Here is a 72,089-nt window from a genome sequence, read left to right on the forward strand (position 1 = left end):
TCACTCAGCCTAATCGACAATTTGGAGGACTCGACTACACTACGATCCTACTTGCAACCACATTCCGTTCTTTGTTGAGCTCTTGTGCATATAAAAATTTGAGAGCAAATATATCAAGCAAGATCAATGGAGATAGGAAGAATGGAGATCAAAACCCTATTGGACATGTGATGGTATAATCTTTGTGATTTCATGTGATTTGCATTGTCTTAGGTAATCTTCATATGTCATGGTGGATCTTTGTTGTTGTTAGGCTAGGGTTTGGTGGTTGAATTCATTTAGCCTTTCAATATTGTTGTTCTTGTTATCCATTTTCACCATAAACATTTTGGCATGCCCTGTGGGACATGGATTTCTCTTAGATCTATGTTTTTTGCAGATTTTTCTAACCCTATATTGCTATTTTGTAAAACAATTTGGAGAATAACCTTGTGCAGCTAGGGTTTTGGACACAAAATCAAGATCTTGGAGAGATTCAATAATATCTCACAAACGGATAGGAAATTTTGCACCAAATTTTTTTTGCAGGTTGAAGAAAGTATCAGGAGCTCTCAAACCAAAATTCAGAATTTTTGGAGCACATTTTCATTTTCTATGAATTTTTTATGATTTTTCATAAAAAATTAATTTTGAGAGCAAATGAGAGAATTTTTCGGATTTTCTTATATTTTTGGAAATCTCTCATAATTACACATAGGATCTGTTCTTTGTGATTTTAAATTTGATGCAAAATATTTCCTTAAAAATTGGATCTTTAAAAATTAGGGTTTTTCCTTATTTTGATTAGATCTCACAAACAGTTTTGAATTTTGACATAAAATTTTTTGTACAGGTCAGGAAACATATCAGAAAGATTCAATAAAAATTTTAGATTTTTTGGATCTATTTTGCATTTTGTATGAATTTTTTTATGATTTTTCATAAAAAATTAATTTTGAGAGAAAATTAGCGAATTTTTTGGATTTTCTTACATTTTTGGAAATCTCTCAAAATTATATACAAGATCTGTTCTTTTTTATTTTAAATTTGATGCAAAATCATTCCTCAAAAATCATATCTTTGAAAATTAGGGTTTTGCATTATTTTACTCATATCTCACAAACTGCTTGGATTTGTTGCAGAAAATTTTTTCTGCAAGTTTTGAAGACCATCAAGACTCTCCAGTAAAAATTTCAGATTTTTTGGATCGATTTTGCATTTTATATGAATTTTTTATGATTTTTCATAAAAAAATTAATTTTTGGAGCAAATTAGCAAATTTTTTGGATTTTCTTACATTTCTGGAAATCTCTTGAAATTTTACAGGTGATCCTTTTTTATGATGAATCAAATCTTTGAATTGGTCAACAAAATGCATTATTGAAGGCCCCTATTTCACAAAGTCTTTTGGATCTAAAATTTACCTAACTTGTGTGCTTGTAGGAAGGGGTGATTATTTCAAACAATCCAAACTACTAATAAATCTTTGTTGCAGATCCTTGGCAAGGGTTTTTGGATTTTTATTGTGTGCCTTGTTTTCATAGACTAGCAAACACTTCAATTGGTGCACTAAAATTGAATCATTGTCTTTTGTGTCTTGAGCAATAGGCTCTTTTTGTTCAATCTTTAGAGGGCCTGTCTTCCCGTGTGGTCATTAGGAATACTAGTGAGAAGAGAACGACCCAAGTGGTAGCGAGGAAAACCCACCTCTTCCGAACCACTATAATCAAATGTATTCATGGTGAAAACTATGGATAACGTGTGCTGATTAGTTCATACCGACACTATGTCTCCCCATAAACCCGTTTGATCAATTTTATTTGATCATTTGTAGGGCGTAACCCCTACCGGCTGGGAGCCTTCTATATTTACAGAGCTGAAAGTGCCGCATGTATGGCCACACGAGCGGATGCCCTTACTAGCACCTTTTTATTTTAGAAGCCCAAATCCTTCTAGTTGTTGGGGCAGGAGGTCGGACCTCTGGTAGCGGCCCACACACATACGGTTCTTAGTAGAGATACAAAGTTTGCCATGGGGAGTTTTCATGGGGACTGATGTTTGGCTGACCCGAGAAGTGAGTGCCGAGGGTGGAGCCAGTGAGGTCAAGCATCTAAGTATCCGCTCTGAATAGCGTAGCCTCGAGGGTAAAACCCCATGTGGGATCAACAACTATTGTCTTGGCCAACCATAAGAATTGTGCTTGACTTATGTTTAACATTCAAACAATCAAGACCAAACAGCAAAACATTGTGTCTTTTGTGTCTTCAAGTGTATGCAAAACAATTTTACATCAAACAACACACTTTTCTTGGAGTCATTGTCAGTCTAAACACTTGCAAACATTGAGTCCTCATCAACATTGTGTCCTCTTGTCACGAAAAATAGTCAAACATTCAGATTTGGTCACAACCAAAAACTTCACAAATTGGAAAAATTTCACAGTCAAGCAAACAAAAGAAATCAGTTTCGGAATACTTGAGCTTCCTAGGTTGTTTCTTCAGGTTTCATCTAGCATTCAACCTGTCTTTGGGTCTCACATAGTCCATCATTGCTTTACATCTCTCATTACATTCACAATTGTCTAAACTTGAGTCAAAAGGTCACTTGCTTGTCCTCATCATACTTTGTCAACACACTACATACAACTACACATTGCTAAGTGGTCCCTCATCAAGGTTTTTTACCTTTGGGTCTCATTTGGTCTTACTTAGGGTCAAGGTCAGCTTACCTCATCAAGAGAAACTATCCTCTCTTTGGAAGTCACACCTACTCTACTACTTACTTACTTGGTCTTACACTTTGGACATTGCAAGAACACCTCAAGATTCATTTACACTCCATACAACTCTTGGTCTTCCATACTCTTTTCATATTTTTCATCTAGTCTCTCACATCTTGCTCAAATACCTAGTTCATGGTTGAAACACGCCTTCAAAAATCTAGGAGAATAGCTAAAGAAGCTCAAGAATCCGCAAACATGAGTTCTTATGAGTATGACAATGATTTATTCTTCAATCCTGAGCATACTACATTACCAAACATGGATGTTTATAGAAACAATCCAAATGTGGAAAGCGCAAACACTATAAACAACAATACTACACACAATGACAATGTGGACAACTCTTCAATACTATCAGCAGACATAGAAGAATCCATAATGAATCCTCATTTCAATAGATTGGTTGAAGAGATAATGAGGAGAGATCGAGAGTACTTTTTACACATGATGGCACAAAGTGGAGTTAAAATACCTCATGACTTTGACATGTCTCAACTTATGGAAAGTCGACCCTCACAACAAACTCAATCCAACATGGATCAAAGGAGACCAAATAGTGGAGGAAATAGAGGACCGAATATGATGCCTGAGTCACCATTAGTTTTGCTTCAAAAACTAGAGATCCCACATACACAAGCTCAAACATATGATACTTACCTTCGAAGACCATCATGGAAGCCTTATGCAGACAGATATGCTCAATCACATGCTCAAGGTATGGATCAATCAAAACAAGTAGATACTCAAAGGCATCCCCAAAATTTTGATACAAGGAGACCTCATGTCAAAATTGGGGGCAACACAATGGAAAATGAAATGCCTATTGAATATGGTATATATGCACAAAATAGATATGGGGTCCCTCAACATGAAGTTATGCCAAGTGCTCCATATATGCCACATCAATATAGACCTCCATATGGACATGTCTACGATCAGTATCATCCATACATGCAGCAAGCTCCTCCTCAAATGGGTGTTTCAAACATGGGGTATGCTACAAGAAATCAATCTCCTCCCAAGAATAATTTGGAGCAACAAATTAGAGATCTACAAAAGAAAATGGAGGACATGAGTACATCAAAACCTACATACACTATGAGAGATATATGTCCTTATCCCTTCGATAAGAGCATTCCAATGCCCCCATTTCCTGCACACTTTATGACACCAAAATTTGACAAATATAGAGGGAGAGGAGACCCCAAGGCACATATAAGACAATTTTTCACAGCTTGCATTGAGGTAGCAGCAGAAGAGACATATTTGATGAGATTATTCCTACAAAGCTTAGGCGATCAAGCTATGGAATGGTTCTCTCAACTACCACCTGGTATTAAGTCATGGGGCGACTTAGCAGAGGCATTCATTCAGCATTTCTCTTACAATATAGAAACAGATGTCTCAGTTACTACCTTGTGCAATACGAAACAAAAGGAAGGAGAATCTTTCGCAACATTTTTACAAAGATGGAGAAATTTAGCTAGCAGATGCTCTTGCGAAATCCCACAGAAACAAATGGTAGAAATGTTCACTCAAAACGTTAATAAGGCTATTGGGTATGATCTCAGGAAAGCTTGTTTGTCTACATTCAAGGATGTTATTGAAAAGGGCCTAGCAACAGAAAGAGTCTTAATTGAACAAGGAGTCATTAAGATATTCAAAGAAAACAAAGAGGACTTTAAAGGAAAGGACAAACCAAAATTTTGGAACAAGAACAAGAACACAGTTAATGATGGTGTTGTTGATGCCAACACAGTGAGACCCAAGTTCATCTTTTCTGGATCAAGTTCTACCAACAATCAAGTGAACAATCAAACAACTTCTAGACCACGAAGGAAGTACACTCCATTGGGAGAACCACTTGAATCAGTATTCAAAAAGCTTGTGGCAAACAAAGTGATCACAGTTCCAGATTTTCCTCCATATGAACCAAAGGTCAAACCAAATTGGTGGAATGATGATGAGTATTGCGAATTTCATAAGAGTAAGGGTCACAAGACAGGTAATTGCCATCGATTGAAAAACATTGTGCAAGATCTCATTGATAGAGGTGATATTGAGATTGAGGGACATTCATCTAATCAAGAACATGAGGTGTTTAAGGAACCATTCCCAAAACATGACAAAGGAAAAGGCAAAGTCACAGATGATCAAGCCAATTACACTAGAGCACCTTACAATTATGATTCTACTATCAATCACATCTCAATGGACAATCATATCTCTACTATTACTATCAAGAACAAAAATTCTGAGAATCCTTCTCAGAGACCCAAGATTGTCCTAAAAGGTGTGGGATCTTCTTCTGAGCATACCTCTGAATGTCATGTTACAACTTGTCGAGGTAAAATCACGTTGCCAGGTGCCTCCACTAAGAATACCAATCCTTCATCAACCAAGCCTGAGTATGACCTTGTAGAACAGTTAGGGAAGACACCCGCGCTCATCTCTATTCTTGAGCTCTTACGCATATCCCCCGCTCATAAAGCTATCCTTGACAAAATCTTGAGAGACACTACCGTTCCTACTGATCTGAACATGGACCATTTTCAAGCCATGGTGGGATACCTTTCCATTCCACATTCCCTTACGTTCACAGAAGCCGATGACACCTCCATAAGTCAGCCACATAATGCACCATTACACATTGAAGCCTTCATACACAAACATAGAATCAAACGAGTCCTGATAGATGGAGGAGCTGGTCTAAACATTTGTACATTGAGCACAATTAAACAATTGGGATATTCTAATAAAGCTGTGGATTCTACAAACAAAATTACCATCAAGGCATATGATGATGAAGAGCGCTCATCCAAAGGCATAGTCACCTTGCCTCTTAGAGTTGGGCCAGTTACAAAGGATGTGGTTTGTCAAGTACTTGATCTAGATCTCACATACAACATATTGCTAGGGCGTCCATGGATTCATGAGATGAGAGCAATACCATCTACATATCATCGATGTATCAAGTTTCCACACAATGGAGTTGAAGTGACTGTCAAAGCAGATCCAAATCCATTCATCTATTGCAACAATTTGCGACCTAGATCAGAAATAACAATTCCAGCTAATCGAGAAGCTATTCCATCTTCAACATATGTGGATCCAGAATCCTTAAAAGCTTCTACATCAAAGCAAACAGAGCTAAAAGAAAAGTTAAAGATTAAAGACATGGGATGTGGTGAGTATATCTTTCATGTTGATCAACTCCAACTATCTTCTAAGGTATTCAGTTGACAGGAAAAATCTATAAACAATTTGCAAGGAATTGGGTGTGAACCACCTAGTGTTGTGGCTACTAAGTCCGAATGCAAATCTCCTCCAGTGGTGCAAGCAGCTCTTGATATCAATAGTCCTAAGAGTGGTTCCAGTGAAGAATCTATTGAGCATATCGCCAACCCTCTTGAGAACTCACATAGCCTTACCATTTCATCTACTCATTCCATTTTCACTCCTCTTCCAGACTCGGATCAACAAGAATTACAAAAGCCCTTACTCATTGGGGATCAAGAATCAAGCTATGAACAGAAAAATCTAAAAGTCAATAATAAAGAAAAATCCTTTAGTCCAAATAAAAATCAAAAGCTGTTGGACTCTGCAAAAATCAAAGTCAAGGATAAAAATCCTATGAAGCAAAAAGAGCAAGAGTTGATCTCCCCTAATATCAAAATAACTGGGGGCAAAAGCTCTAAAATTTTAAGTCAAAAAGCATACTTGTTGATCCTAAGTCTCCATCATGCTATCCTACTTTCACTTCTTTTTGCAATCATAAACCTTCATAACTCATCCACTTGTTCCACACATCCATTCCCTTCCGGCGATACATCATGGACCTTTAATAGAGCTTCCTCGAAGGACTTTGTTATCAGGGATGCCCAAACTTCTTTAGGTGACACGCATACGGGCCTGTGTAGTCCACATGCTAGTAATTCTATCTCAGTTCCTTCATCAAGGAAGACAGTCACTCAAGCTACACATCATTCAATCAAGGAACAATGCAGCTACAATCACAAGGTCAAGCCTCACACATTTGAGGTAGGTGACTTGGTTCTCAAAGAAAATCCCAAACATCAACAAGACAGAGAGAAGAAGGACAAGTTTGAACCAAACTGGCTTGGTCCTTACATCATCATAGCAGTATATGGCTCTCAGGCATATCAGCTCTCAACTACAGAAGGTGAACCTTTGGAGGATCCTATCAACAGCATGCACCTTCGCAGGTTTTACACATAGCTCTTCAGGATATCCTAATTCGAAAATACAAAAAAAATTATAAAACAAAAAAATCGTTACTTGGTGAAAACCTAGCAAACAGGCGCCTTGTGACACAAAAAACATTGAAAAATCGAAAAAAAGTAAAGAGAAATAATTTCGTCCAACGGTGAAAACCACTTCAGTGGCGCCCTGGGCAAGTACCATGGTGAAAACTGGGTCACCAGCGCCATGCGTAGAGACATTGCTCCTCCCTCCTTCAGGATTCATTTTCATCCTTTCACTTTACACACACTCACATCCTATTCATTCATAATAAACTTACCCAGTCCCATCATGGCTTGTTATTGATCTACCTAAGATTGGTTAGCCATTCATAATAAACCTCCCTGTCCATCCATAATAAATCCGATCCTATCTGTGGCTAAGGCAAAATCCTACGTCTAGTGATGGGTGTGGAACTGAGAACATCACATGTTTTGAGGAGTATAGTTTCTTCCAGCTTTCTTTAGTCTATCCGCGCACAATCCGCAATAAAGCAACATTTGCATCACAGATCCGCAATAAAGTTTCATCTTCTCTGCAATAAAGTATCAGTTTCATGGATTCAGTCAGTTTCAAATGAGACACAGCAGCAACAATGAGCTTCAACAAAATCAAATCTTTCAACAGACTCAGACAACATATGGTTCAGTGCTATCTATCCTTTTTGTGAAAGTGAACATTGTGACCACAATCGAATAAGACTTATACAAGTGACAAGAGACACTAAACTTGAGGACTACAGTGGATGTTGGTGTCGAGTCTTGGTTTTCTTTTGATTTTATCTTTTTGGTGACATGTCTTTTAGCTTTTCCAGGATGTCTTTGACTAGAGATTCTATCTCCAGGATGTCTTTGACTAGAAAGGCGAGGATGGGGTATCGTCACCTATTTGTATTTTCTGTCTATGGATTGTCTCTTAGTAATGCTATGACTTGTCCAAGGATATGAGGACACTATGAGTCTAGTATGAACTAGGGCATTCCTTGTTTGTGACTGTCTTATCTCCATGCAAATAGGTACAATGACTTTCTAGGTCGAACATATGCCTCGATTGTCATAACCTATTTTGCCATAATAAAGCTCAATGATGATAACGCACAAGAAGCTCTTTCACTTTCATATCTTCTGTCTTCCATCCCCCTTTCTTGATTGACTTCCATCATCCTTCTCGAGTCCGCGTAGCTTGCTATCACATGACTGAGTATAATGACACACCAAAAACATTTGCATTTCATGTAGCTGCACCTACATTACCACATATAAGTATTTCATACATACATATAGATATCACAACTGCATCACATCCTGCACACAACACCTGTTAGCACAATTTACATTTGCATTATCATATTCATCTGCATTACATACATTCACATTTGCATCATGCATACACATATAAAACATAAAAGAACAAAAAATAAAAAATATTGCATTGCATCATATACATATTTGCATCCATATCATAAGCATCACATAAGAACATCTCATCACATAGGTACACATGCATATAGCTTCCGCAAAGATGAATCATCTCATATATATATAAAGTGTCATGTTACAATGATGTCAAAATCATATGGCTACAATCACCCGCAGGTGTCTACATCATTATATAAAATGGTACAAAACTGATATAGAGGAACTCACTGATCACTCCTGCCAGCACTATTGGTAGTGCTAATCCTATCCATGTCATGGTATCCCATGCCACATGTCCCACCCTCATCCCTAGTCCTGGATCCTAGAACACTCGTCTCAGTGCATCCCTATCTCCGTCTCGATCATAGGGTACTAACTCCCCATCGATCGGTATCCGTAGAATCCTATATACATCCTCCAAGGTGACTGTCATCTCACCCATCGGCAAATGCAAACTACAAGTCTCGGAGTGCCATCTCTCCGCCAGCGCAGTCAGCAAACCCATGTTTGCCCGAAACTCAGGCACATATAGCACATGTCTAAGGCCCATCTCCTCAATAGCAATCCTGTCCTGAATCGACAACTCTGGTCGCAATCTCTGTGTAGACGGGAATCTCTCCCGTGACTCCAACATAGGCAAATACTCCTGCAGTCAAACAATCAATCATGTCAGTTATCATGGCATTCACTGTTTATCACAAAATGCTACTTGCTATCTAAATGCATATGGTTATCTATCCTAGTGACACTCACTGTTCATCACAAAGTGTTGCTATCTATCCTAGTAGTGCTCCCTGCTCATCACAAAGTACTACGTGTGTGACATTCCCTGTTCATCACAAAGTGTTACTCACATTCGCACTCCCTGTTCATCACAAAGTGCTGCCTATCCTGGTACTCCCTGTTCATCACAAAGTGCCTTGATCTATCCTAATCTTCCTAGAGGACCTGCTTGAGTGTATCTTCTCAGCAGTTTATCCAATCGACAGCGTATGTTCATCACAGAACTGTCGATTTGACCTTGAAGACCAAAACCATGCATTTTGACACACAAACGTGCTTTAAACTCATAAATGCGCTTCTAGACTGCACAAACGCGCTTCTGCGACACAGACGCGCTTTTTGAACACAAACGTGCTTACATTATGCACAAACGCCTCTACAATACCTAAACGCGCCCACAATCAACGCAAACGCAGTCCCAGGCATAGACGCGCCTGGAACCGACACAGACGCGCCTGTTGGACATAGACGCGCCTGGCACTGACACAGAAGCGGTTGCGCGTTTTTGCATTTTTTAAATACCCTATTCCTAGCGCATTTATTGCTACCTATTGAGCATTAATGACAAAAAATTGAAATGCGTGAAAGTACGAGGAGGTTTGGTGGTACTTACCGGCTCTCCTGCCTCTGCTGGCCTCTGGAATCAGCAAACGCAGTCGAATCTGTGAACAAAGGCCATCGCTACTGACTGCTCTTGCTCTTTTCTCGCTCTGCACTGTGATCTTGTGAAGGTGTAGATGACAATGAGGATGTCTTTTCCCCCGTGGTCTATCTTATAGACTACCCCTAGCCTTCGTTTCCCGAGTCAGTCTTCTTTATCCTGTGACTTTGTCACTTTATCCGGTCTGTCCATTCTAGCCTTTCTTTCTTATCGAGAGATTGTCTACAATCTTTTCAGATATTTTCATCCAATCTCTCGAGGGGGCATATCATTCCCATTCTGGGGCAACTCTGTATCAGTTCATCTTATCTTCTTTGAAACAACGCGACAAGCCGCATTGTCTCAAAGAGGGGCAAAATGTAGATACCCAAAATTGTCATATCTAATTAAATAAATATTTTATTTATTTAATTATCTAAGCCTAATTCTTCTATTAATTAAATAAATCTTTATTTATTTAATTAATTCATTTATCCTCTTCTAGCCTTATTTGTCATTTAAATAAATACATTTATTTATTTAAATTATCCTTTTCCTAAATTAAATAAATATTTTATTTATTTAATTATCCTACTTCTTCTATTAATTAAATAAATCTTTATTTATTTAATTAATTCATTATCTTTTTCTACACATGACACATGTCATTCATCTCTTAATTCATACACTACCTACCTCTTTCATTATTTTGGTATTTCTTTTACCTACCCTCTAATCCTAGCCGACCTCTCTTTTTACACCTCTCAATCTTAACCCTCCATTTCTTATTGTGTCTTCTATTTAAGGAGATGCTTTCTTCATTGTCAAACCCTAATCATTCATTCCTAATCATTCATTCCTAATGACTCACCCTAATCACTCAGCCTAATCGACAATTTGGAGGACTCGACTACACTACGATCCTACTTGCAACCACATTCTGTTCTTTGTTGAGCTCTTGTGCATATAAAAATTTGAGAGCAAATATATCAAGCAAGATCAATGGAGATAGGAAGAATGGAGATCAAAACCCTATTGGACATGTGATGGTATAATCTTTGTGATTTCATGTGATTTGCATTGTCTTAGGTAATCTTCATATGTTATGGTGGATCTTTGTTGTTGTTAGGCTAGGGTTTGGTGGTTGAATTCATTTAGCCTTTCAATATTGTTGTTCTTGTTATCCATTTTCACCATACACACCGGGTTATGGCATAAAAGGTTTTGTCATGCAAATTTTGATAATCTGATCAAAATAAGTAAGAAGCACCGAGTAAAAGGTCTACCGAGTCTTGAAAAACCTGAGAATGCTATGTGCCGAGGATGCCAGATGGGTAAGATGACAAGATCAAGCTTTACAGGTAAGTCTTATACTTCTAAGAGAATTTTAGATCTTGTGCACACTGATCTTTGTGGTCCTATGAAAGTTCAAAGTTATTATGGTGATAAATATTTCATATTATTTGTGGATGACTATTCAAGGATGATGTCAGTAATGCTTTTAAAAGATAAATCAGAAGCTTTTCAAATGTTTAAATGGTACAAGGAAAGAGTTGAAAATGAAACAGGAAGACAACTGAAATGTCTTCGATCAGATAGAGGAGGAGAGTTCACATCTGATGAATTCAACTTATTCTGCAATGATCATGGTATTAAAAGACAATTCTCTGCACTAAGAACTCCATAGCAGAATGGAATAGCTGAGAGAAGAAACAGATCTATTGTGGATTGTGCTAGAACACTGATGATTGAAAAGAAGGTGCCACAAACATTTTGGAGAGAAGCAATAAGCACAACAGTTTACACCCTGAACTGAGTACAATTGAAGAAAGGTACTTTGAAGACACCATATGAAATTTGGTATGATAAGAAACCTAATGTAAGTTATTTTAAAATCTTTGGAAGTAGATGCTATGTTCATAAAGATGATAAAATGGCAAGTTTGATCAGAAAAGTGAAGAAGGAACATTTCTAGGTTATTCTTCTAGAAGCAAAGCATTTAAATGTTTGATCAAATCATCTAACAAAATAGTAGAAAGTGCAAATGTGAAAATTGATGAATTTGCAGAAAGAAATGATGAAGGAAATTCCAAGGAACCAGAAGACTATGATGAATTTGTCTATGTTCAACCGACAAGTCTTACCGAGAAAATTGTTGAAGAAAATGAAGAGAATATCTAGTTACTGAGTGATGAAGAAGATCATACAGAGCCTACAGAGCCTGTATTAGCCAAGTATGTCAGAAGACATCATGCACCAAGTCAGATTATAGGAGATAATGATGATCCAGTGATGACAAGGAACAAACTAAGATAGAACACATGTCTGATATCTGAATTTGAACCGAGAATAGTGAAAGAGGCATTTAACAGTGAAGATTGGATAAATGCTATGACAGAAGAGATTGATCAAATCAAGAAGAATGACACATGGACACTAATCCCAAGACCAAAGGACAAAAATGTAATCGGTACAAAGTGGATTTTCAAAAACAAGCTAAATGAAAAAGGAGAGTTCATTCGAAACAAAGCAAGACTAGTTTGCAAAGGTTATGCTCAAGAAGAAGGAATTGATTATGGTGAAACTTTTGCACCTGTTGCTAGACTTGAAGGAGTAAGAACATTGTTGGCATATGCTGCTTTCAAAAATTTCAAGATATATCAAATGGATGTCAAATCTGCATTTCTTAATGGAATATTAGAAGAAGAAGTTTTTATTGAACAACCTGAAGGATTTGTTGAAGACAAGAATAAAGATCAAGTATGTAAATTGAACAAAGATTTATATGGTTTGAAACAAGCACCTAGAGCATGGTATGAAAGATTGCACTCTTATTTGATTAAGATTGGTTTTATAAGGACAAGTGAGAACAACAATATGTATATGAAGAATGATGAAAATTGAATACTGATCTCAGCCATATTTGTTGATGACATTATATTTTGTGGAAATGACTCTTTATGCAAGAACTTTGGAAATGAAATGAGCAAAGAATTTCAGATGTCATTAATCGGTGAGATATAGTATTTTATAGGTTTACAGATACTGCAAATGAAAAATGAGATTTTCATTACTCAATCCAAGTACATAAAGGAAATCTTGAAGAAATTTGGAATGGAGAATTCAAAACCAATAAGTACTCATATGACTACCAACTGTAAATTATCAAAGAATGATGAATCTGCATCTGTTGATGAGACACTTTACCGATCCAGGATTGGAAAGCTACAATATTTTGTTCACAGCAGACCAGACATAGTACATGCAGTAGGTATAGTTGCAAGATTCTCTGCAGACCCTAAGGAAACACACATGACAGGAATCAAAAGAATTTTTAGATACTTGAAAGGCACTGAAGATTATGGCTTAGTATATCAGAAAGGAAATGATTTTGATTTAAAGTTTATACTGATGCTGATTGGATAGGTAACATTGATGACAGAAAAAGCACAAGTGGAGGAGCTTTCTTTTTAGGAGAAAGACTAGTGAGTTGGCTTAGCAAGAAACAAGGATGTGTTTCACAGTCAACAACAGAAGCTGAATACGTTGCTGCAGCATTGAAGTGTACCAACATTGCATGGATCAAACAACTGTTGGAAGGTATAAATGAGACAGTTACCGAGCCAGTAACTATATTCTGTGACAATACTAGTGCCATTAACATTTCAAAAAATCATGTTATGCACTCTAAGACAAAGCACATCTCTATCAAATATCATTATCTTAGAGAAGAAGCTCAAGAGAAGAAAGTGGTGTTGGAGTATGTTAGCACAAAGGAACAAATAGCAGATATCTTCACCAAGCCACTACCAAGGGACACTTTTGAATATCTCAGAAGTAAGCTAGGGGTCCTACCCCTATCTTCTACTCACTGACCGAGTTCGGTGAAAGCATCAATCTGATGACTCTATCGAATATCTTTTAGGAGTACAGGAAATATTACACACTTTAGGATGTTTTCTAAAGGTGTACAGGAAATATTACAGGAAAGAATACCAGATATAATACAGGGAATAGGAATTAAAGACAAAATGCTTTGACCGAGACTGAATTGACACATTACAACAGGAATTCACTTTATATAGAAGAAATTATGTTTTAGTTCTTTACTTTTTGGCATTGTTGTCAAAGGGGGAGAAAACTGAGAAAGGGGAGAAGACTGAAGATTGGAAAGAAGACTAAAAAAGAGGAGAAATCTAACGTATGGAGGAGAAGTCTGTTGACAGCAAGAGAGCATTTCAACATTTCAGAATCACAGCAATCCGAATCTTTTAAGGTCAAATCAATTGGTTTTTCCATCAATGCCAAAGGGGGAGATTGTTGGCAATATAGCATTATAATAGACAATGAAAGATTGGTGACATTTCAATAAGGATATTGAGAAGGTTGTTGATGATTATGGATATAACTGATTAAGGATGTTTACTGTCTTGATATTATTATTTTTTCATTGATGTCAAGAAATTGATTTTCTAATTCTGTATGATGTTGTCATATCTTGAGATGTATGATTTAAAGAGTATAAAGATGTCGGTAAAAGACATGGGAAAGATTATGATGAATAAGGGGATGAATAAGGTATTCAATGGGCAACTATTACCGAGTCAGACAATGATGAGATCATGATGTTTAGATTGTTTTAACATCATACATATGTTGTAAATTGTAAGGTTGATACTATACTATGTTATCAAGCAAAGAACCTAGTCGGTAAACCCTAAGATTATCGCTAACGATTAATGAAGGCGGAATGTCTACCGAGTGAAGTTTAGTATTTACTGAGTTGTAATCGAGTTGTAACCGAGCTATAATAGAATGCATTAAATGTTTACATGCGTTATTTAATGAAGGAAGCTGATGAGCTAGAACTGATTAAATGATTGATAAGCCGTAAATGAAGTTTGTTAATGAATCTATGGCAAAAGAAAGTCGACAGGAAGATCTACAACGCAGATTGAACCGCAATACCCTAGCACAAGTTCCAAGGCGAGGTAAAACATTTTCAGATCGAAAGATGCATTGAACCTGGACAAGATTGAAGATCTGATGGCTATGATTGATCATGGGAAATGTGATCAAGGAGATTAAGCGGTTAGCTAATTGTTTATAAATAGGAAATTGTTGATAAACAATGAATGTAGGCAAGTGTATGCACAGGGATGCTACATAGTGATTACCGAGCACAGAAGCTTGAAGACCTGTTTGAATAACAGAGTATAGAAGCCTAGCAGATGAACAAGATTAGTTCTATGTCTAGATTGTATTGAACAAATAAGAATCTGCTTTAGCATTTTAGATGTGAAGTTGCAGATAGATTTTTATTACTGTTATTTTGTGAAAGTGGCAGAAAATCTCTTAACCGAGTGGACTTAATAGTCTTATTTGCGAAACCCTCTAGCAAGGTGACATTCTGATTGAGTGTTTGAAATCCTTTAACAAGGTCACTTCTAACAAGGTGAAGATCCTAACAGATCTGAGGGAAATCCCTTAACCGGGTCACATCTAGCAATGTGTTTGTAATCTTTAACATGATTTGCTTTTAATCGAGCATACTCTAGAAGAGTATATTTCTTAGTGGGTCCGAAATCCCATAGTGGTTTTTCCCTATTTGGGTTTCCACGTTAAATCTGGTGTTATGAGGTTTATGATGTTTATATGCTTTTGAGTTTGCATGTTTAACAGTTTTGGTTATATTATTGAAGTATATGTTACCGAGATTGAATGTGATGTTTTTATGGAAGATTAAGTTTGTATGATTCACCCTCCCCCCCCCTCTCATCTTGTTGGCTATTGAATCTGTACTTACATTTAGTATCAGAACTATCACCACATTCCTCGTGAATGGAATAGAGAAGCTGATTGTTTGGCTAAGTGGGCTTCAGAACACGATAGTGATTTGAAGATTGAAGGTTGGGAGCATCTCTCCCCGAATTACTGTCAAGTCTTGCGAAGGATTCTTGCTGAGGACATGGATAGTTATGATGTTGGATGATCTTGGTCTAGGCCTGGCTCTTTTTTTGAGGCCTTGGGGCTCTAGTCCTCTTTGTAATTTTTGTGCTTGATCTTCAATAAAGTTTTTACCCCTTTTATTCAAAAATTATCAAAATAAAACTAAACCATAGAGGTATACACATGAAACCATAAATGTAGACTTATGGGTGTTGCGTTTAGTGTTTAACGCTATGAAATGTTGCATAAAACTAGGTGGACATGGCATATTTTGGCCTTTTTAAAATATTTCAGATTGTATATTCTACCTAAACAATTGCCCAATTAAAACTAATTGTAATTTTTTTTCTTTGTAATCAATTGCCCTTTTGTCTGACATAATATATTGGTTTTACTAGAGGAAGTGGAGAATATTTCAATGCATATACAAAAAAAAATCTAAACCTGACCAAATTGTAGAAATACACAAGATGATATTGGTTAGTCCTCTACAATACTAACAAGTTAGAATACATTTTGGTTGGGCTTTAATCTATTAAGAAAAAAATTGTAAATTGTAAGATTGCAATCCACAAAAATGTTATAAGACTTCTAATATATTTATTTTTGTTCGGAATGTGTCTCATATTTATAAATCTATGATGACCTTTACAAAAATATTTATTTTTCAATGTAGATTTTCTAGCTCGTAGTTTTATAACTACTATCATAATAATGAATTTGTCCTAGCAAAACCTTAAACTAAATGAAGGGAAACTTGTTTACTATTTGTATGGTGTTGTCATGTTGATTTTGCAAATAGATTTTTTTCTTTTGATCAGTCTTTTGCAAATGGATTTTTGTCTATGGTGCTAACAAGTATATAAATGGTTCTACTGCCTGCTAAAACTATGCAAGTTCATGTGTTTTCTTGAACTGACCTTCTTATAACACCTTGTTGTTGGGAAACTCTCATATCATGAAAACAAATGTATTATAGATGATTAACATTGTTTGTTTCATTTGTGTATAAATTTATACGTTCAATGATAAACATTATTAGCAATAGTTAATGCTATGAAATTTTTCTTCAAAAGAATCTAATTGTTTCAAAAAATGAGAAAATTCAAAAATTTGTGGAATAACATCTGTATCTAATTATATGATATGATGGCTATTTGTACAAATTAACATTCATGTCGTAGTCTAAATGTATATATTTATAATGTTATCTAACTATTTATGTAATTAGTTGATAGGCTTTATTATGTGGGCTTTGCCCATCGAAAATGTCTCAAACTCATGTCAAAAAGTTTTGATGTCCTCACCAGTAAATTTGATACTGTCTGTGGAAAATTTGTCTGTCGTCTAGGGGAGATGACCCAGTAGTTGTGCACCCTAACTTCACACTTCTCAAAATCCTACGTGGAAATTTCATATCACTTCGAATTTTTTTACAGCAACTTACTTGGCAAGTCCTCAGCTTATAACTAAGGTTTCAAGGTCACATAATCAAATATGATGCCACATCAGCATGGTTTTTGCCAAGTTGTCCAAAACAACCCCCCAAAAAAGTGTAAAGACGTAAAACGTTCTAAATTCAATTATAAAATGAAATACTCTTTATTCTTAAATAAACTCATAATTCCTTTAATAAGTCTATTTTCTTCCATTATTCCATTCTTAGCTCTAAATGATCATTCCATTGATATCATAACATACACAAGATTTCTATAAAGAGATAAAGATTCTTTATTCAATAGTATCTCACTCATATCTACATATAATGCTTAAGACTTTCAAATGCCTTAAGTTCATATAACAAAAAAATGTAAAGTAAAGGATGAGATGCATCCATTGATCTTCATTCCAAGCTATCTTCAATGCAATCTTTAGAATGAAGACAATAACAAGATTAGGCGCTTTTCCCACCCAACCTTGAAGCTTACACTTCCCCATAATTCTTGGTCAATCAAGAATACCTGACACTGCACAAATTGCTTAGCAAAAAGAATTCGATAGACAAGATGGAATCTGGTGTGTGCCTAGAATGATACATGTGTTTTCAATTTTCTAATTCCATAAAGAAACAAGAAAGATCAATCAAGGATATGGTAGAGAGCATTAAATATATCCATCTATTTCAATGGTCAATAAGTTACTCGACCAAGTATAATGCCATGCATAGCAATAGCATATAGTTTGGAAAAGCAAACTATTCTCTCTATGATTACATATTCGACACCTGTCCTGAAAGGTAACTTTCCCAAAAACACATTGAACACATCAAGCTTTCCTATTGTTTGTAAGGTATTTAAAGAAGACAATCTTTCGCTTAATAGATAAAGAAGAAACAATCCTTCGTTTACAACCAATTACATTTAATAAGAAAACATTCTTTCACTTCTATCTTTTTAAATAAAACAAGAATAAGAATTAAAAATAAGAAGGTGTAACACATGTATGCATATTTAGCATATAGATATAAGTAAAATTCAGAAATAAAAATTATGAGTACACATTCTTTTATCTTTTCTCATAAAATCCAAATAGCATAATCATGCATCTTATGGTTTCAAATTTCTAAGTTTAGAGTGCATAAGATCTCTATTTTTCCACATGTTTTTGACTATCTACTTCTTTTCTCAAATTTCATATTGACAGATGTTTCCCGTGATCTATGGATTCAACTAAATGAGTTCAGCAATTTGCCATGACAGACATTAAATAAAATAATAATTTAAATTGCACATACCTATATGGCTTATTCAAACGAAATTTTAAATAATCATTATGTCTTCTAGTGCAAGAAACTAGTACAAAAATTAAACTCTCTTTTCTTTACTAATGATCTCAAGAATAATTATGTTCTTTTCTCTAACTATAAAACAAACTATCGCTCGTTTAAGAGCCTACCTTTGAAATTTGAGTCAAGTCTGATATGATCAGTGATATTCTTCTCCAATTCTATCTTCAATACACCTAAATTTCCAATGCTTTTCCTCCTCTATGCTGTTTTAATCCCTTGAATTCTCTCCTCTCTATTCTTTCACCTCTCTTCTCTTTTCACTATTATTTTTCTCTATTCCATCCTCACCAATTCTCTGTATATTTCTTCTATCTTTTCCTATATCATCTTCTCTATCCTTCTCTATATTTTTTGTGTATTCTTCTTCCTTTTCTGACTGTGTATCGTTCTATGTTTTCTCCAAAATCAATAGTCTATATATGCTGATCTAATCTATTTTTCTTCCTATTTTCGGGCCAATCTCCCTGAGTGGTGGACTGTTATCTAAGTTATATCTGACACCTCTATTTGTCATTTTTATAGTAATATTCTCAATTAAATTTGAACTCTGTTAAAATGTGTGCATGTGGCAATTCGAACTACACATCTCGTTTAATTTCATATTATCATATTTCATGTGGCTAGTCATCCATGTAACTGTTTGTTCATGCCACGTTATATGGTAATTTTAATGAATGAGAAGGTGGAGGTTTGAGTGGGTAGTCGATAGTAATACCGACTCCTTCCCTTCCATACAACGTTTAACTTGCCACCCATGCATCACCATTGGCACGTGGGATAGTTCTCATGCCATTCAATGTTTACCTCAACGTAGGCAGTCCGTGTTATATTCAACCACTAAGTGTCTTTTTGTTTGCATGGTCGATATTAATATCGACTCCCTCTTAAAATGTTGTTTTCTATGAGTCGCCATTAATACCGGTATGTATATATATGTGAATGATCGAATTATTATTTGAACTCATATACATATATAATACGTATATATGTGTGTGTGTGTGTGTGTGTGTGTGTGTGTGTGTGTACTAATAAATCAATTCAAATTTAATTTTCTTTTCTTTCTCAAAACATTATATAAGTCATATATGTATATATATACTTCATATACACATATACAAAATAATTTATATAATAATTACGTATGTATATATATGTGTATGATCAAATTATTATTCGAACTCATATACATATATAATACGTATATATGTGTGTGTGTGTGTGTGTATACTAATAAATCAATTCAAATTTAATTTTCTTTTCTTTCTCAAAACATTATATAAATAATATATGTATATATATACTTCATATACACATATACAAAATAATTTATATAATAATTACGTATGTATATATATGTGTATGATCGAATTATTATTCGAACTCATATATATATATATATAATGTATATATATCTATATACATATATATAATGTATATATATCTATATACATACATACATATATATATATATATATATATATATATATATATATATATATATATATATATATATATATATATATATATATTATTATCTAGAATTCAAAAGTGGAAAAATAACACAATATTTCATCCATTTCATTATGAAATTTATACATTATCTGCACACAAAATGCACATTCAATCATCAAAATACATGTATAATCTCTTAAAAACTTAAAATCAATCTTTCTTCGAATTAAAGAAATGTCAATTAAGACTACTCATTACCAAATTCATCATTCTAATTTAAACAAAACACTCAAATAAAGTCATTTAAGTCATCTATCTTTGCAAGATGCAGATTATAAATTCTAATGTGGTGTGTCAGATTCCCATCTATTCTATTGAAGTCCAACAGATAAAACGACTCTACCTGAACCATGTTCTCGCCTTCATTCACGTTCACCTGTTCCTACATTCACTTGCACTCAATTGCTCATTTGCAATGACGATCCCAATTTCATAATAAAAATAATACTGATCATTCAATTGTATTTACATAAATAATGTAATGCAAATCATTTCATCGCATTGAATTTCTTATTTCATTATCATCTATTTCACTTAAAATTCCATTTCCATTTCATTTCAATTTCATAAATGAAAAATAAGTATTATTTTCCTAATAAATAATTACAGATAAATATGGTTCGTGACAAAAAAGTGAGACCAATAGGTGTGCAAAAGGGCCCCAATACTTGTGCAGCTAATGTGGCATCACATGATTGGTTACTTTTCACAACAAATGGTACATATTTCATTCAATTATTGGTACTTATCATACAACTATTGGTGCAATGTTGGACAAAAGTTGGACATTAAATCAACAAGTATGGGGGTATTAAATCAACAACTTTTATCACAAGAATTGGAACACGCTCAACTACTAGATCCTTTCCCCCTATTTTGTATTTCTGTATTTGATACTGTCCCACTATAAAGATATCCCCGTCAACGTATACGATTGCCTACAGTTATTTAATTTTTTATATTTCTACTATGTGCAGATGAAACATAACTCGTTTGAAAAAAATGGAAATGGAAAAATTCTTTCTACATTTTCTCTTCTTTAAAGAACAACCAACTATACAAATTCACCATACAAGTTTTCATAATAATTTTTCATTTAATCTCATCTTAATTTATGAAATTCTTGTATAGAGCAACACAAAAGTGATTTGCAAAAAAATTAGCTGCAATTATTTTTTTGCTCGATAATCTGGTTGCAATTATTAATAATTAATATCATTAAAATTCCTTTGTACATTTTAATTTTTTAAATAGATTTATTAATATTGATAATTAGAAAGGATATTTTTTTTTAGACATTGACAAACGTTAAAAATAAAATTTTAATTACAAATGATATATCATTTATAAATTATTTGTTAAAATCAATTTTACATAGTAGTTTTAATCAAAATTATTATTTTAAATATTAAAGTTAATATTGATGAATAAAATGATTTTCAAGATGAGCTTATAATTTTTAGTGTTTGATTTTTAAAATTTAAATATTAATAATTAATATTGTTAATAATAATTAATTTATAAAAATAAATCTATAAAAAATAAATTATTCATATTTGATATCTAATAATAATTTATTTTTTATAATAGTATGAGTTATGATTTTTTTAAGCATTTTTAAACAATAATAATTAAGTAATTAGCAATTACTAGTTGTGTGTAGAAATTATGTCTCAATCAATTTACATCCTAAAACACATCAATGAGACAAATATGGAAAGCAAATTAAGAAAATGAGAATTCAAATTCAGCCTTCTTTATAAATGTCTCATTGTCCTCTATCTCCAAATATTCTTCAAGTCATGACAACCTAGAGAATGAGTGATTATATTCTAATGCAAGAATTACATCCTACACTATATGATGATAAGATAGATATGCAAAATTAAGATCTACATGATATTAAAATGCTTCTATATGCTAATGATAATGCTATGAAGATGAAAAATGCTAAAAGGTTGCTAAAATGCTTAATTGCTAAAAATGCTCTAATGCTTGCTAAATGCTTCTAATTCTGTGTGAGCTTGATTTGTGCTTCCACACCTTGATTAATGAAAATGAGAGCCTATTTATAGATTTTCCAAGGCTCATGTCTTAGGTGGCAAAGATGGATGGTTCAAATTCAATTTGAGGAATTAAATGGTTGGAGATGGAGTAGTTGGAGAGAAAAGTGGATCATGCTCCCTCAAGATGGAGGATGGAGAAAAGTGGACGATTCAAATTCAAGTGTTCTCAGTTGGTTGAAGATGCCTTGTGTCTCTTCCAAGTTTGCTAAAGATAATTGATTAATTAAATATTTAGGAATATTTAATTTCTCAATTTGTTGCAAATTCCATGTGTCCATTTAGTTTGTTGAATTGGTTGAGGATAATTGATCAATTAAATATTTAGGAATATTTAATTTGTGAGACACATGATGATGTGGCATAATAGGACAAATTGGTTAGATGATGTGGAATTGATCTAGGATAAGAGGACTAAATGTTGTGAACCATATAAATAAATTAAAGAATTTATTCATAGGTAGAGGAATTATTAATTGAATAACATGTATTTAATTAATTATCTCAAGCCAATTTTCAAGTGTATACACAAATTATTAAAAAAAATTAATATAATAATAAATTATTAATTAAAAATGAAAGTTAAATAACAATTTTAATTATTTATTATAGATAATAAACCATTCAAAATTTAAATTGATGAATAAATATAAAAACAATCTATCAATTGGCATTCTAAATTTTGCCAACATGATCGTTGAATTTATTGAAATTTGATTCATTTTGGATTTTAATAAACTCACACACAAATGATCGTTTAATAATAAAATTAACGCATCACATTTGTGTTTCAAATTGGGTAGAACACAATATTTACATTGAAACAAAATTGAGATATTGTTATGAGGGTAATGCCATAACTTTTCTAATTAGAGTACATTCAATGAGATCACAACTCTTGAAGCATTGTGTCAAATAATTCATATGCTTTGTCTATCCTTCTTTTTTGTAATGGTAAAAGTGAATTTGAAAACATAAAATGATCAATTTCAAGATTGTGTAGCAACTCACCACTCTTCTCCTGATGCTACTAGAAGTAAGGTCTTCAAATATGTGAAAGCTCTTGGTTTTATCAAAGATTCAAAAATCCTTGTTGTTTTAAAAACTACATTAGTTTGTATCTCCATTACTAAATCCCATGGACAGTAAGGCAGCCACAATGATGTTATTGCCATCAACCAATTTAATCAAACCTACCCATATTGATAGGTCACATTTACTTCCACTATGTTCAATCCTCATATTTCATCACTTGACTCTTCCTTTATTTCCTTGTATGCATGATGGCCATACTTTCTACATGGCCTCTCAAGACTTTAATTGTTTACCTTTTATGAAAGAAGCAAATGAGCTTAAAGAAGCCATCTTTAAATAGAACAAATTGGGCCATTTTTTTTCTAAAACTTAAGGTAATGAGATCGTGCCCATTTAGGATTCCTAACCTCATAAACCTACAACTGACTATGTTGACTTCGGATTGGATGGTACCATTATGGTGGAATACATAAATCATTTTGTCAATCATATCTCCAACTGATGTTCTTATTTTATGAAAAAACACTTTCCATTTCAATGAGCTATTCTACATTTTTTCTTTGTATTCAACTCTAATGAATGATAAGGTCATTTTCAAAAGATCGACATCAATACTTAAATTTAACTTTTTCAAAAATTTTGCAATAAGGTTATCTTCAGTTTAATCAATTTGTTTCTATTATAAATAATTGTCACTAACAAATACAAATTCTATATTATGTGATTTGTACCTTCTAATATATTATTCAAATTATATTTTTCTATCAGCGTAACCATTGCACCTCCTTTTGATGCAAGTGCTAATTATGTCGTTATGCTGAGAGGCATCTACAATGACATCAAAATGTCCATAAACAAAAATCCATATCCAGTTTTGAAACAATTTGACATGCAAATGACAGGTAAATGCATGAAATATGCCATGTTTCAGTTTTTGTGGAGGTGTTATTTCATTACTCCTAATAAAATAGAACCCTCGCCACTTGTCTCCAACTAGATTCATAACTTTTTACATGCAGCAGTTTAATGGACTTGTAGAAAAAGATATTTTCTATTATAAGATATCTCTAGGCATATTTTACATATATTTTTTAAATATAAGTATACTAATATTAAAATTCATTTAAAATTAAGTTTTAGTTTCCTATGGACGTATATTTAATTTTCTTTAATATAACAACCCAAAAATAAGAACTTATGAGTATTTTGTATTTTGCACATAGGCTTATTTGATTTTGAGAAAAAACACTACGTACTTCTTCAAACGCCAAAAATGTCTCTGTACATTTGAGTTGGAGCCAAAAAAATTCCAGTTTGAATATTGTGATGTAGCTCGTTTGCTTTAATAGCAATTTGACGTGACATTGCCTGTTGAAAACATTTTGCTAAATATTATGTCTTGCGAAGGTAGAAGGAAATAATTTCATGGGGGATTCTGAATTCTGGCTGCTATTACTTGTATACATCCAACACATTCTTACAAAGCAAAAAACCGTGAATCCCAATTTTAATGCAGTCGAGCAGCAGATTCTTCCTCTACTGGAACGTTTCAATTTTTTGTCAGAATGCAAAGATTTGAGGGCTTTAAGCGGCATTATTGATTCCCTTAAAGCCGATGGATTTGTCTTGCCATTCGATACGAGAAAGCAGCTTTGCCGTCGTCTGCTGCGTCATGCGACTAACGCAAATACTGTTAAGGAGGCCCAGGGTTTGGTCGACTATGCCAAACAAATTGTTGATTGTAATTTTCATGCCCTTTGCGAAGCAAATCAGGGTTTGGGGTTTCAGAAGGGATGCAATGAGAATATGATTTATGTTGTGGAGGAGCGAATCTGCAGCGCTATATTTGAAGAGGATATTCTTTTGCAGGTACTTTTATTACTGGCCGCAGTTGTTTTCAAGGATTTCGATTTTGAAATAAAACGCCATTTAATTCAAGTTTTAGTGTATTGCATTCGAATTTACGTATATATCATTTACTAAAAAAGTAGAAAGAAAAAATAAATAAAAAATTACATATTCTTATTCAAAATGTTAGAATTCGTACAGTTGATTGGGCTTAAATTTGATTTCATAGTGTGAACGGCAGGTATATCACTTCGAATTTTCGGTTTTTGGAATTCGATGCCAGTTTTAGTGTTAAATTTTGATATTTGAAATCACAATGTCCGGATTTTGAAGTTTAGAACGGAAGCTAAGATATCGCGAGTTTTGGAATTAACATACAAACTGATAGAATGGACTCGGAATATTAGGGTTTGATGCGTAAACCCTAATTTAGGTTCAGGGTTTAAAACGAACCATAAATGACCGAATTTAAATTGAAATTAGCTGCAAAGGTTGTAGGATTTACAATGAATTTACCAATTTATACGATTTCAGTATCTAACATTATATTAGACGATACCTAAAATTGTCATTTTGCATTTAGTATGTTATTATTCACATTTTAAATTTAGTGTAAATTGATGCAGGTTTTAGTGTGCAAATTGAAAATACTTTGAAAGACAAGATAAATTTATTCTTTGAATTTACTCTTTTTAGAAATTGCATGGCATTTGATTCGCGGATGTTAAGGATTTTCTAACTACAGTGGAAAATTAAAGGACATGAGTTTAGGATTTGGTCTGTAGCTAACCAGTAGGGCGCAGCGGATTAATAGAAACTAGAGCCACAAAGGGTCGTCGCATAAACCTTAAAGTTTAGGGTTTAAAACGAAGACATAAATGTCGTGGGGCTTAGAAACTTAAAAACTTGACCGTATATGGCGTAGGGTTTAGGGTAAAGGAAATATGAACGGCACAGGCTTGAAATGAAACTACAATTGCAATCACGTCTGTAATTTCAGAAATAGTAGAACATAGTTTTCTGCGATTTTATGCATATTTATATATTTGATATAATTTCGTTCTGCACATTCAAACAATTTGAATTACCATTCGTAGCATAATGTAGCCTTCTGCGATTTTGCGCAATATTAATGTTATAGAATAAAAGTAATATCCTGAAGTTATTTCATTGAAGAAACGTTTGACATAGGGTTTTGTTTTCAACCAAAATTGACAAATCTTTGTGTTTGGTGACTTCTAGTATATGACAGAGAAAATAGAAGAGGAGGGAGGAGATGAAGGAGAGGGAGGCTTGGTAAATAGTAGACTGGCATTTTATCTTCAAAATGGGATGCAATCTCAGAACACAGAGACTAGACTGTTGGCAATAAAACTGGCATGTGCCTGCGGCTTCAATTCCAGAATCATATTTTCCAAACTTCTTCCTATCTTTGAGGTCACTCTTTACTATGAGGATTTCTTGACACGTGAATATGTACTTGCATCTCTGATGGACTTGATCTTTCTTCACCATTCAAGCATTAGTTTGCAAACAGTCTTCCATTTTATATTCCCCTTTTTGTATGCTCCGACACCTGCCCTTCAACTTGTGTCTGTTATTGGTTGTGGTAAGATCAGTTCATCTGTAATTAGGGCAATATATCTTGACATGATATGGCTCGGTTTTATATGAATTGATTTGGTGCTTCTGATATTTGCAGGGCGTCTTCTCCTCTACAACTGTTTCTCTGAGGAAACAGAGTGCTTATTGAGTAAAATGATTGAACGACATTTATATAGATTTCCAGTTTACTGTTCATTGTGAGCTTTTCTACCCTTAGTTGATATTCATGAGTCAATCATCCAGCTTGGCCTTTATCTGACTAGGATTTCTTTGGCATATGCATGAGTTTCAAGAATATGAGTGCATTGAAAATCAAGATCCTGTAAATACTGGCTAAATTCAATAAAATATGTGTCAGCTGTTAATCTGCATTTGAAATTCAAAATTTAAGTATTTCATGATTAATTTGGATTTCAAATGGAATTGATGACTTATAAAATACTGCAAATTTGATCTCTTCCATGTGATGATTTTTTACTAGTTTAGTAATTTTATCCTGTCCATAATTCTCAGGAAGGGAAAACTACAAAAGGTTGATCAGGCTCTATACATTTTCTTCAGCGAGTATTCTGGGGAGAAGAAACTTCATCAAGATGAAATTTGCAATACTCTTGTATACATGTGCCTTCAAAAGATAGAGGAAGGTGTAGTTTGTGTAGACACTGTCAAAAAGCAGATTGAAGATAATCCTTTGAAAGCCAGAGAAGCAAGTGAATTGCATTTGGCTTTAAATTTCGGATTGAGTCTCTGCTCTGATGCCTTGGATGCAGTAGTAGACAGTCTTATTCTTAACGTTAATGACGATTTGGGAATATCATTACTAGACAAGGCTAAATGTGTCCAATGGTTTCTTTCAAAGTAGTTTGTACTCCACCTGATATATATATGCTCATTTTATTTTTCGTAGAGTGTATCTTTTTGGCTGTTTGAAGAGTTTCACTTTCATTGACTTAAAGTAAGTGGGAATCCGGGAATCCTTTATAACATTATATGTGACAGATGACTGTGAAAAGCATACCATAGCTGAAACTAGCAGGACAGCATCACTAGCAAATTTAGTTGTTCATACCAATGTTATTCTACTGAATAAACAATTAGCTTCTTTTGAGAAAAGAAACTTAGGAAGTGCTGTTGAACCATCGAGAAGATTCAAGAGTTAACAAAGAACAGTGAAAAGAACTGTGCTACTATGTTAAGCGAAGCAACTAACAGATGTTTGATTACGAATATGAAGAAATTGTTCCTAGGTTCATTAAGAATTTAAGAGGTGAACAAAATAATATAGTTAGAAGAATTACCTTGTTAAATTCATGCCCTAAATAGATTCAGTGATCTAATATGAATGGGGTAAAAGGTCTCAAGCTTAAAAATATGCTTTTCAAGCACATTGCAAATTTCCTTGCCCTATTGAAAACTGACATGCTTAATGTAAAACACTTAAGATTTTCACAGTCCATAATGATTTGAAAACAAGTATTACACAGTTGAATGCAGAAGTAACATGCACTAATGCTTAATGTTATCTTATCTTGCTTCAAAACTAAATCCACAGTCAACCTAACTCTGTTTGCCAGAAATTAGTTCCAAGTTATTTTTGAATCATCTGTATTAATCCTAACGGCTTCAGTAACTATCTCAATGGCCTACTAACCATTACATTACAAGAGTACAAAGAGTGTTTCTGAATGAACATTATTTTCCTAAGATAAGATAACCTTCGCATAGTGGTCATCCTATCATTTTTAACATGTAGGGTCTTACCTCTTACCAGAACAGAGCGAAAATGCTCATGTTAAGTAAATGAAATATATACAAGAATTACTCTGTTTTCACAGTGAACGGTTCTGGAAATGGATGGAAGCAAGTCATGCTTCAAATGAAAAATAAGCTTTACCATATATATTGTTAGACTGTTGAACGCATATCCCAAACTTAGGAAGAGTCTCTACAGGAACGAATTTTGTAATTTCAAGAGTGAGAAAGGAAACTGATTTGATGGAGTCTGCATGTGTTAGGGAAGTTAAGCAGAATTATTAATATTTTTGGTAGATTATGGAGTGGAAATAAATATGTATGGACATGGCATTAATGACTATATTGTATCAAAGGAAAAATTATAATTTTAGCTGTAAATCATCATTTATATGGATGTGTATGCTGATATATCATCAAGAGAGAGGAATGAATGATTGCTGTTATGTACGGGTACATACCTTAGGTGATGAGAATTCATACCGGGTATGTGATGAGGATTATATTTTACGTAATGCACCATGTACCCTTTATGAATTCTCCTCAGTCGTCATTGGAAGTGGCTATGCAGTCATATAAATCGTCATAAATACTTGTATAAAAAAGTGCATTGGGAGATGCGCCTCTTATATATCTGACGGTTTATATGGCTGCATAGCCAGTTTTGTCGTCATTAGGGAGTCTTGAAACATGGTGTCATGCATATATGGTTGGCTTATTATACTATATTTGGTATCATGGTCTGCTTACATTGCATACTTTTCCTCAAGGGCCAGGGATGCTTGGATCTTTTTCAGACCATTTACTATCAGAACCATTAAAAATCCATATGCCGTGGAATTCAAGTAGGTGGGATGAGCAAGTTTATAAGTCATAGAAGGGAGTTAGGACAGCTGTTTGCTGATTTAGAAAAATTCCGTTTTTCATGTTGCTAAAGTTTTATGGTGAAACTTTGACTATTTGTATTAAATATTGAATATGGGCATTTCAATTTTGAAGATGCAACAGGCATGGTGAGAAGTTAAAACCAGTCTAAAAATAATAGATATTTGGGCAGCTTAAAAAATGTATACTAATAATATTTTGCTTCCATTTCACTATTCTTGTTCAATAATATATCACAAACATATAAGATGAGTTATCTAACTCTTAAAACAACTCCACAAAGTTCTTATACTAAATCTAAGTAGGTTGTTCGACCACTTTTATTTTGTCCCTCCTTTTAGATGAGCACAATTACAAACTCACAATAATATAATATTACGTTATTTCTTAACAACTAAATATTTATCGAACATACAAATTTAATGCTAATTTAAACATAGATAAACTTACGGCATGGAGATTTGCTCTTGTGGGTTTGCAGTTATCACAAGTAAGGATTTTATAAAAGTTGTGTTAAAACACCAAAATAATAGCACTGATGGGATACATATGGGTTGGCATATAATTTCGATTTAAATAGCTGCTGATGCTACAAAATAAGATTCGGGTTAATTTTATTTACAAAGTTCACGTTGGTATATTGATAAGAAGTAAGGGCTTTTAGTAAAAGGACTCAAGAATGAAGTTATATTGTGTGATAAATTAAAAAATATTGAAAATCCTTAGATCTCACGTACTATAAACCAAACCATTTTTCATGAGTTGCATCTTTGTTTCCTTTAGTTTAAGGAATCATTGTGTGTATGGAAATTAAAAAGCATGGTTGAAAATCAATACAATTTTTTTTAATAGTCACGAGCATTAAAAAAAAAAGTTTAACAAAATTCGAGGAGAATATGGTTTATAATTCTCATTTCAATCAATATTCACTTTATTTGTTTATATTCACATTCATTATTTATATATATTAGAATAGATAATTTAAAACATAATGTATATCATTCATTTTTATCTTTATTATATCCAATTTGTATGAATATCAATTTACACGATATCAAATACATAATTAAAGTTTTAAATATCGTAATCAAAATGTATAGCAAAATACATCATAGTCTAGAGGACTCAAAAATGACATGTAACAAAATGAAAGTCAACAAAGAGATTTTTGGTGTAAGTTTGAGGAGGATGTGAGGCCTAAGTGCCATTAGATCGGGATAGGCATTAGTTGTGAGAGAAGTCTAGCATACTTTTTGGGTTAAATGTAAGTTGTCCTAATAATGGAGTTAGACCTAGATCTTTTCCTATTAAAATTTACTAAGGGTGTCTTCTTGTCTTATGCTCACTAGTGTCAAATTCTTAGTTCAAATATGACTTCCTTTTATGCTAGAGATTAGAAAAGGTATTTGCAAGAAAAAAAAACTCAAATTGATATGAATGTCTCTAAAGTTAAATGTGAATTTGAAGAGATAAGAAAGATATATCTTGGGAGATTTTATTTACTATCTTGTTGCTATATTTTGATTAGTTAACTATTAAAATAGTTTTATTCAAAAGATATTAATTATCTACAGTTCATGATGTATTATGCTTGAAGTTTCTTGATTCATCTGTGTATATTTTGTTAGCATCAACGTTTCAGATCACACTCCATGATCCATCATCAAGATGAGAGAGAGTAAATGAGAGTAAATGGATAAATTGTAGACTAGATAGCTTAAAAAGGAGAGGGTAGATGAGATGCACAACTACATACATATATATATCCATCTTGTCCTTTCTTGTCCTAGGTAGTTGTGCATCTCATCTACCCTCTCCTTTTTAAGCTATCTGTTCCACAATTTGTCCATTTTCTCTCATTTGCTCTCTCTCATCTTGATGATGGATCATGGAGTGTGATCTGAAATGTTGATGCTAACAAAATATACACAGTTGAATCCATAAACTTCAAGTATAATAGTTATATTTTTTTTCAATGTCTTTGAAAATCCACGTCAAAATAGCATATGGATTTCTTTGATAATCTATAGATTATTTAAAAAAAAAAGGTTTAGTTATGGAAATTTCAAGTGTATAATTTTCATGAGCATTGCCATCACTTAGATTCAATAAGACTTAGGATGGATGATGTCTAAAGAAATTCTGATGTTTCACCATTATGAAATTTCACTTATATACAATGAATGATAATATTGGTAATGTCTTAATATAACCGTTCACTCCTTGCACAAATAACTAAAAGCTCATTAATAAATTACACATGTATCAATAGCTGCTCATTTTTTAACTTTTCTGAGCCATAATTGGCCATTTGTGCATTTTTATTGATACCCATGGCACACAACTACGGAAGCATTTATGCATAAGTATTGGTGATTTTAAGTCCACAGTTATTGGAGCATCTTTAAATAGGTATCGAGCAACACTTTGAAAAGTGTACTTTTTGACCCTTGCATACATAAGGGTTCCCACAACGTGCATCATTACTACTAGAAGCCAAATAGATACAAAAAAAAAATTCGTCAAAATCCAATATACCGTTTAAAATCTATTGATACGCGAAGTTAGCTTAAACGACTACTGGTAGGCTTCCCCTATAATAATATTAAGATAATAACTCCCTAAAAACTTTTGATACTTCATTATTATGATCATCATTATTATATAAATATGATACCTACTAAAATAAATGACCATTAAATTGTGACATCCCAGAAAGAGTGCAACGCCCCCCTTATAAAGATATAAACATTACTTAAAATACAATGGGATTCAATGAAAATTCTTAGATGTCTCTGTTAGCAATCAAGACATACGTGAATGTGATGATACAAATCACATGCTGTGACAGTATTACTTTTATTTTTCTTGACAGCTTTAATATAAGAAGACACCATGTTGACAGAAAAGTTTGTCTTTCTCCATATATAATATCGACTCTTTACAAATGTCTTAATATACCGGGAATAACAATTTTATTATTGATGCTTTGAATCATACAAACTATAATTTTGCTAATAGATGTATTTTTCTGATTGAAATTTAATCCAAATTGCTTTAGGCTCTGAGGCTCAGTAGAGTACAAAAAGGAGCAGACGATAACAAAAGACGAAGAACAAAACATAAACATTATTAACCGGCCACTACATACAATTTATCAGTCGAACATATGGTCATTATGAGCATAGATGAATAGTCATAAAAATCTCAACCAATTAGAATGCAGCCACTTTATCATAAAAATAAAATAAATTTATATATAATTTTGAAATAACAAGACTTCTACATAATATTAAATAAATGATACCTCACTGCAAAAAGGATCAGGTTAGTCAATGATAACACAACACAAATAAGAAGAAAAAAACCAAGTTGTTAGTGTTAGAAATCATAAACCAAACACTTTCCTACACAAGCATATCAAAAGAGATACCAAAAGCATGATAGAATGTCTAACTAGGAAGATAAATACGATGAGGCATCTCCAAATGCCTCCTAACATGCTCTTGGCTTCTTCTCCCTTGTTCCTCTCCTCTCCAAGTTCCAAAATAGTGTAGCTCTCAGCAGCGTTTTGCACTATGGATGCTTATGGAGGATTGAGATTGTAGTATTGAGCTTTAAATGTGAAATAAAAAGCTAATGCTATGCTATTGATGCTAAACTGATATATTTTAACCAAAACAATAAGATATTAGATGATTATGCTAAAATGCTCTCTAAAAATGACTATAGCTTAAATGCATACAAGTTTTCAGGATCTGGATTATGAAGAAATGGGCTCTATTTATAGGAAAAATGGAGCAATGGATGGTTGAGATTGAAAGATTCAATCAAGGGTTGAGTTTGAAAGTTGGGGATCCATGTGCACAATTGGCACCAATGAAATGGTGACAAGTGTCAACATAAGATTGGGTTGAAAGAAGGGGTTGGAGGTATTGAATGCCTGAGAAGACCTCATAGTTATCTAGAGGCTAAGGGTCAAGTCTAAGTTAAGCTTACCCACTGGATTAAGAGTTAATCCAAGGATAAACCTTTGTGCAAATGTTTAAGAGATAATCATGGTCAAAGCATTAATGGCCTGATGAGACCCTTGGGTTGGATAGAGGTTGAGTCAAAACAAATGTTTTAACCATGTGGGAGGGTTTGAATTAACCATTAATGGTTATTGGAGACTTTGAGGATTAAGTGGTTGAAGGTTGAAAGCCTTTAAAGGTTATCAAAGACTTTGAGCCATTTAGTGGTTGAAGACTTGAAGCCTTTAATGGTTATCAAAGACTTTGAGGTTTTGAGAAGTGACTTACCTTTGCTTAAGGATATGACAAAGTTTAGAGGATGGATTAGGCTAATTAGGAAGGGGTTAGAAGAATCTAGAAGGGGATTAGATTTTGCAAGTGGATTTGGTAGGTGAGGAAAAATAGAATTTTATTTAAAATAAAAATTCATATATTCCAATAAATGTGTGCAAGTTGCATTTGCAGGAAAATGCAAGTGGGGTGGGGGATAATGATTTAAATAAATGTTTTATTTAATTTATTTAAAAGAGGAATAGGAGGATTTAATTAAATAAATAGATTTTATTTATTTAATTGATTTGTATTTGGTTTAATGAATTAATTAAAATAAATTGAATAATTTATTTAATTAATAGAAGAATGTTTGGGGATGAATTAATTAAATATTAATTTAATTAATTGATGGCTAGTGGATTTTTAATCAAATAAATAGCGAATATTTATTTAATTAAGCTAGACAGATTTATGTGACTACACCTTTTAATTCCATCTAATCTTTTAAATGGTATGTTATAGGGGAGAGGATCTAGTAGTTGAACGCATCTCAATTGTTGTGATAGTAGTAGTTGATTTAGTATCCATACTCGTTGATTTGATGTCTAATTTTTTTAACATTGCACCAATAGTTGTGACTTTAAAGTTGTTATTGCTATGATGATTATCCATATTTTATTTATTTATTTATTTTTGGTTGTTTTGGACACCAAAAGCATTCTGATGTGCCATCATATTTGATGATTGACCCTGAAACCTTAGTTATAAGCAAGGGACTTGCCAAATAAGCTGCTCTAAAAAATTGAGAGTGATTTGAAAAAATCAAGAGAAGTGAGAAATTAAGGTGCACAACTATTGAGTCCTCTCCTATTGTTTATATGAAACCAGTTGTTTCTTCTAAAGCAAATTACTAGAACAAATATACACCTCTTTATCATAAATTTAACTTCAATCAATGGACAAACCAATTGATCACTATTGACTATTAGTTGTAAAAATTAATCATCCACATAATTTATAAGAATAAACTATTAAATCTCTTCAATTGAAAAAATAAAATAAAATCCATTCACTATGACTTGAATTTTGTCTTATAAACCAACACAACCTATGAAAAACTTTTAATATTATGCTTATTTGGGTAAATCTATTAGGCTTGCACTTTTACGAACATACAGAGGAACCTATGTACAGCATGCGTGCTTAAACAGTTGTTGTACAAGCTTTTCAGCAAAAGTAAAATTTTTGAAATCCCTATATCAAATGCAAAGAGATCTGGATCTACGTAATCAATAATCAATACAATATCTTGGCACGTAAATATGAGCCTAAATGCTTACTTTTTGTCTTGAAATAACGCAATTATCTAGGTAATAATGTTGTCTCTGCAGAAAATGAAATTCAACTTTTCATGCATGGTTTAATTCAGTAAAATACAAGTTTTCAATCCTGGGGATCGGTTGGCTTTTGGGTATGAGCCCAAAAGTTAAAATTCACATGTTCCCACTAAATATTTTCAATACAATTATCAGGAATTTACAGCCTGTAGATCTTAGTTGGAGATAATGTGGAATACAAATATTATGTAATTTAGAGTTTAGAATTCTCCATTGACAAAAGTAAATAAATCAAATGTTTAACATTTTGTATAAGTTGGGTGCCGTTGAAAGCGCTGCACATTCCCAACATGAGAGCCGATTCCTAAAATTATTATTATTATTATTATTATTATATATTACGTATTCTTTAATTTTCTTTTCTACTTTTTTATGAAAAGATTTTTCAGTTTTTTTAAATTCTGATATGACAGCGGCATTGGGGATGAGTTAGTCACTAACACGCTCCATTGGGAGGGCGGGGCCCACTTTTATTCTCTAATGAAGTTCCACATCTTATCTACGTAGCAACAATTAAAATTATTTATTTCATTCTTTTACTGGTTGCACTCAATTTTTGTTAACCTTTATTGTTCAATTACTTTTCAACCAATTAAAACTATGAATTATTTTTAGATTTTTATTTTTATTTTTAAAAAGTTATCATGTATGGGCCTTATGTGATTGTTTATCTATGTATAATGTTTTATTTTTTGTAATAATGTAAATTATTCTTTTGATTAGGGAGTATGAGGTCACAATACAATCCAAAGGATATTTGAACCTCGGTAGCACCATTAACCATGCTACAATTTAAAAATTAGAATTGAGCATCATTGTTTAATGAAAACCAAGTGCCACTGCCTAATAGTAATTTGCAAACAAAATATTGCAAACAATTATGAAGTAGAAAAAATTAATAATATTAAAATATGAATTTGAATAGTGAAGTTAAAAAAACATTTAAACCACAAGTGCCAAGTGTATTAGAATCTAAATAAGGAATTTAATTATCCATTCAGTAATAATTTATTTTGAGGTAAAATAATATAAATGAATTGAAACTATGTGAAGTTTTGAAAATCATGTTTAACAAAAAATTATTTTTAAAATGATATTTAATTAATAAAAAAAAAAATCAAATTTTAAATATATTTAATGTAAATAAAATTAGACTAAAAATTCAAATAATCTTCAACAAATTGTTAGATAAATATGATTCTTATATTATTATATTTTAATCATTATATTATTATTAATATTTTTATAATTATAATGTAATATTATTATATAAAATTTCATGTATTTATTATTATTATGTTGTTATTTATTAATTTATTATTATAAAAATTAGTACTATATTATTAATAACATTATTTTATTATCAAACTTTTATATTATTAAATTCCACTAAGATAACTAAAATAATATTATTAAATTATATATATGTTTATTTGTTTATATAAAACTTTAAAAGATTTAGATACAGATTCAAAGTATTTATTTATTGGATGTGTAAAATAAAATTGAAAAAAAACAAAACATATTAAATAGTATCTTAATGTATCTAAGAATTAGAATTTGCCTACAAAAATAATTTAGATAGTGGATAAAATTGAAGTAAATAATATTTTTTGTAATTTAGAAACTTAAAAATCATACATCTTAACTTTTAAAAAATAAAAATAAAAATCTAAAAGAAATTCATAGTTTTAGGTTGAAAAGTAATTGAATAATAAGGGTTAACAAAAATTGAGTGCAACCAGCAAAAGAATGAAAGAAATAAATTTAATTGTTGCTACCTAGATAGGATGTGGAAATAATTTTAATTGTTGCTAGCTAGACAAACATTATTTCAAAACTTTATATAGTTTCAATTCGTTTATAGAGATAAAGATTGACTCTTCTTTGGGATCTTGGGTTCAACCGCTCGATTTTGAGGGTATCCCTTTCAGATGTTGAAATTGCTTCCAGAATGGGCATGTCGCTGAATAGTGTGAGTCAGATAAAAAGAAAAAAAGATGTGTTTCTTGGTGGAAGGGTGCCTCTTTTGAACACTACTTTATTCGAAAGAAAAGCTTCTCCCAGGTGGTTGCTCGGGTTCCTCAGGCCGATGATGGTGCAGGTAATGCACCTCTGGTTGTTGCCCCTGTCTTGTGGTGGTGGCATCTTAGCTGATCGATTAAAGGATGTTGGATGCTCTTCAATGGTGGTTGACCTTCTCGCTTCCCAGATTGCTGCTGGATCTTTGTCTGGTCCTTCTGATTCTCAGATTTCTGTTGTCCCTGCCTCTCAGGATGCTACCTCTATTCCTCCTGGTGGTGGGAGGTCCTCTATTTTGGACTCGTCTTCTTAGTAAAGGACTGCTGCTAGGGTTGAGGAGGGATGGATTACTGTTAAAAGTAAGAAATCTAAATCGTCCTAGTCCTCTTTTGATCTGACCCTTCTCCCCCACAAGTGTAGATCAAATCCTTGATCTTGGTTGGGTTGGGGCTGCTTGCTGGTTTTTGGTTTTTGCAGCCTGTTGTTTCTTTTTGGGGGTCCTTCTTGCGCTATCCCCCATCTTTTGTATGGTTTTGTCATGTCTCACTTATGTACTATATTGTTGGGTGGACTTTCAGGTTTATCTTAAGGTTCGGGTTTCATGTCCTTCCAAAAACTATTTTGTATAGGGTTTCAGGTCCCTTCAAAACTTGTTTTCCCTTAATAAAAAACAATCACATAAGGCCACTCTATAATAATCATAAAAAAGAATTGAAAATAAAATTTTTAAGGAGTTAACAGTGAAAAAGAGTAGTTCTATCAAAAAGCTAGATACAAAATTAATTTAGCTTTAAATCAAGAGTTTCATAATTTCAATTTGAGGAATGGTAATGTATATTATTATTAAATGCATATTGGGTTTAATTTCCACAAAAAAGATACCATTAATTTTTTAAAAATGGTATTATGAAAATTCACAATGTTATGAATACATAAATAGGAAACAAGAGAGACAAACCAAAGGCAAGAATTACAAGCATGGAAAACACCATAGATGCTCTAATTATAACCCAATTACTACAAATAATCAAGTTAAACTTAATATGTAGGAAAATACATAACATTCTATTAAGAAAAATTAAAAAATTACACTAACACCTCCTTAAGCACAATTTAAGTAGGTGAAAATATGGGTCTTGACAAATGAAACCTAATAAGATAATAATTTACAAATACATCTCTCCAAAATAATAAGCCTCCCAAAATGAAAGATTGAAATCCCCCACATTGTCCCTCCCCCATAAATAGAGAGAAAAATGAGTCCATAGGACCACATAGCCCCACATAAAAATAGCCTCTTGTACCCCTACAAATCTTATAAATGAAAAATTTATTTCTATAATTTTTTTTTGATGAAAATCTCAACAATTTTCTTAGAAGTCTTAAAAGTCAAGTAGTAGAAGACATCAATGACCTATCCATATATAAGCTCTTAAAGGTAGTGCATGTGAACCTCTATATTTGAGAATAAGAGGATGGTTCAAATACATAAAATAATTTTTTTGGACTACTAAATCCATCCACCTATCTATCTATCTATCTATCTATCTATCTATCTAAAACACTGTAAAAATGGAGGTTAGCATAAAATAATCGGAATTCATGTTAGTAAGAGCTTTCGACCATAAGAAAAACATGCAAACAAATCCACCAAAGCATTATCAAGGAAGATTAACACAAGAAGCTAATTAGGAAATAAATAAATAAAATAAATTACTTCCCCATGAGGCTCCTTATGCCATGGCTCTTCCTTTTCCTCCTCCTCTCTAGGATCCTACTACTATGTGAAGTATGCCCTCAACTTGAGCACTAGCACAATGGATGTCAAATGGAGGATGGGAGATGGTTGACTATGTGAAGTGTTGAATGCTTGAAGATGTGAATGGAGTATTAATGTGAAATAACAATTCCAACTAGTGGAAGAGATAAAACATAATACAAATCCTTCCTACAAAGCCTTCAAAATTCTAAGAAAAGTAACAATGCATGGAAAACTCTTGAGTGTGTGACCCTCAATAATGAAGGAATGAGCTCTATTTATAGGGAAAATGGGCAAATGAAGAGTTGATATTGATTTGATTGAGGAAGGGTTATGATTGATTAAGGAACTGTTGATCTCCTCAATCCATGTGCTCTCCATCAAGCCAATCACATGTTGACAAGTGTCAACAAGGGAAGGGTTGAGAGGAAAGGGAGACAAAGCATTAAATGTTTGAAGACTTGAAGGAAACCATTAAAGGTTTAAGAGGACTTTGAAGGAAGTCATTAAAGGCTTAAGAAGACTCTAGAAGAAAACCATTAAAGGCTTAAAGACTTTAAAGGGAGCCATTAAAGACTTGAGAAGACTCTAGTATGAAACCATTAAAGGCTTGAAGACTTTGAAGGAAGCCATTAATGGCTTAAGAAGGCTCTAGAAGGAAACCATTAAAGGCTTGAAGACTTTAAAGGAATCCATTAAAGGCTTGAAGAATCTAGAATGAAACCATTAAAGGCTTAAAGACTTTGAAGGAAGCCATTAAAGGCTTAAGAAGACTCTAGAAGAAACCATTAAAGGCTTGAAGACTTTAAAGGAATCCATTAAAGGCTTGAAGACTCTAGAATGAAACCATTAAAGGTTTAAAGACTTTAAAGGAAGCCATTTAAAAGTTTGAGTTGATGGGTTTTGAGTTAACCTTTGGTTTACGAATGTGCAAACCATTAAAGGGTGATCAGGCTAATAATAGGGGTTTAGACATGATTATAAGGAGGTTTAACTCACAACTTGCATTTTATAGAAAGTGCAAGTGAGTGAGGGATTTAGGAATTTAAATAAATATTTATTTATTTAAATGTGAGAGATGGGATTTAAATAAATGTTAATTTATTTAAATGTGAAAGGGGGGTTAATTAAACAAGTATGCTTTATTTGGTTAATTAATTGTTAGAATATGGTAAAGTGAATTAAATTAAATAAACTAAATAATTTATTTAATTAGTAGGAGAAGAGGGTTAAGATGAATTAATTAAATATTAATTTAATTAATAGTTGGAAAAGGAGAAAGGATTAATTAAATGTGTATTTAATTAATAGTTGGACGAATCATAGTTAAATAAATATAAAATTCATTTAATTAAGTTGACATAAATAGGTGTCTACATTATCTATACATACTTTATGGAATGTAAAATGATAACATTAAATTAAGGGAAACATAGTCTTATGCTAGTTACATTCATCCATCTAGAGATAAATTTTTGTATAGGCATAAAAGTTCATAAGCTATGTTTTTAATTAAAACAAGACTATTGATAACCAAATTCTCAACCCACACTTATATATGTGTTTAAGTAATACATCTTGTGTGGTAAATATTTAGCAACTCATGAAATTGAATTAGTGAATATCTTAGATTTTTTAAAAACATAAAATAACTTTATTTATTATTTTAAGAGTTGTTATAAGTGAATAAATTTTAATAGAAGGTGAAAATAAAAATAGGATATAAATAGAAGGTAAAAAGTTAATTATTGTATTCATCTTCTAGTTTGAATTTATTTTAATATTTTCTTCAACTAATCTTAAATTAAAAGATACTAATTATATATATATATACACGATGTAATTACAAAGATCATATATTAGAAATTTTATGTTTATATTTAAATTCCCTTTTTATATAATACACATTTATTCTATCTTCCAAATTTTTTGAGGCTACAAATATTCTACTCTTTGATCATTTCAAGATATAAATAAATCCTCATTTTTCCCTACAAAATTTATTAAACATACTTAATAATTAGTTTTAAAATCATGAATAACTATGATAACTTATAAGAAGTATGAATTATTTGATCATGCTTATGACACACTTAATTTTTATATTAAACAAAGTATCTCATTAATTTTATTGCAAAATTATATTGAAATAAAACTTGAATAAAAAACTATTCAACTATTATTATAGACAATAATAATACACATTAATCAATACTTTTTATAAATGAAATGATGTTTAAAAAAGTGTACACCATCTTATTTAAAAATTATAGAAAATTTCATGGTAAAAATGGATTAACTAGATATATCTTCAAAATGAAAATACTAAATAAATGTGAAAATATTTATAGAGAAAACAAAAATACAAAAAATATAAGTAAATGAAATAAATATTAAAAATTTAAAGAAAATATATTAAGTTAAATCACTTAATACATAATTGATGAAAGTGATAATATGTTTTTTTGCTTGTCACATAAACTAAGATTCAAATCTCTTTAAAAATAATAAGTAAAAAATAAAGTGAAGATCATAGAATTCTTTAAAAAAAAAAAGGCTATCAAATATTAAAAAAAAGGAGGTCCTCTGGCTGTTGGTGAAATTTAATGATTATCAATAGGTCCACCAAAAATAAGATCTTATTAAATGCAAAATCCCAGCACCATAAAAATAAATGAGGTTAAAACATTGTCCTCTATATCTTTGAGTCCTTAATTTTAGACCAGAACTAATGATATAAAATACCGTAGACCTATACTTTCAGCCAGAACAAATGATATAAAGTCCTCCATTCATTAAAAATTATAAATAAATAACGGTGCAGGAAGAAAGTTAATGTGCTCACAGAAGATAGACGGATTCACTGTTGCCATGTCAGCATTAAATAACTGCTGGCCGTGATACCGATCGACCGTTAACGGCGAAAAAAGTTGTTCCAACTGGACAAAGCTGTGACAATTTCTTACACACATTACAATGTTGCAGAAACTGCTTCTGCACAAAATGGACACCATGAAATTCATAGTATTGATGGTCTTGTTCATTTCCATAATCTTTATTCCATGCCTGGTCTTGTCAGGTACAAAGAATTATACACATCTTACCACAACAAAATCCAGCCTTGACCACCTCCTGGACAGTTTCCTTACCCTTATTCCAAAGTTTAGCAGTCAGATCTGTAATGAGAATTCTGGAATTGAGGTTGATTCAGAGGTTCAATGGCCGCTGTTTATGTATCCTCCACAATACGGGGCAGAAAAGTACTTACTAAGGAAAGCTACCTTATTGGTGAACAAATCATGTGATTTGTATTCCCATACTTCAGGTGATTCAATATTTTTTGAATTGAACCTTAAATTTCACAGTTTTGGATTTGAATTTCAGCTAAGATCGTGTTGTGCCCTTAATGTCAGCCTCAGAAGTTCTTCGGCAAATTGAGAAAGCTGATTTGATTCAGAATTCCACCTTGAAATTTCTGAAGATAGAAGAAGACAAGCCTGGATCTTCTTCAATTCGAATGAGCTTTGGAGGCGATCTTGATTTACAAAACAGGAAGCGGTATTTTGAGATCTCTGATGAAATGGCATTGCCATGTGGTTTTGCAAATTACAATTCTCCCGGTTTCCTAGTGAGCGATGGAGACAAAGAAGCCATGGATAACTGTAGAGGATTGGTGGTAATTTCTGCTATATTCGGAGGCTATGACAGGCTCAGACAGCCAAAGCGAGTGAGGAAAATTAGCGCAGAAAATGTGTGCTTTTTCATGTTTGTGGACAATGTAACTCTTGAAAAGCTTGCAGGTCAGGGGATCGAACCTGACAAGTTTCATAAAATAGGACTATGGCGCATTGTTTTGATGGAGGAGCTGCCATACAAGGAATATGTTATGAGTGGTTTGATACCAAAATACCTTCCGCACAGGCTTTTTCCCAACTGTATGTACACTATTTGGACAGATGCCAAAATACAGCTGACTGTGGATCCGCTGCTGATTTTGGAGAATCTTCTGATCAAACAGAAGGCTGATATGGCTCTGTCAAGACATGCTTACAATATCCACACAATGGAAGAAGCCATTTTTACAGTGAGATGGAGAAAATGGAATAAAGAGGGCGTCAGACAGCAGATGGAAAATTACTGTGTCGATGGCTTACAGCCATGGAGTAGAAAAAAGCTTCCATATGTTGCAGGTATATTATAAATCCTGTGCAAATTTTTATAGCCTTATTATTGGTATGGCTATGAAATGTAACTGATTTACGATCATGTCTTGCAGATGTGGGCGATACAGCATTGATATTGAGAAAGAACAACCTTCCAGCGAATCTGTTTTCATGTCTGGTTTTCAATGAAATACAAGTTTTCAATCCTCGGGATCAACTGGCGTTTGCATATGTTCGAGATAAGATGAGCCCGAAAGTGAAAATTCACATGTTTTCAGTAGATATTTTCAATACAATTACGAATGAATACAGGCATTTTAGTAAACCCAGTATCAGTAGTAAAGAACATGAGCCTGACTTCAATCAGGGATTTTATGTGGATCAGGAATTTACAGCCTGCAGATCTTACTTGGACATAATGTGGAATTCAAGCAATTAGGAAATTGGAGTTCGATTTTTTAAAAGCCTCCATTGGAGAATGTAAATTTTATAATAGTATATACCAATTTGATTTATCAGTTCCAGATCTTTCATTACTCTTAAATTGCAGTTCCAGATCCTTCATTGAAGATGTGGCCTTCTTTTATTCCCTCTGTTTGATCTTTGTCCATGTGTCTTTAAAATGGTATCTTCTTTTGTTTTCTTTTTCAGTTTTCAATGAAAAGAAGCTTGATTTTTTGGAAATAAAGTATTGTTCCTAAGAAATTGTATGTGGATCATGAGTTCAGAGTCTCCAGATCTTACTTGGAGGTAATCTGGAATACAAACAAAAAGTAATTTGGAGTTAAAAACCCTCCATTGACAAAAGCAAAGTAAATAAAATGTTTACGTTTTGTGTAAGTTGGGTACTTTGAAAACACTGTACATTCCCAACATCAGAGAGTCCATTAGAGCCAATTCCAAAAACTGTTATATTCTGCTACACAGTATGCTTTAATTTTCTTTTCTTCTTTTCAATTAAAATATTCTTAATTTTTTAAAATTCTTCCCCCCGCTGAAATTAGAACATTGATGAAACCTTAATTTTCCGTGCGTTTTACGTTGTTAGACGAGATAATAAAGTTGAATGATTGTTGAAGACTAAAATAAAGAGAGATATGCGCATATTCTGATAGGACGGCGGCTATGGGAGGGTGGGGCCCGCTTTTATTATGTTAAGAAGAAGACGACATAACCTTTGGCCTTCATTCTTCTGTTCTTTTAACGTATTAATAATAATATTAATATTTCTTCCAACTCATAACTGCCTTGGAAATGAGTGAGTTTGAATGTTCAAATAAAAAGTGTCTTCTCCGATTGACCTCATCTGTCTTATTGTTTGACACGTGTATCCCTATGGGCTGTAAAGATGATACTCTTGCGCTCAAAATTAAGTTAATTGAGGTTAGGTGGTGGAAAAAGACCGAAATAAAGTGTAGCTTGGAGTCCACTTCATTTGTGGACATACTTTATTTTGTTCTTTTCTTAGGTCCTATCAAGGTAGGACCAATTAATTCTTTCATTAATGAGATGTCGCACAAAGCACAGGAAAGGGAAGGCTCTAAGATCTTGGTAGGATCAATTAATTCTTTTGTTAATGATATGTTGCACAAAGTACATGAAAGAGAAGGCTCTAGGATCTGTTGTTCCCGCTTCAAAATCTATTTATTTGGCTCCAAAAAGAAAATAGGAAAGGGCTCTGAAAGGGTTCATTCTTCAATGAGATTGAAATAGGAAGTTAGGTCAGCACAAAAAAACCTACATTTGAATCTTAGCAGTGATTTAGCAGCCATGGATGGGGTTCAAGACATGGAAGGAGAAATGAATGGCAAAATAGATGCGAATGATGAAGTCTCTGATATGAATGAGGGAAGGGAGGAAACAAATCAAGTCTTTGCTAAAGAGGAACAAGGTAAATTCATAGAGTTTCAATTATTTGATGAAGTCGACAATTTTATAGTTGAAAAACAAGTTAGAACTGTTATTCTATTTTTTTTGAGAGGAATCCCACCTGAAGTAGACTTTTGTAAATGGGCCAAAATCAACTAGGAAAATAGGGGGTGGGAGATTGAAACCATCAGGCATTGGGAAAAGGTTATATTTCTTCTATGTTCAAATCTACAGAGCATTCTCAAGCAGTATTACAATATGGTAGATGGGTGATATGTGGACAAGTATGTTATTTGTAGGCCCGGACCTTTGACTTCCACCTTGAAGGGCCTTCTCACTCATGTTATCCTATGTGGCTGGAATCGCCCTTTTTAAACCCGGTCTTTAGACCTTTCGTAAAAAACATAGTAGCAAAACTTGGCAAAGTAATCTGGTGCAAACAAAGTTCAAATAAATTCTCTAGCCTACGTGTCCATTTGAGAGTTTGTGTAGAAGTGGATTTGAATAATCCTTTGCTAGAAAAGATCAAATTGTTTGGTCCTAGGTTTGAACTAGATCAACCAATAGTATATTTGAACAAACCAAATGCATGTTTCTTCTATTGACAAGAAGGCCACTTTATTCGCGATTGTCCTATCCGAAAGAATAGGTTTCTTTCATTTAATTCCTCACTTGAGTTCATGTCTAATCTATCTCTAAGTTCATCCCCTCTTCCCTTTCGACTCCTAAAGCCCATTCTTTCCTTCCCATTCATTCCAACACTATTTCCTCTTCTTTTGATCCAATCTATTCTTCTATGGTTCCCTTATCTGGTTCTTCCTCCTACAAAGATGTCATTATGACAGATTAATGGAGAATGGTTAGGAAGAGGAAGGAACCCTCTTCTCCTTCCTCTAGACCCCAACCCTCAACTCATGAACCATCTCCCACTCAGTCTCAAGGTTTATTAAATTCTCCTAGCAATTTGTCCTTATCACGTTCATCTAATTCTAAGCAAAGGTCCAATTCTCCTTTAGCTTGTGGGAGTGGGAAAAGGTCTTCTGCTTCCCCTTATCCTAACTCAAGACAAAGATCTCAATCTCCAAAAGTAAGAGCAAACGAGTGCTTGAATAAGGAACAAGTTGTTTCGCTCTCGAATAGCTTTGATGTCTTGTCACAAGAGGATGAAAACACCTTACCCAATTCATCATGAATTGCAAGGTCTTATCGTGGAACGTAAGAGGGCTTTCCCAGCCTCAAAGGAAATTTAAAGTTAAGGATACTCTAGTTAAATGGAAGATTGGTAACATTTTGTTCCTTCAAGGAGTGTTTAGATGTCACTCTTTTCAATATTTGGAAAGAAGCAGTTTTCTTTCATACCTCTCATAATGAGGGTAGTGGAGGTGTTGTTATTGGGCTATCTCCTTGGATTTCCAAACATATTATTGATAAAGGCGAAGATCCTTTGCATAATTGTGTGTGGGTTCTTGTATTTATCAATGGGTAACCAATTGTGTTTTGCTCTATGTATGCTCCTAATAATGCAAAAGAAAGAGATTCTCTTTGGGATGGGATCTCCAATAGTCTTCCCACTGTTGATTGGGTGTTGGGAGGAGATTTCAACATGCTTGAGCATCATGAGGATTGCAACTGATTTAACTATTTCAAGCTTAGAAATAATGAGTTTGAAAGATGAATCTATTGTTGCAATGCAGTTGGAGTGATTGATCCTTTGCATAATAAATTTTCTAGCCACACCAATAATTGGTTTACATGGTCCAATTGTAGACCTGGAAATGATAGGGAATTGAGCAGATTAGATAGATTCTATGTATTTCTTAATATTTGTCTTATTGAAAATCCTACTAGTACTTATGTGCAAGTGGATTATTCTACCACTTTGTTTGATCATTTCCCCATCATTTGTTCCATCTTTGTTACTCACAATCCATCCTCTCCTTTGTAGCTTCCTTACAAACTTTTAATATTTCCCATCTTAAAAATTCTAATTGTGTTTCAACCTTAGTTGGAATTTGGAATTCCATTCCCAAACCACAAGAAGTCCAGAGTCTTGGATTGAATGGTGGTGTGTTGCTATTTCTCAATGTATTGACTTCCTTTGATCATTTGGCAAGAGAATGGCTTGGAAACGTGTACAGAGAGAAAAATCCCTTCAGGGGAAGCTAAAACTTGCAAGGAAACAACTAATTATTGATCCTAAGAATGAAAACATCCAAACTACTATTGTTGTTACAAAATCTCATCTTTGCAAGTTGGATCATTATAAAGGCCAAGGAGGTAAAATTATAGCTAGGCTTTAATAGATCAAAGAAGGAAATAAAGTTCATCCTGTAGACACCTAAAATTGTCATGTCTAATTAAATAAATATTTTATTTATTTAATTATCTAAGCCTAATTCTTCTATTAATTAAATAAATCTTTATTTATTTAATTAATTCATTTATCCTCTTCTAGCCTTATTTCTCATTTAAATAAATACATTTATTTATTTAAATTATCCTTTTCCTAAATTAAATAAATATTTTTATTTATTTAATTATCCTACTTCTTCTATTTATTAAATAAATCTTTATTTATTTAATTAATTCATTAGCTTTTTCTACCCATGACACATGTCATTCATCTCTTAATTCATACACTACCTACCCCTTTCATTATTTTATTATTTCCTTTACCTACCCTCTAATCCTAGCCGACCTCTCTTTTTACACCTCTCAATCTTATCCCTCCATTTCATATTGTGTCTTCTATTTAAGGAGATGCCTTCTTCATTATCAAACCCTAATCACTCATGCTAATGATCTTTCATGCAACTTGCTACACTACGATCCTACTTGCAACCACATTCCGTTCTTTGTTGAGCTCTTGTGCATACAAAAATCTGAGAGCAAATATATCAAGCAAGATCAATGGAGATAGGAAGAATGGAGATCAAAACCCTATTGGACATGTGATGGTATAATCTTTGTGATTTTGTTTTATTTTGCATTGTCTTAGGTAATCTTCATATGTTATGGTGGATCTTTGTTGATTGTTAGGCTAGGGTTTAGTGGTTGGATTCATTTAGCCTTTCAATATTGTTATTATTGTTATCCATTTTCACCATAAACACATCCAAGTTATTTTTCAATTATCTTAACTATAAAGATAGAAAAGAGAGAATTTTGTAATCATACTCAAACTCTAATGAAATTATAATGTTGTTCAAATAAGATTATGCACAATTGTTCAAGGAAGAGAGCAATTGGGTTGACATTCAACAAATCTTAGATGGAGGTATTAAGGATTGTATCCCTTCTAAGATTGATCCTGGATATAGTCATTTTTTGGATTATACTCTGTCCTTGGATGAATTGCTAAATTCTATGAAATAATGTGGAACCATATCAAGGATGATTTTTATATGGTTTTCTTAGAAGCTTTCCAAAAAGGAACCTTAGGACTGAGCATTAACAAAGGCCTAATCAAATTTATTCCTAAGGGAAAAAATGAAAATACTATTGTTGGTTGGCATCCAATTAGTCTTTTAAATACTTCCTATAAGATTATTACCAAGGCATGGGTTATTGGAATTAGACTTGTTGTACAAAGCATTGTCAGATCTAAACAAATAGGGTTTATGAAGGGAAAACATATATTCTTGAAAATTTAATGTTAGCCTAGGAAACCATTGAATGGGATCAACATTAAGGCCAAGATGCTTTGTTGGTTAAGCTCGATCTTGATAAAGCTTATGATAGAATTCAATGGAGCTTCATTCTAAAAATGCTTCTTTGGCTGGGCTTTGGGCCAAAAATTCAAAATCATGTTCAAATGCTTTTTAGAGATGTCAATGCTCATCTTGTTATTAATCAAACTATGTCAGAATCCTTTGAGTTGCAATGATTCATAAAGCAAGGATGTCCCTTATCTCCATTCCTATATGTGCTTACAACTGATGCCCCTAGATACCTTATTCAGAAAGCTAATCAGATGAATCTTATTGAAGGAATCTCTATTCCTCATAATAAGGTTGTTATTAACTTGCATTTTGTTGATCATAGAATGTTATTTCTACAAAATTCTAAAGAGGAACTGAACAACATTTTAGGAATTCTTAATATGTATTGTTTTGCTTCTGGTTCTCAATTAGCACATAATAAGACTGCGTTTCTTATGGTCTATAATGATACTATTCCTCATTGGATTCCTAGGGAATGGAGGCAAGTTAAGCATGGGAAGATCACTAGATACCTCGGCATTCCGTTTGGTCCTGAGGTCTCTCTTTCTTAAATGTGGGATTGGTTCTTAGAAAGACTTAAAAATAAGTTATTTAATTCGAGTGATAAATTCTTATCATTAGCCGACAAGATCCAAGTTGCTAATAAAATTCTCATCTCCACCCACATCTATTATTCTTCCTGTTGGATGCCTTCTAAAAAAGGTTACGAAGGGTTGGTTAAATTAATTGGACTATTCCTTTGGTCCAAGTGGGGTGGTAGTGGTGGATATGTTGCTTCTTCTAGGTCTCATTGGATTCAACCGAGACATAAAGGAGGTTTTGGTGTCTTGGATCCAAAAACTCAAGGGCTATGTCTTGTCGCTAAACGAAATATAAGAGCTGCTAGTAGTGCGATGAACCTTGGAAAATTCTAGTTCGTCATCGCATCCTTGAAGCTTCAGTCAAAAGGAAGTTGCAAGATGTAAATTGGTCTGACAAAATCCTCATGTCTCCCTTTTTCAAAATTAAAACTTCCTTCCCTCTTCAGTCTATTTGGAAGGCTTGGCAACATATATTTCCAATTCTTGAAGTGGAATAGTACTTCCTTGCAATATGGTTTTAATTTTGGTTCAATGTCAATTTGGTGGAATAAACTTGTCACCTATCATAACAAAATATTAGCTCTCATCTTTCCTAAATAGTATTATCATATGTTCAAGAAGGGGATTCAAAAATTCAAAGACATTTGAGATTTTCAAATGTTTTACTAGGCATCTTGGTAGATCATCAAAAATAAATATGCGTTGAGTAACAATTATAAACATTTTTTGAATTTTGTGTAGTCATTAGTCCCCATTAAGCTTTCAATGAAAATTTGTACTCCTAGGGATTGCAATTTTTTAAAAGATAGGAAATGGTTGGGCCATAATAATTTTAAATTCCTTCATCTAAAAGAAGTTTATAGGCAGATGTTACCTCATTGATCTCATACACCTTGTTTAAACCTTAAATGGAAGTGCAGATTTAGTAGCAAGTTTTGGTAAAAAATGAGTGCACAAATTTGGAAGTCAAAGACTAATTTTGATATTCAAGTGTTGGCTTGGAAAATTTTACATTGCAAGCTACCTATAGGGGATAGATTGAAATGCATCTTGGTTCAACCAACGACTTGTCCATTTTGTCTTTGTGGTGAAATAATGAAACATATCTTTTAGGACTACACTCATGCTAAAAAAAATGGTCTGCTATTTTTACACATTTTTCAACCATTTTTGGTCATGGTCTAAAATGGAAGGAGGCTATGTTTGGTTATGGTATGCATAATAATATGTGGTTGATTTTATTAGACAAGTCATTTTAAAAAATATTTGGAAGATGGGATGTAATGTTATGCTCTCTAGTAATTGTTATCAGACAACTGCTATTCTATGGCTTTACTCTGACATATTTCTTCAGGTGGCTTCTCTTTTCTCGCAATCCCAGGCTTTGTGCAAAAAGAATGTGGATGCCATGAACAAGCTTCAACAAATCAAAGAGCATATTACTCGCTTTCAGATTTTGTATGCCCTTGATCAATATCAAAGAATTTTGCAAGTTATGAGATGAATTATACCTCTCTTTCGGTCATTCTTTGACTAGTGTATATTGTACTATCCTTTCTTACTTCAGCTACCTACTGGTAGCTTATTAAATTGTAATTGCATTGTTTCAATAAAAAAAATAAAAAAATCAATTACCTTAATTTCAAGCTCTCTCTCTCTCTCTCTCTCTCTCTCTCTCTCTCTCTCTCTCTCTCTCTCTCTCTCTCTATATATATATATATATATATATATATATATATATATATAAAGAGGGAAAAAATTACGTGTTAATTTATTTTTCATTGAGCAATGATTGGAATAATTTATAAATGACTTAATTATAATTCTTAAATTATAGCAATTATACTATTTTAAGAAAATATTTCAAATTATCTTGTGTGCTTAGTTAAAAATTAAAGAGTATTAACTATATTGCGAAAAGTAAAGCGTTATATTTAAGTAAGCAATCACATAAGACCATTCTATAATAATAATAATAAAGGTTGAAAACAATATTGTGAAAGAATTAAGAGTGAAGAAGAGTAGTTTTATCAAGGAGCGAGATAAAAAACTAATTTAGTTTTATTTCAAAAGTTTTATAATTTCAATTTGGGGAAGACAATGTATATTATTATTGAAAATAAAATTCTCTAAAGGTATTTAGGCTATTTGTTAGATTAAAAACTTAAACATAAGTTATCCAAAATCTAGTGTAAGAAATAAAAACATTGAAACTATTATAGTAAATGATATTAAGACCAAAATAGCATAAAACTAACCAAAAGGTACAAGAATAGAAAATACCATTTATCCTTATTATGACCCACTCACTACAAATAATCAAGTTAAACTTAATACTTGTATGAAAATACATAACATTCCATTAAGAAAAATGTAAAATCTACACTAACACCTCCTTAAACACAACTTAGGTAGGTGAAAAGATGGATCTTGACAAATGAAGTCGAATAAGGTTTACCATTTACAAATAAATCTCCCCAAAGAAAAGAAGCCTCCAAAGAAGAGAGATTGAAGTCCCCCCTTGTTGTCCTTCTCCCACAAGTAGAGAGAACAAGGAGTTTGCACAAGGGTAGAGACAGTACAAAAGGACTAAGTAGCCCCACACAGAAGTAGTCGCTTGTACCCCTAACATTTATCTTCGAAATGAAGTAACTTTATTTCTATAAAAAAAATGATGAAAATGTCAATAAATTTCTTAAAAGTTGGTTAGTATTTAAGACATCAATGGCCTATCCATATCTAAGCTCTTAAGTGTGGTGGATGTGAACCTCTATATATTTTTGGTTCATTGGTGGAGGGTCAATTTTTTTTAAATCTATATAGAACTCTAGTTGTCATAAAATTTGATAGATGGCTATCCAAATTGGATACCAAACTTAGTGTGAATAGTTTTAATCGAAATGGTATCACTAGTCATATTAACAACCAAAACTTAGTGTGAATATGTTGAAGCCAATATGTCTTACTAATTTGCCACTATGTTTCTCTTTGATCAAACTCTCCCTCATTAAACTCCTAGGAATGCACAATTGGTTCATTTTGAATAGCATTCCATCTTAGATGAAAAAGTCTAGCCACTTACTTTGACCTATTACAACTAGTTCCCTATTTGTTTTCCAAGATTTTGCAAATTCTAGGTCATCCACATACACGTGTTTGAGTTTTTCAAATCCCATTACTTATATCCCCATTTTTGTCTATTAATTCCTTCTTCTACTCAAGGCATTTGCAACTTCATTTAAATTTTCACTCCTATGCTTCACCACAAATGTATAGTTTTGCATGAAATCTACCCAAGGAATCTAATTCAATTTTTTTTGGCTAATTAAATAGTATAAGCCTTGATGATTAGTGTACACCATAAATTCCCTCGAACAACAAGTAATGTCTCCACTTCTTCGAGGCCTGGGTTATAACATAAAATTGATGGTCATAGATTGAATATAACTTCCTTACATCATTCAATTTCTCAGTAAAATATGCTACCAGTCTCCCTTCTTAACTCTACTCCTGCATTTCCATTAGTGTCATAGTCAACCTAAAATACTCTATTAAAACTAGGTTGATGCTAACACAAGTTGAGCTCTATTACCTTTTGCTTCAATATTTCAAAACTTTTTTGTGCTCTTGATCTCCACTTGAGCTCCTTCCAATCTCCTCTCATTATTTCTTTCAACAATTTGTACATGACATTGGAACTCCTAATTAAATTCCTCTAGAAACATTTCAATCCATGAAAAAACATTATCTCTAACATTTGACAGTGTTGACCACTCCACAATTACACTTACCTTCTTTGGATCCATCTTCAATCCCAACATAGAGATGACAAAATCCAAAAAAATATAGAGATTAATTTTCATGAAGATACATTTCAATATGTTTATCAATATATTCTCTTCTCTTAAACTCTAAAATACTTGTCTAATGTGTTATAAATTTTCTTCCTTAGTTCTACTAAAAATCAAAATATAATCCAAGTAAACAATGATAAAATTACCCAAGAATTCTTTCAACAAATCATCCATCAAATGTATGAATATACTTGACGTACTAGTTACCCAAAATGAATGAATACCACTCATATAAGACTGAGCATTCATTTTTGTTTGAAGAGTCATCATTAGTTTTTTTGTTCATCCTTCTATTGTCATCCTAAAAAAGGGTAATTATTTGTCTTTGCATATCTCAGGTGTCTTGATTTTTTCCTTATCTATATCTTAGGTGGCTTGATCTTTTTCCTTATTTACTTGGACTCATACATGAACCAACCACACCGAGGAGTAGATTAGCATGGGATAACATCATTGACCATGTTGTACGAGTTATTTGTTCTAGAGTTGATGTTGACACTATGTGTGTTGCATGTGTGTTGTATCTCTAATGAGCAAGAATTTGATAATTTTCATAGACTTAAAAGGTCAATGGACTTAATTATTCATGGGCATAAAAAATAAGATACAAGATCTTTTATATAATAATATGATCATTTTTGAAGGTAACAATTATAATGGAAAACTTTCAAATACATTTGCTAATCAATGATTGTAAATATATATAAACCCATTCCAAATCATACAAATATTATTTGTACATGATATGAAATAGGATAATGATACAACATGAACTATCCAATGTTGAAACAAGAAATATCACATATCCATTATTTTGTAGGAGATATAAGAACTAAAGTTGTGCCTTTCTCTCCTCATACTCTTCCATTGGTTACAGTTTTTATGAGGAGACCCTGGACCAAATATTTTTTAGGTCAGTTATACATATTGAGTTAAAAATTAAAAAAATATCAAATGATGAGAGAATGTACATCATTTTAAAAAATTGGTCAAAAGACTTAATAAATAAAAATCGAGGTATGATGCCATCTAGTCAAATTGGACTACAATATCCCACCATGCAACCATTTTGGTGTGTCATCAATGGTTATGAGATACGTTTTTGTAGGGAAAGAGACATGACTGAAGTAATCAATATTAGTATGTGTCCAAACATTTTTGAGGTTTCCATGGTGTGTTTATTTCTCTATATCATGTAAAGAACGTCATGAAGAGTAACTAAAATATTATAATTTAAATAATGTCATGATATGACATGAGGATGGAAGAGAAGCTACTTTATGCATACAATAAGAGGATGGTTCAAATACTTAAATGAAATTTCTTGGACTACTAAGCCCATTTATTATACAACTATGTAAGGTGGTGACACTAAATTAAGAATATACATGTGCATTTTAACAATAAATTCTTCTTCATAAAATGTAAAAAAATAATTATAAATTTATTTAATAATTAATTTGAAATCATGAATAATTATGGTAACTTATAATAATTATGAAATATGTGATCATACCTAAGAAACATTTAATATTTATATTAAACAAAGCATGCCAATTTTTTTTTACAAAATTATATTAAAATAAAATTTGAATAAAAGATGATTCAAGGACTATCATTAACAATATTAATTGAAAAAACCTCCTGCTCTGTAAGTTTCAAATTTCAAACTCCTGTCGTTCATGGTGGACTCTACTGGTGGGGATCTTCCCCCATTGCCTATGGACCTCGCTTTGGACTCTACGATGTTGACACTGTCTGTCACATCCTCTTCTGGTCCCACGGTGGATTCTCCTTTCGGTCCCGCTATTATTCAGCTTGACGATTCTACTTCAAAGAGCTCTCTGGTCACGCCCATGGTTTCTGATCCTATACCCGACGTGCCGGTTGTTCATGATAAGCAAAATATCACCGAACCTCCTACTGATAACATGAATCTCAAAGGCTGGAAAAACGTGTTGGTCGGAAACACTGAGACTGTGGACCCCAACATCGTCCCCGTCTACTCACAAACTGAGGAGAGAACGTCTTTAGAGATCCCTGACGTTGTTCTTGACCGCATTTTGAAAAACATGGCTAATACTCTGGTGGGAAAATTCTTCTCCTTGCGCCCCCACGGTGGAGATGGTTAGAAAATGGGTCAAGGACAAATGGAAACTTTAAGGGAGTGTTTTTGTTAGTGCCATGACTGGAGCCCTCTTCCACTCTTGTCCTTTCTGGTTGCTGGTCCTATGGTCAAAACAATCTTTCCCTTTGTTGATGAAAGGCTAGTTTTGACCCAACGGCTGATTTGCAGAAAACTGCTCCGGTTTGGGTTCGGCTCCCAAGGCTCCCCCTTGAATATTGGGATGAGTCCATCTTTAAATGGATTGGGAATTCCTTTGGTCATTTTGTTGGTGTTGATGAAATTACAAGAACCAAATCGCACCTAGTCTATGCTAGTTTCTGTGTTCAAGCTACTGTGAGCATGAACCTTCCCAACTTTATAATCAATCTAGGCTTGGTAGCTGGACTCAAGCCCTTGTTTATGAAAATGCCACCCTTTTCTGCCAAAAATGCTGCAAAAATGGGTATATTATTTCTTAATGCAAAGCGCGACTCCCTTGCCTCTTAAGCTCATGGTCCCAACCCTGGATGAAAGCCCTATGCCAAATGCTCCTCCCATTCATCAAGGCCCGATTGTGGGGCATGTTGTGGCTCCTACTTCTAGCCCGGACCTGCCTCCCCCTGCAGTTGAGGACCTAGTTATGGAAGAATACCCCTTTGATGAGAGTATTATAAACCTTCTCAAATCTCCTACAAAGTATGTGGATGAGGCCTCTAAATAGGCCCTGAAGGAATAGTGCATCTCTCGGATGCCCAGCTTGGTTTCATCGGTTGATCAACTGGAAGATGGCGAGATTGCGAGGGACCCCATTCTCACCCCAGAGATGGCTCGCTTCCCGATGGTGTTATCTCATCCCACTCAGCACCAGGGTATCCCCTCCCCTAGTGCTCCTGGTGAGTCATCTAGCGGTTACATGACTCTTGTTGATGAGGGCTGGAGTACTCAAAGACGCAAAACCAGGAATGCAAAGCCTAATGTGGGGATGAACTTTAAAGCGGGTCGACCATCGTAGAGACTATCGAGACAGAAGGAAGCAGCAAGGGATATTGATAATGGCAGGCAGCGGACCTTGGAGACATCCATAAAAGGTAAGAAATGAAGGTCCTCTCATGGAATATGAGGGGCCTCAACAAACCCCAAAAGTAATATGCTCTTAAGAATTGTATTTTTGAAAATAAAATTATGGTCCTTCTCCTCCAAGAAGTTAAGATGTCTATGTCTTCCTTTTCCCTTGTTGCTAGAAAAATTTGGCTTGGTGCTAAGTTTGTTATCAGTGATGCTACTAGAGCCTTCGGTGGCTTGGTTACCATGTGGGACCCCTCCCATTTCTTTGGCAGTCTTCTCTCCTCCTCGGCCAACCTTTTGGTCTCTGAACTCTCTTCCACAATGGACTCCTGCCTTCTCATTAATGTTTATTCCACCAATGTTAGATCGGGTAGATTGAATCTCTGGAACAACATAACTGCTCTAATACAAAATAATGCCAATGCCCACTGGTTGATTGTGGGTGATTTCAACTCTCCTCTGATCCCCTCAAAGATGTTGGGGGGGCTCCCAGAGTAATCTGACAGTATGACTGATCTTGTCGACTTAATTGGAAGGAATGGGTTAATGGATGTGGAACTAACGGGGCAAAAATTCACTTGGTCCAATCTTAGGAAGGGAAAGGATCTTATTCAGGTCAGACTTGACAGATTTCTCATCTCGAGCAATTGGAGAATTGGTCCCTCCTTGAAGCTCACTACCCTCCCCAGAACGGTCTTTGACCACAACCCCCTGCTCCTTTGGAATACCACTAATGCTGCAAGGAAAAATCACCCTTTTCGGTATGAAATTATGTGGAAATCTCATCTAGAGTTCAAGGATTGCATTAAAATATGGTGGAGCACTTGCATCGTTGGCACGCCTATGTTCCTGATTGCCCAAAAGCTTGATTTGGGCAAAAGGAACGTCTGGGGTTGAAATAAATATACCTTCGAGGATATCTTCAAGCAAAAAAAGGAGCTCAATAGTAAATTGACTGCTATCCAAGAGCGCATTGATCAAGGTGACTCCATTGAAGCTACCCATATGGAGGAGGCTGCTCTCCGCATAAAATGGAAGGAAAACTCCCACAAAGAAGAACTCTATTGGAAACAAAAATCTCGGGTTCAATGGCTCAAAGAGGGTGATAAGAATATGACTTTCTTTCACAGATTTGCTATTATCCACAGGTGTAGAAACCACATCTCCTCCCTCTTGGATGATAACAATCAAGAGGTCAATGATGAGGATAGTTTGAGTAGACTGACTACTAACTATTTTGCCACTTTGTTTAGGGAAGATGGTGACTCTGGGGCCCCTGCTGGGGAGGATCTTCTCAATCGCCTCCCGCCACCCCTCTTGGTGGAAGATAACAACCTCATTTTGGCCCCTATTTTTTAGGAGGAAGTCAAGTCCGTTGTTTTTGCTATGGGTTCCTTCAAAGCCCTGGGTCCTGATGGTTTCCCCTCGACTTTTTTCCAAGATTTCTGGGATGTGGTGGGCCTTAATGTTGTTCTGTCCACTAGGGATTTTTTCAAATCTAGAAGGCTTCTCAAAAAGCTTAATTACACCTTCATTGCCCTTGTCCCTAAAATTCAGGAGGCGTCCAGTCTCAAGGACTTCTGCCCTATCAATCTCTGCAACACTATTTATAAAATCTTCAACAAAGTTCTGTTAATAGGCTCAAACCTTTCTTGGATTCTCTGATTAGCCCTTCCCATAAATGTTTTGTCCCAGGTAGATAGATTCTTGATGCGGGCATCTCTACTCATGAGATAATTGACTCCATGGACAAGTGTCATCAACTGAGAATGGTGCTCAAGCTTGACATCTCCAAGGCTTATGATAGAGTCAACTAGAACTTCATTAAACTTATAGGAGAATGCATATCTACGGTCACCTACATTGTGCTTCTCAATGGGAGCCCCCTGGAGAAGTTCAAGGCCTCCAGAGGTCTGGGACAAGGCGATCCTCTCTCCCCTTACCTTTTCATCATCCTTGCTAAAGTGTTGGCTTCTAATTTTAACTCCATGGTTCGTAGGGGAGCTCTCATGGGCATCAAACCCGCCTCTACAATGCCTCCTAATGTTCTATAGTAGTTCGTCGATGACACTATTCTCTTTAGTATCTCCTCTGTGTGGGAAGCTAAGGCTTGGAAATCCTTTCTCAACTCTTATGCTCTGGCCAAAACATTAACTATGAGAAGAGCAACATTTACTTCTTTCACACTCATGTCCAACTCTAAGATAAAGTCTGCAGAATCCTTGGTTGTCAAAGGGCCTCCCTCCCTAGCACCTACCTTGATCTCCCTTTGACTGTTAAAGATGTCTCTAATTCCTTTTGGATCTCTATTGTTGAAAGAATGCAGAAGAAGCTGGTTGGTTGGAAAGGTAGATTCCTCAATAGTGCTGGGAAATTGCAGCTACTCTCCTCCTCCCTCCAGGGTATCCTTGTGTACTTCCTCTCCCTTTTTAAGATTTTGGCGGCTATGACTGCTAAGTTGGAGAATATCCAAAAGACTTTCCTTTGGACGGGAATGGAAGAAAAGGAGAGGCTTGCCTTTGTGGTCTGGGACAGAGTTTGTCTTTCGAAGGCCATGGGCAAGTTGGGAACCCACAAGATCTTCAGGTTCAATAAGGCCCTTATGACCAAAATTTCCTGGAAGCTTTTGAATAAGGATGTGGATTGGAGAAGGATCATCAAGGCTAAATAACTAGGTAATGGGGAATTTTCCTCTGTTTTGAAAGAGGAGTGCCTCCCCAGGGGTTCCAAAATTTGGAACAACATCTTGAGCTACAAGGACCCTTTATCCCATGGTATGAAGTGGCTTATTGGAAATGGAAGGAATATTCTCTTCTAGGAGGATTGATGGTTGGGAGAGAAGACCCTTGCTTCTTCCCCCTCCCTTAGAAGGCTCCAGGATGCTGCCAAAAGCTTCTTTGGAGAAAGGGTCATTGATTATTTCAACAACAACACTTGGAGGGCTTTGGAGGATTGTTGCATTGATCATCACTTCCTCCTCCCCGCTGCTAGAGAGCTCCATAAGCTTTTGGATGGCATGTTCCTCCCCCTTTTTCCTAGGGAAGATAAATTCATTTGGAAGTGGGACCCTTCTGGGGACTTCTCTATTAGAACTGCCTACAACAACTTGCCAAGAGAACTTGATTACACCTCTATCTAGAAAGAGGTCTGGAATCCCCAACTCATTCCCAAGGTTAATTTCTTTTGGTGGACTGCTCTCCTCAACAAAATTTTGACCCAAGATAATTTGGTCAAGCGGGGATTCCAATTTCCTAATAGATGCATCCTCTGCAAAAATGATGAGGAAAGTCCTACTCATCTCTTCCTCCACCGGCCTTTACTCGGGAGCTCTGGGGGATGGTCTACAACAAGCTCAATATCTGTTGGATTATGAATGAAAATTTGTTAAGTTTGTCCCAAGAGTTTCGGAGCCCCTCTTCCAACCCCCTTATCCAACAATTGTGGAAGCAGATGCCCCCTCATGTGAGTTGGAGTACCTGGAAGAAAAGGAATGATAGGATATTCAGAGACAAAGAGGCCTCTGTGGAAACTGTGTTTGCTCGATTCCTTAAGTTGATTTTTGAGAATATATCTTTTTAGAAAACTCAGTTGGCCTCCAAGCCCCCCATACCTGGGATTGGGAAATTGCTAGATGTTGGAACATCCCCCCCTCGTTCTCTCTTGTTGACTGCTCTAAGAGACTCCTAAGGCAAAGCACGGTCTGGTCCCCTCCGGCTACTCATTTGAAACTCAATTTTGATGGGGCTCCTAGGGGGGTTTGGCTACTGGTGGAGGGGTTATCAAAACCCATTTGGGGGCCCTTGTTGATGCTTATGCGGGTAACCTGAATAGGCATTCCTCTAATCAAGCTGAAGCTATGGCCTTAGCTTGGGGAATTCATCTCGCCCTCACCATGGGAATCATGATTATGGACATTGAGGGCGACTCCAAGCGCATCATTGATGCTGTCAAAGGGCGGAATAGGCTTAATTGGACCATTGAGGGAACCAATCAGGGACACCCTGGGGCTCATCTTCAGGCTTGATTCGTTTAAAATTATGCATGTCTACAGGGAAGGCAACAAAGTGGTGGATGCCCTAGCGGCCATTGTCCTAAATATTTGAAGTTTGAGATGTTGGAGGAGCCATAATTCCCTCCCGAACCATGTTAAATTCCTTCTTCAGGAAGAGAAATCTAAAATTCCTACCAATGATTGAGCTGCTGCCAAGTGTTTTCCTTACTCTCCTCTCTTCCCTTGGGGTCGTCTAGAGGTGTTGGTTTCATAATTAAAATCATGAGAATATCCCTTTCATCTATGTCGATGTGGTGGTGACTTGTTCAGCCAGGCTGGCGGTGATGGACATGTTGCTTTGTTGGCAATTCCTTTGGGCTTATAACGTCATGATGAGGTATGATTGGATTGGTAACGTGTTGGTTGTTGCCGACATTTTCTAGCTCTTCATGCCTCATAACTAGGAAATCATTTTTAAAATTGATTTCAATTTTTCTCATGTGCCCAACCTCATGTCTCATATAATGACGTCGGGCTCGCACACTTCCCATTGTCTTTTCTCAACTTTCTTCTCGAAGGGTCTCTGTAACTTTCTCTGCGAAATTTTTTTTCATGACTAAAGAAGTTTTGTTGGCAGAGGTTATGGGGGGTGATAGAATTAGATACGAACCAGACAATCTGGATGATTTAAAAAATGATCCCCTGGTCTGGAATTTATGCGTTGAAGGAGGGGTTGTCGATTTTTGGAATGTCTGCAAGGCCACGATGAGCAACTCTCGGCCGCTTTTGCCTCCTCCTGGTCTAGGAGGCGTGTCTCGGTGGGTGACATTTCTTTTAATGTCTTTGAGGAGACTATTGTGCAAGCTATGAAGCTGGCCCTTGATGGCTGACCTTGGAAGCGCACCAGCCATGTTGGCAACAGGGAAGGTTTGAAAGGCTTCTTCCATAGCCGCGAGGAACCTGTCAAACTCCAGGGTGGGTTTGCTCAGGAGGAGCTTAAACACCCATGGAAAATGATCTTCCTTATGATCATGAAGTACTTTACTCTCGAGGGCAGGCACAAGGTATTTTACTACTATCATTTGCCCCTTCTGAATCATTTTCGTAATAATGATTTGCTCTGTCTACCCTTTTATTTATTGCATTCCATTGAAAGATTTGTTAAAGACACCATGGATCCCAAGCATGGGGATAAGCTTCCCTAACTCCTTCACCAGGGCCTCATTTATAGGCTATACAAATTTCATGAGGCCCTTTTCCCCCTTGGAACGTCTCACTCTCTCAGCCCCCCATGCCTACTCCTCAGCAGCTTGTCGCCCTGTCTATGGCCTTCCCCAATTTTTTCCAGTATCCTCACGAAGGCTTTTCTATGGCCAACTTCTCCATGTCTTTGCCTCCTTATGACTCTATTGTTTGTTTATCTGCGGTCTCCCCCAATTTGACTCTATCCACCTCTCTGAGCATTTCCCACTCCCTATCTAAGGGCAAAGGCAAAACCCCTATTAAACGCAAATGTATTGTCTTTGATGAAAATTCATCTTTTGAGGATGCTGAGAATGACAATCCTTCCCTTGATTCTGAGGTTAAAAGGAGATCCTCCAGACTGGCTTCCAAAAGCTTGCGCAAAAAGAATACCCCTGTGATCGAAAATATTGACTCGGAGGAGGACCCCATTGAGGACAAGGAGGGAGAGGACCCTAATACCACTATGGGGGCCCCTGATGGGGATGTTGTGGATGTGGATATGACTAGGGACCCCATGGTTCTGATCACTGTTGGTGCCACTGGCACGGGAAATCTTGAGATGCAAACCCAGGACTCTGTCGATGTTAAGGATAGGGCCCCTATGAACATGGGCACTAAGGGTGTCATGGGTGAGGAAAATTTTGATAACAAAGCCTTAGACTCTGGTAACTTGGACTCGGATTTAAAGATGGTGGAACAGGGGATGAATTCTCTTCTCCTGATGGGCCTGGGCAATGATATTGATTGTTTCCCTGCTAAAGATGTGGCCAAGGTGATGGATAAGTCTATGGATGACATGACTACTGTGAACCCCTAGGGTGTCCCTACTTTGGAGAAAATGGAAAAGCTGCGCATAGACGTGTTGGACATCATGCAGAGGATTGAGAACCTGGGCCCTGTGCTTGAATTGCAGGCTATCATGGACGATGTCAATCAGCTCAAGAGCAAGGTGGAGGCCTGGGATGCCCAAATTGTGGGCCTTAACAAATTTCATATGTAGGCTTTACATAACTTGACGCTCACCCTCTCTCTGCTGAGGGAACGTACTGCGGACAAAGAGGAGGATAAGAAGGAGGCTAGGAACCTGTATAAGTTCATGTCCAATGAATGGAACAATGCCATTGATGCCACTGGGGTGCGAAAGACGCCCCTGTAGTTTGTTTTTGTGTTTTCTGCTGCTGTTTTTTATTTTCTAAGACTTGGTCTCTTTTTGCTATTAGTTGTTGTTAATGTTGTTATAGTGTTGTTTTTGCACTTTGGTCTCATTAATAGTTTTGTTATGTAAAGGGTCAGTGCCCTAGTTCTCAGTGCTTTTTTAATAAAAAACAATATTAATTCACTTAATCAATATTTTTTAAATGAAATTATATATAAAAAAGTGTACAGTATCTAATTTAAAAATAATAAGAAATTCATAGCAAAAAAAGATTAATTTGATATATCTCTTTAAAATGAAAACAATAAATAAATGTGAGAGTAATTTAAGGAATATAGAGAGAGAGAAATATAAAAGAAATTATATTATCTTAAATTAATTAAAACATAATTGATGGAAGTGGTAATATGTTCTTTGCTAATTGTGTTGGATTGAGATAACAATAATATTTTATATTAAATTAAAGAATAGTATAGTATTAATAATAGGATTATAACACTAATTCTATCTCAAACTTAATTGTTTAATTTATTGATAGGGTAAAATAATAGTTAGGGTTCAAATACATTCATGTTATAGTTTAATTGTCATTATGGTTCAAGTATAATTAGGGTTAGGGTTAATGTTAGGTTAAGGTTCAGGTTCAAATAGAGTTCAATTCGAGGGTTTAATTATGGTTAGATTAGGGTTCAAGGTGAAGTTAGAGCTTAATTATAGGGTAAAAGCACAAAGATGTGTCACACTTTTGTAAAGCAAATGGCGAATGTTGATTAACTTTTTAAATTGAATCAATACAAAGTGAAATATATGTTTTGAATTTTGAAATGAAGTAAACTAATAAAATATATATTTTTTTGTGTATTTTATGTTTGTAGTTTTTTTTTTTTAAATAAAAAATTATTTGAATATACTTTCTTATAAACTAAACACTATAATTTAGTTGCTGATAAAATGTTGAAATTGAAGTTACACGAGGCGTCACACTTTATATAGTAAATCTTAACTTTTTTCTTCAATTTTTTGTGTATATTGATAATTTGAAACTTTAGTGCAAAAATATATTTTTAACTATTTTTTATGTATATATATTTTTTAATAAATTTAAAAAGTTGTGTGTACTCAAATATAACTCTTTCCATTTAGCATCATCTTTTTTCTTAATTATTTATCTAAATTAGAAAAGACTTATATATCTTGACACAAACTCTTTTCACTAGTGCATTTTTTTTCTTCAAAATATTTAAATAAATTCTAGTATTTTTCATTCACAAGATAATCAACCTTATATTTAGTGCTAATGACCTACTTTCAATAAAAATAAAATATTAAATATAAAAAACTAATTACAATATTAAAATATATATATTTTGGAAAATTCACTTATAAATCTAGAAAAGGGTATTTAAATTTTTTTTTATAAGAGTGGGAAATTCACTTATATATCTAAAAAAAGGGTTGTTATCTAAATTTTAAATATAAGATAGCTATAATGAATCTCTATAGACCATATATTTGACTAAAAAATAAATTTTTAATTAAAGATTTGAATATGATTAATTTTTGTCCAATTGTGATTTGATTATGATTAAATCAAAATTAAAATCTCTTAAAAAAATCATTAAATCTATTAAAAAAACTATCAAAATATTAATTTTTTAAATTTTTATTTGGGTTAGTGGTGAAGTTTAATTTGTCCATAGGTCCACTAGAAATCAGATCTAATTGAACGTAAGGTCCCAAAAACGATTAAAAATGAGGCGGATTTACGCCCTAAAATACACGAGTCTTAAATTCTGACCCAGAGCTGATGATATAATTCATTAGTCGTAACTCTCCGTCAGAACTGAAGATCTAAACTCCTCCATTATTAAAAAATTAAATGAATAACGGTGTCGGAAGGAAGTTACTTTGGCCACAGAAGATTGAGGGATCCACCCTGCCATGTCGGCATTAAATAACTGCCATGGCCACAGAATATTGTTCTTCCAACCGGAAAAAGCTGTGATAAACATTACAATGTTGCAGAAGCTGCTTCTGCACAAAATGGACACCATGAAATTCATAGTATTGTTGGTCTTGTCCATTTCCATAATCTCAATTCCATGCCTGCTCTTGTCAGCCACAAAGAATCATACACATCTTACCACAACAAAATCCAGCCTTGAACACCTACTGGACAGTTTCCTTAGTCTTATTCCAAAGTTTAGCAGTCAGATCTGTAACGAGAATTCTGGAATTGAGGTTGATTCAGATGTTCAGGGGCCGCTATTTATATATCCTCCACAATACGGAGCAGAAAAGTATTTACTCAGGAAAGCTACCTTATTGACGAACAAATCATGCGATTTATATTCCCATACTTCAGGTGATTCAATAGTTTTTGAATTGAGCCTTTGAATTTCACATATTTGGATTTGAATTTCAGCTAAGACCGTGTTGTGCCCTTAATCTCAGCCGCAGAAGTCCTTCGGCAAATTGAGAAAGCTGATTTGATTCAGAATTCCTCCTTCAAATATTTAAAATTAGGAGGAGGCACGCCTGGATCTTCTTCAATTCCAGTGAGCTTTGGAGCTGATCTTGATTTTCAAAACAGGAAGCAGTATTTTAAGATCTCTGATGGAATGGAATTGCCATGTGGTTTTGCAAATTACAATTCTCCTGGTTTCCTAGTGAGCGACGGGGACAAAGAAGCGATGGATAAGTGCAGAGGATTGGTGGTAATTTCTGCTATATTTGGAGGCTATGATAGGCTAAGACAGCCGAAGAGAGTAAGGAAAATTAGCGCAGAAAATGTGTGTTTTTTCATGTTTGTAGACAATGTAACTCTTGAGAAACTTGCAGGTCACGGGATCGAACCTGACAAGTTTCATAAAATAGGAGTGTGGCGCATTGTTCTGGTGAAGGAGCTGCCATACAAGGAATATGTTATGGATGGTTTGATACCAAAATACCTTCCGCACAGGCTTTTTCCCAACTGTATGTACACTATTTGGGCAGACGCCAAAATACAGCTGACTGTGGATCCGCTGCTGATTTTGGAGAATCTTCTGATCAAACAGAAGGCTGATATGGCTCTGTCAAGACATGCTTACAATATCCACACAATGGAAGAAGCCATTTTTACAGTGAGATGGAGAAAATGGAATAAAGAGGGCGTCAGACAGCAGATGGAAAATTACTGTGCCGATGGCTTACAACCCTGGAATAGAAAAAAGCTTCCATATGTTGCAGGTATATTATAAATTCTGTGCGAAATTTAATATCCTTATTGTTATTATAGCATGACCATGAAATATAACTGATTTAGGATCATGTCTGGCAGATGTGGGCGATACCGCATTGATATTGAGAAAGAACAATCTTCCAGCGAATCTGTTTTCATGCCTGGTTTTCAATGAAATACAAGTGTTCAATCCTCGGGATCAATTGGCATTTGCATATGTTCGAGATAAGATGAGCCCAAAAGTGAAAATTCACATGTTTTCAGTTGATATTTTCAATACAATTACGAATGAATACAGGCATTTTAGCAAACCCAGTATCAGTAGTAAAGAACATGAGCCTGGTTTCAATCAGGGAATTTTCGTGGATCAGGAATTTACAGCCTGCAGATCTTACCTGGACATAATGTGGAATACAAGCAATAAGTAAATTGCAGTTAATTTTTTTTAAAAGCCTCCATTGGAGAATGTAACTTTTATAATAGTAAATACCAATTTGATTGATTATTTTTGAGCTTTTATTTCTCTCAAATTGCATTTCCAGATCTTTCATTAAAAATGTGGCCTTCTTTTCTTCCTTCTGTTTGATCTTTGTCCATTTGTCTTTAAATTTTTCAGTTTTCAATGAAAATAACCATACCTTTTAAGAAATAAAGTTTTTTTCCCAAAGAAATTTTAAACATTTGGAAATTTGAAATTATTGAAACTGGTGTATGACAACTGTCATTGGGTAGTTTGCCGTCGTTTTCATTTTGGTTAGACGAAATAAAGGCGGTGAAGCTGGTATGATTGTTGAAGACGAAATGAAAGTAACCAATTAAAAGGGTGGGAGACATGCGCTTTGATAACAAACAAGTGCGTGAACGTGATGATGAATGTCACCACTTGAATGGAAGGGCCCGCTTTTTATGTTGCTCTAACCACTTGAATGAAGATGACAGAGAGGAGCATGTTCCTTAACTGAGGTTAGGTGGTGAAAAGAGTAGAGTTAATTTTTATGTCTACAAATGAGCTGGACTTCAAGATACATTTATCTACCTGTTCGTATCTAGTAATATAGAAAGGGTTGAAATTATAATTCTCTTGAGTTAATGTAAGATGAAACATAATTCTCTTGAATTAATGTAACTGATATGATTTTGATTTGGAATAAAGTGTTTAAATAAATGTTGAAATTGATAAAAGAGGATAGAATTGTTTGATGGTCAAAAAGTTTTTTTTATGGCGTTTTTAGTTATTTAATTTAATTTTTTTATTAGATTTGTGAGTATGTAGTTAAGATGAGATAAGAAATGATATGCGCATTATTATTATTCAATCTTATAATTTTGATATTGTAGGTTTGTAGTCTTGAACTTTGCATTAATGGAACCTCCTTGTGTAGAGAAGGAAAGTCAACTAGCACCCTACCTTGTGCCTCACACAATGGTATAGGGGTATGAGACAAGTTGTTCTGTCAATTGTGGATTTTGCAAGTCCACTTAAAAAGTCTATTGGCTAATAAAGGTAATTTAGATTCATGTTTGTCTCATTACATCTCTCAAAATGATAGGATTTTAAAGCATTAATGGAACCTCCCTATGTAGAGAAGGGAAGTCAACTAGCTCCCTACCTTGTGCCTCACGCAATGGTATAGGGGTGTGAGACAGGTTGTTCCGCCACTTGTGGATTGGCATGTCCACTTAAAAAGCCTATTGCCTAATAAAGGTAATCAGTTGGAAACACCAACAATACCCATACCAATTGTTACATAGTTACATGCAACATACTTTTGTGCTACATATGGCTCCTTCCTTGATCCCAATCCATCCCCATTTATGTCCATAAGCCACACGTTTTCTATTTAGTTTCCATTTTTTCACATTGTTCTACACACCTCACATATGCATTCTTGATCTTGAGACCTCACTTTTATCCTCTTGGATCATTTATGAAATGTGTGAGTGGTCTAAGATTTGATCTAAAATTCAAAATTTTAAAATTTAAATTGTTAACTCACACCCTTCCCTTATAATTATGGGAAACCAACTTGATACATATTTCATAATTGTTCATTTTTTTTGGTATATAAATACATTTAATTGAACATAATTTCCTATTCACAAATCTTTGACCATCCTATACATTCAAGGAACACTTAATTTGAAACACTATAAAGAACATAGTTTGCATCACTTTCATCCAAGACATTACATAATTGACTACTACTAAAATTTATAAAAAATTATAATTTAACTGATAAAAAATAAAATTAATTAAAAAATATATAAATAATCATATGCAACATTTTTTTAAAACTTTTTTTAACTACTATTAATTTTACACCAACAAATATAAAAAATATAGGTAAAATAGATTAAACAAATACAAGGTTCATTGAATTATATAAATTACAAAGCAAGTTTGTGCCTCAGAGCATTTTCATAGACTGTGGCTTTGATCCTGCATAACATTAGAAAGCATATAATAAATCATAAACCGTTCTCCAAATACCATGCTAATTAGATGATTTTGCTTTTATAAAATGAATACATATGATCTTAATAAGAGTATAAATTTGGGCCCTGACAAACCTGGATCAGAATTATGCAGAGCTGTCTAAACATTTCCACCTTCTATTTTTTGCTTATTATAATTTTGGATGTGAGAATGATTTATAAAAGGGTTTGTTTGAGTCATGTGAGGGGAGTTTGTTTCTTTGTCTCTTTAGGTTTCATTTTTTGTTTGTTTGTAACGCCTGCGTTCTCTGTACTTTTCAAGTCCAGTTCATTTGTGGACATATATATATATATATAATTTAATCATATTCCCTTCGATCACTACCTAACCTTAGCTTTCAATAATTTTCTTTCTTGTCACTAGCCAACAATTTATATTAAATTTTAATTGGAAAAATGTGTACATGGCTGCACATGCTGGTCTTTGTCAAAATTTCTAATATCTAGTTTTACCTCTTTCAAGTTAATTTTTTTTTTAATTTTAATTTTTTTTTAAATTAGATATTATAAAGGATAAAGTGGGGATCATGTTCTACATGAATTTAACTAAATGCATACCTTTTAGTATTTGACTTATAGTTGATAAAATTTCAACTTAAAGATTCTAACTCTCATATTAAATAATTAAAGATTGAATATAAATAATATAAAATTTTGTATTAGAAAAACTTTATAATTTATAAAAATAAAATTTTCAAATTTTCAAAAACTTTCTGACTATTCAATGATTTATTATAAACAATAAAATTGTCATACTAAGCTTTAGAAATTTAAAAAACCAACCTTCAAAATATTATAGTCTATCTTAAAGAGGAAAAAGACAGTCAATACAGGGAATATATAATGAAGAAATACAAACATTGTTTTTGATTAATAAAGCAGTGAGAACAAGGGCATTGACCCTTTACATAGCATAACTATTAAAAATCATAGTGCAGAAACAACACTATAACAACAATCAACAACAACTATCGGCAAAAAGGAACCAAGTCTTTAGAAATCAGAAACAACAGCGGAAAACAAAAAACAAACTACAGGGGTGCCTTGTGCACCCCAGTGGCATCCATGGCACTGTTTCATTCATTGGACAGGAACTTGTAAAGGTCCCTAGCCTCGTGCTTGTCCTCCTCCGTGTCCATAGAACGTTCCCTCAGCAGAGAGAGGGTGAGCGTCGATCTGTGTAACACCTACACATGGAATTTGTTAAGGATCACCATTTGGGCTTCCCAAGCCTCCATCTTGTTCTTGAGCTGGTTGACATCATCCTTGATAGTCTGCAATTTAAGCACAGGGCCAAGTTTCTCGATCCTCTGCATGATGTCCAACACATCTGTGCTCAGCTTTTCCATTTGTTGAAGAGTAGGGACACCCTGGGGGTTCTCAGTAGCCATGTCATCCGTAGTCTCTTCGATCTCTTTGGGCACATCTCCAGCAGGGGAGTTATCAATGTAATTAACCAAGCCCATCAGAGGGATAGATTGGATCATCTGTTCAACCATTTTAAAATCCATGTCCAAGTTACCAGAGTGCAGGGCTTTGTTATTAAAAAAAAATTCGCCCATGACACCCTCACTGCCTGTGTTCATAGGGGTCGTATCCTTAACATCAATGGGATAATTTCAAAATTACCCATGTCAGTGGCACCAACAGTGGTCGAAACCATGAGGTACCTAGTCATATTCACATCCAAAGTATCCCCATCAGGAGCCCCCATAGTGGTATTAGGGTCCTCTCCCTCCTTGTCCCCAATGGGGTCCTCCTCGAAGTCCAGATTCTCAATCACCGGGGACTTCTTTTTGTGGCTTTTGGAAGCCAGTCTAGAGGATCTCCTTTTAACCTCAAAATCAGGGGAAGGATTGTCATTCTCAACATCCTCAGAGGAAGAATTGTCATCAAAGACAATACATTTGCGTTTAACAGGGGTTTTGCCTTTGCCCTTGGATAGGGAGCGGGAAGCACTGGGAGAAGCTGACAAGGTTAAACTGGGGGAGACCGCCGATAAGGAAATTGCCGAGGCATAAGCAAGCAGGGACATTGTGGCCATAGCAAATCCCTCATGAGGATACTAGAAGAATCTTGGGAATGTCATAGATAGGGCCGCAAGCTGCTAAGGAGTAGGCATGGGGGGCTAAGAGAACGAAAGGTTCCAAGGGGAGCAAAGGGCCTCATGGAATTTATACAACCTGTAAATGATGCCCTAGTGAGGGAGGTAGGGTGGCTTTTCCCCATGCTTGGGATCCATGGTGTCTTTAACATAACTTTCTATAGAGTGCAGTAAATAAAACGACAAACAAAGCAAATCATTGTTGCAGAAGTGATTGAGGAGGGGCAAATGATAGTAGTAGAATACCTTATGCTTGCCTTCAAGAGTGAAGTACTTCATGATCATAAGGCAGGTCATGTTCCATGGGTGTTTGAGCTCCTTCTGAGAAAACCCACCTTGAAGCTTAAGGGGTTCTTCGCAGTTACGGAAGAATCGTTCCAAACCTTCGCTATTTGCAACATGGTTGGTATGCTTCCAGTGGTGACCGTCAAGGGTCAGATTTGTAGCCTGGGCAATAGTCTCCTCAGAGACATCAAAGGCAATGCCACCAACCGAGACATGCCTCCTAGACTAGGAGGAGGAAAAAGCAACCAAGAGCTACTCATCGTGGCCCTTCAGGCAAATTCCAAAAAATCGGCAACCCCACCTTTAACACAAAAATTCTAGACCAGGGGTTCGTTTTTAAAATCATCTGGATTATTCGGTTCTTATCTAACTCTGTCGCCCCCCATATCCTCCACCAATAGAGCTTCTTTAGTCATGAAAAAATTAGCACAGAGAAAGATATAGAGACCCTTCGAGAAGCAAGCCAGGAAGAGATAATGGGAAGTGTGTGAGCCCGACGTCAATAAATGAGACATGAAGTTGGGGGCATGGGAAAAAATGAAGTCACTTTTAGTAATGATTTCCTGGTTATGAGGCATTAAGAGCCAGCAAATACCAGCGACAACCAACATGTTACCAATCCAATCGTACCTCATTATGACTCTGCAAGCCCAAAGGAATTGCCAACACAACAACATGTGCATCATTGCCAACCTGACCGAATGAGTCACCACCACATCAGAAAGGATCAAAGGGATATTCCTAAAATTTTAATTATGAAACCAACACCTCCAAACTACCCCGAGGGAAGAGAGGAGGGTAAGGGAAGCACTTGGCAGCTACTCAATCATTAGTAAAGATTTTGGATTTCTCTTCCTGAAGATGGAATTTAACATAGTCCAGGAGGGAATTGTGACTCCTCCAACATCTCAATCTTGAGAGGTTTAGACCAATGGCCACTAGGGCATCCACCACACTGTTGCCTTCCCTGAAGACATGTATAATTCTAAACGAGTCAAGCCCGGAGATGAGCCTTAGGGTGTCCCTGATGGTTCCCTCAATTATCCAATTAAGCTTATTCTGCCCTTTGACAACATCAATGATGAGCTTGGAGTCTTCCTCAATGTCCATAATCTTGATTCCCATGGTGAGGGCGAGGCGAATTCCCCAGGCTAAGGCCATAGATTCAGCCTGATTAGAGGAATGCCCATTCAGGTTACCTGCATAAGCAGCAACAAGGGCCCCCAAATGGGATCTGATAACCCCTCCACCAGCAGCCAGGCCCCCTCTGGCAGCCCCATCAAAATTGAGTTTGAAATGTGTAGCCGGAAGGGACCTGACCGTGCTTTGTCTTAAGAGTGTCTTAGAGCAATCAACAAGAGAGAACGAGGGGGGAAGGTTCCAGCATCTAGCAATTTCCCAGTCCCAAGTAGAGGGGGGCTTGGAAGCCATTTGAGTTTTAGAAACAAAGATATTCTCAAGA

At 34.4% G+C, this 72,089-nt stretch overlaps 3 protein-coding genes across 3 annotated transcripts; all 3 read left to right on the forward strand.

Moving 5' to 3' along the window:
* Nucleotides 1-24,455: 24,455 nt before the first annotated feature.
* Nucleotides 24,456-27,578, forward strand: LOC131062014 (uncharacterized). The gene is made up of 4 exons (XM_057995871.2): nt 24,456-25,081; nt 26,303-26,669; nt 26,763-26,862; nt 27,179-27,578. The coding sequence occupies exons 1-4, from the start codon at nt 24,638-24,640 to the stop codon at nt 27,525-27,527; spliced, it is 1,260 nt and encodes a 419-aa protein (XP_057851854.1). The 5' UTR covers nt 24,456-24,637; the 3' UTR covers nt 27,528-27,578.
* Nucleotides 27,579-41,601: 14,023 nt separating this feature from the next.
* On the forward strand, nt 41,602-43,465 carry LOC131063113 (alkaline ceramidase TOD1). Its single transcript, XM_057996882.2, has 3 exons — nt 41,602-42,091; nt 42,180-42,956; nt 43,043-43,465. Exons 1-3 carry the CDS (start codon nt 41,743-41,745, stop codon nt 43,366-43,368), a joined length of 1,452 nt encoding a protein of 483 aa, XP_057852865.2. The 5' UTR covers nt 41,602-41,742; the 3' UTR covers nt 43,369-43,465.
* Nucleotides 43,466-64,337: 20,872 nt separating this feature from the next.
* LOC131062008 (alkaline ceramidase TOD1) lies at nt 64,338-66,257 on the forward strand. Its single transcript, XM_057995859.2, has 3 exons — nt 64,338-64,884; nt 64,974-65,750; nt 65,842-66,257. Exons 1-3 carry the CDS (start codon nt 64,461-64,463, stop codon nt 66,168-66,170), a joined length of 1,530 nt encoding a protein of 509 aa, XP_057851842.2. The 5' UTR covers nt 64,338-64,460; the 3' UTR covers nt 66,171-66,257.
* Nucleotides 66,258-72,089: the final 5,832 nt, after the last annotated feature.

This window comes from Cryptomeria japonica, chromosome 5 (assembly GCF_030272615.1).
Source record: "Cryptomeria japonica chromosome 5, Sugi_1.0, whole genome shotgun sequence".
Taxonomy (NCBI): Eukaryota; Viridiplantae; Streptophyta; class Pinopsida; order Cupressales; family Cupressaceae; genus Cryptomeria; species Cryptomeria japonica.

What these genes read in the sequence shown, in the direction of transcription:
- LOC131062014 (XM_057995871.2), top strand. Translation starts at nt 24,638, where the DNA reads ATGGGGGATTCTGAATTCTGGCTGCTATTACTTGTATACATCCAACAC. An exon ending in AAGAGGATATTCTTTTGCAG is followed by an intron (nt 25,082 to 26,302) that starts GTACTTTTATTA and finishes GGTGACTTCTAG; the next exon opens with TATATGACAGAGAAAATAGA. An exon ending in TGTGTCTGTTATTGGTTGTG is followed by an intron (nt 26,670 to 26,762) that starts GTAAGATCAGTT and finishes TGATATTTGCAG; the next exon opens with GGCGTCTTCTCCTCTACAAC.
- LOC131063113 (XM_057996882.2), top strand. Translation starts at nt 41,743, where the DNA reads ATGTTGCAGAAACTGCTTCTGCACAAAATGGACACCATGAAATTCATA. An exon ending in TTTGTATTCCCATACTTCAG is followed by an intron (nt 42,092 to 42,179) that starts GTGATTCAATAT and finishes CCTTAATGTCAG; the next exon opens with CCTCAGAAGTTCTTCGGCAA. An exon ending in AAAGCTTCCATATGTTGCAG is followed by an intron (nt 42,957 to 43,042) that starts GTATATTATAAA and finishes CATGTCTTGCAG; the next exon opens with ATGTGGGCGATACAGCATTG.
- LOC131062008 (XM_057995859.2), top strand. Translation starts at nt 64,461, where the DNA reads ATGTCGGCATTAAATAACTGCCATGGCCACAGAATATTGTTCTTCCAA. An exon ending in TTTATATTCCCATACTTCAG is followed by an intron (nt 64,885 to 64,973) that starts GTGATTCAATAG and finishes CCTTAATCTCAG; the next exon opens with CCGCAGAAGTCCTTCGGCAA. An exon ending in AAAGCTTCCATATGTTGCAG is followed by an intron (nt 65,751 to 65,841) that starts GTATATTATAAA and finishes CATGTCTGGCAG; the next exon opens with ATGTGGGCGATACCGCATTG.